We start from the raw sequence: 69,700 nt of genomic DNA on the forward strand, positions 1-69,700 counted from the left end.
TACTTGGCATATGTATAAGAATGGCTTGGTGTAGCTGACGAGTAAAATTACTTGCTAAACAATTCTATCCAACATGTACAGTTCCCATAATGCATGTAGCTACACGGGTAACCAGTGTTAACGTTCCACTATCTTAGCAGAATTCGGAGCAGACTGGAATAAAAAAACTAACGAATAAACAAGAAGTAGAGTTACTTATCACCTTGATCTCATCCTCGATCTTGGAGATCCGCGACAGGATGCTGGCGATGATGTCCTTGAGTGGCGACTTTGTTGGGTACTTTCCCTCATCCCACACAAACCTGCGCGAAAATCCAAGGCCAAGCTTCAGTTAAGCTAAGCAGACGCGGCCGTGAAAACCAACAGCTGAATGCATGCGCAGACCTGGAGAGGTAGGAGTCGACTGGGACGCCGTCGACGGTGATCAGGGCGCCGCCCTCGCCGGCGCCTCCGTTGCGCTCCAGGTCCTCGATCTGCCTCCTGATCCTGTGCGAGGCCCCCTCGATGAAGAGGTTCGACTGCACGCCCGGAAGCACAGAGACAGACAACGATCAGAATACCCTAACACTAGCGAACGAGATTATATATAGCTTGTAGGGGAGGAGGAGGCGCACCCTGATGAGGTCGTCGCTGAGGGCGAGGAGGGAGTCGAGCGTGCCGCCTTTGAGGGCGGGGACGGTGAACTGCAGGAGGGAGTGATCAAGCTCGGGGAGATTGAATTGAAGTAGCTAGAAGAGAGGATCGCGGAGGAGAGGCTTGCTATTAGTATATGCTTACACGGTAGAGGGGGGTGTCGATGGAGTGCTGGGAGATGGAGTCCTCGAGGCTGCGCCAGAGGGAGTTCTCGGCGGCGGCGACGTCGCCGCCGGCGGATTGTACGGGGAGGGCGGCGATCAAGTATTTCGTCGGCATGGTCACCCGAGGTCCGAGGTTGTTTCAACTTTCAACTTCACGTTGTTTCGGTTTGAATCTCCTAGTACATATGGATATGTGGATATGGATGGACCGAGACGGGAACATGTTTCGGTTGTGTTTCCCTTGTGGTAATCCGTCCGGTCCTCTAACTGCAGGCCTGGTTGCAAGCAGGAGCAAGTGTCTTGCAGAACAATTTAGTCCAAATTAAGCAGGCGTCCGAACATGGCACGTCGGGCATGCACACACGTGGCAAATGACGTGTCTCTATTCAGTATATTTGGGTCCATTTGGATCACGCCCCAACCAGCCCCACCAAAAATTTGACGAAATATTTTGTCGCCGCAATCTCACTAACGCGTGGGTGTGAAAGCTGAACGGACCAAAAAATTATCTGTCGATTCGAAATGTTGGTGCCGGTCCAAACGGGCGCCCATAGTAGTGGTCAACGAGCAATTTTTTGGTAGAGGCGCCCGTGGCTGCATTCCAAACATGCCCTTTAGACAGGATTTTGGTGCTGAAAACATCCGTAAAACAATGGGCATGCTCAAGCTATGGCAAACGGAGATGAAAAGATGTTGCCCATGACTTTCTCTTAACTTGGCCGCTCTTTTGTGCCGCATCTATCCGCTTCCTTCGACAAAACTGGCCTGAGGTCATATATGGTGATCGGTCAGCACATGACTAGGCGGCGTGGACGTGAACTGGGTAGCATCCTTTTGAACTATAGTTAGGGCGTGTTCGGGAGCCCTCTGGCCTCTCAACTCCTCGACTCCAGCCTTGGAGTCCCGCCGAACGGTTCCACTCCTGGTTATTTGACCGAGAAGCTGGCTCGACGCTACGTGCAAAATTGACGGAGTCGTGGAGCTGGAAATACCTGGCTCTGTGGAAACTGGGAAGCTGGATTCAGCAACAATTACGGGCGTATGCCACCGCCAAGTGATCGATGGACTGCACCAACCGTTCCCTCGGGGCCACTCCACCACACCCGCGGCTCCTTTTCCCCTTCCCCCAACCCTAGCCGCCGCTCTACACCGACAGCGACGGCGCCCGCGCTCTCCGCCACCGCTCCGCACCTTCAGCGCCGGCGGCCGCGCTCTCCACCGTCGCCGTCGCGGACCGTCTCCTTCGTCCCCGACCACCCATCCCCGCCCTGCTCACCCTCATCCACTGCTCTGCACCGACAGCGCCGGCGGCCGCGCTCTCCACCGTCAGTCTGCACCTTCAGCGCCGGCAGCCGCGCTCTCCACCGCCGGTCGTTCGCCGCCGTCGCGGACTGTCTCCTCCGTCCCCGACCACCCATTCCCGAGCAGGCACTTTCTGGCCTTTTTACCTAGTCAATCGCTCGCAACGAGAAGCTGCAGCACCGAACGGATTGCTCACTCCTGGAGTTTAGGTGGGAAGCTGGCTGCTGGATCTGGGCGACGGAGTTCAGGATTTTGCAGCTATGGTGAACTACCGAACACGCCCTTAGTCATTTAAATTCTTTAGGTAGGACAGGGTTTTTAGATGATCATGACTGGTAATAATGTGTGCGATGAACTTATGCATGTAAAATCTGACGTTGAAACATATTGCATGGTAAATGTGGCACTAAATTTCGAATATTTAAAACTTTACTTGGACCATAGGAACTTACACAATGGCCATAAGTGGGATGATATGTACATGAAACAACAGAGTTGTCTAAGAGACTGTGTATTTGGTGAACAAGAGCTCTCTTCTTTTCGCGGGGGGGGGGGGGGGGGTGGGGGGTGGGGGGGGGGGGTTCTAGCATTATGAGTCTTGAAATGTATCCATAGTCAGTTTTTCTTTTTCTTCGGTGCAAGTTATATTGCATTATTGCCATGTGTGGTGCGAACGATGATGGAGTCATTATTATCGCGCCACCAATGGGCCATGGCCACTTACTAGTCCTCTTAGCATATCCCGACGTCAACACCGATCATTGCCCGTATCCCACGAAGAGTTCATAAACTCAGCAAGGTGGCCAATGAGGCAATAACCCAGTCATAAAGCTCGTTTGATGAAATGCTTCGGAGAGTAGTCTCTGGGTTAACTAGAATTTGTTTTGTAAATGCTCTTTAGTTCCAAAATATAGTGCACATTTAAATGTTTATGGTCTTCGATATATGACATTGACAACCAATATGTACAAAACACATGGATTCAACATATACAGATTGTATAGTTATATTTTTCTTGCAAAATACTTTTAGTCCCGAAAGTAACCTTCTACTCCCGAGCTCAAATGCACCAGCCATAAATAGTACTTCCTCCATTCCTAAATGAAAGTCTTTTTAGATATTCCACTATGGACTACATACAGATGTATATAGACATATTTTAGAGTGTAGATTCACTCATTTTGTTTCATATGTAGTCCATAGTGGAATATCTAAAAAGACTTATATTTAGAAACGGAAGGAGTAAAAATATAAAAAGTAGACAAAATCAAAATATTCAGAGTTTTTTGGCAAAAAAAACATTATCTGATTTGCAAATGTTCGTGAAGGAAAAACATTCCTAATTCTCTAAAAAGAAAAAAACAAATCAGTGCTTCAAATTGCTTTAAAAAATAGTATTTTCTGGAGCATTGACTTTTTTGCCTAGAGCATTAGGAATGTTTTTTCTTCATGAAAAATCACACGCATGTGCATTCAACGATGTTTGTGCAAATAAAATTCATTTTTTAACTAATGTTTTTTTGATTTTATGATTCATGAGGATATATTTGAGCTCGGATTAGAAGCTCCTGTGTTTCAAAAAGTTCAGTCCGGATATATTGCCTTGCTTTTTGGGTAGGACTAGTAAATGTGCACGTGCAACACACGTCTATTTGAACTAATAAGTGTGCACACGTAATACGCATCTATTTGGATTAACATATTATACTAAACTTAATACAAGATAATTTATTCATAAATTTGAAATTTCCCTATAAAGTACACGATCTCTTATTTCCAACTCGTACAAATAATTTGAAATATCGTTTCTTCTTAATCAACATGTCTCCTGTATTAAAAGACCACCCACTTTTATCAATGTATAAAATACAAAATTATTTAGAAGATTCATCATGATTCTTCATATGCACACATTTATGCAAGTATAGTCACACATGAAAATGTCACTTAGGACAAGCTAAGGAACCGTTTCAGTGCCAACAAATTCCAGTCAAGAATTACACAAGATCGTCATGAACATATACAGAGAGAAGTGACCTCTCTTTCTCCGAGATTGATCGAACAACAAGTTTTTGTATATATCTATCCGACACTACTACATATATACAATATAACATCTCTTATAATCCCTAACATCTAAAATCGATTTCAACTTCCACATGGCATTCTCCGTCTTTATGTATGACATGGTCAAGAAAGAATCCCGCCAATTCCTCTTGAATTGCTCGTATGCGATCATGTGGTATGAGTTCATTCCGCATCTGTCACATCTAATTTAAAGAAAAGGGTCAATACATATATATGAAAGAAACTCAACACAATTGATGGTAATAAAATAAAATTGTGAATATTGTTTATGTACTAAATGATATGAAATTTACCATGACCACAAAATATCCTACATTCATCATCATCATAATCAACATGCAGTTTTTGCTTCTCTTGTATGTAGTCCAAGTTTTCTATCAGGAAAACATGTTAACTTAACTGTAGATAAGGATGGTATGAAAATGCTCATGTAAAATTACAATTGCCATGTATCTGCTGGACAAACAAATACACTTATGCAAACTTCAGGTTTTTTTAATAAAACTTATGCGAACTTTAGTTTTTTTCATTAAAACTTATGCAAACTTCTGGGTTTTTTCAGTGAAACGTAATTTCATGACTGCAAGTAAGGTCTTGGTTCAGCGAATTTGTCTGTGAGTTCACTATGTAGTCGTGAGTTGGCCATGTAATAACCGGTAGTCAGTACTTAAAAAAACAAGGATGTCTGTTGCAGGTACGTGAAAATCAGTGAAAAAATAAAGAAAGAAAGAAGGCGAACGTCTCTGTGTGTGCTTCAACGCTCCTCTGTTTCTCATTGCATCATCTCTAGTTCCTGTACTTCTAGATGTGTCACCACCGGCGAGGTAGCGATGACAGTAAAAAAACAACACTCGATACTTACTTGATTAATGCGTGTGTGGTGCGTTCGCATGAAGGCGAGCGTCTCCGTCGTTTAGGCCTGCGAGCGGCCGCGGCGACCGTGTCCTCTCACCAGCTGGGCGGCATTGTCGACGCAGGTGAGTCAGTCGTCCAACTTTGAGGCGGCGGCCTCCATGCACCGGGATTAGTTTTGGACGACGTCGTCCACACGCGAGTACCGGACAAGCGTGTCCAACGGAGCAGCACGCATCAGAGCTGAGGGAATCGGCGGTGGCTTCGGGCGAGTGAGACGGGGCCGTGATTAGCTTCACCTGCTGCACAGTGACCGAGACCTGCACCGCCCTGGGGACGATGATGGTTGGCGACCAGGCGAATCTACATGCATGGTTGTGGGGGCAGATTTTTTTGGCCCGCTTATACTGGTCCAAGATACTCAGCGTTGCCCCCACTTGAAGGACCTCGGCGGTGGGTGGTTGTCAGCGTGGGTGTTGTGGATGGAGCCGAAGTCGACGCGGATGCCGATGGTTCCCGGAGAGCATGCCCAGGATGTGGATAAAGTCGTTGCAGTCAGTAGAAGTGTGTTCGGAGGAAGCCGCAGTTCCTCCTCGCGTGTCTCCCATTGTGGCTCGCGTGGGTGGTGGGCTGGTGACGGCTGGCGACTCGCGATCACGATTCCCTGATAGGAGACGATAGGATGCGCTCGTGATTAGTTTTCTAATAATTAAATGCGTTCGTGATTAGTTATCTAATAGGATGCAGTCATGATTAGTTTCCCAATAATTAGATGCGTCCGTGATTAATTTTCTAATAGGATGGCTCGTAATTATTTTCCTAATAATAGGATGCACGCGTGATTTTTTTTCCTAATGATAGGATGGGTTTGTGATTAGTTTCCTAATAATTAGATGTGACCGTGATTAGTTTCTTAATAGGACGTGTTCGTGATTATAGTTTCCTAATTGACCAGGCATGAACTTTCATATTTTCCTCCACGGTGGAGTACGATCAGTCAATGTAAATTGCTAAGTGCACATAGAGAACAGATTCGGTTAAGGCTAGCCGTTAGATTAAGTTTAGTGGGACTAATCATGCGGTGGAAATGTATCCGTATACGTTTTGTGAGGTGCACTTAGAGAAGATAATGTTTGCTTTTTTATAAGTAGTATAGATATAGATGAAACATTTTTTGCTTTGACGCAGAATTTGCGGTTGTCGTCCAGCGGTAGAACGACAAACGAGCATCGTGGGTCGCCGGCCCACGACGATGGTGGGCGCATGGGTCGGGTCTTCGGGCTTTCGAGGCTATCCAAGTCAGCTGGACGACTGGAAACCCAGCCAGCCTTTTGCAGTTTTGCTATGCCTGTCTCCTCCTATGTCGCTGCTGCGCCGAAACAGATCCAGAGAGAGGTGAGGGGGATGAGCTCGAGCTCGAGCTCTGTGGAGGGAGGAGATGGCCGGGAAGAGGAACCGCTCCAGCGGAGGAGAAGAGGTCGACGACGAGAGGAACCGCCCGGGGGAGGAGAAGAGCTCGAAGAAGAGGGGAACGCTTCCTCGCATGGTATGTATGGTTTTATTTCTGGTCAGTACTTTGTGTAGATCTAAATAGCAATACGCACTAGGCTGTGTTGATATTTGTCTAAAAATTATGCTTATTATTGGAGATTGTTTTGTTTATGTGTTGGAGTGTGCAGTGTCTGAAAAATGTACTGTTACGTGTTTAATTTTTTGCTTAGTTATTTATTCGATTGTAGTAATAACTAATACTGAAGTATTATTATAACTTAATGCACGGCACCTTAGCTAATACTGTAAAAAATTAATGGGATCGATCTCGCTGGATTAAGCCATGTTTGCCTCTAACCAATCCGTAGATGCAGACATCAGATAAGTGAATGATTGGCTGACATTTAGCTTCTCTCAAACTCTATAGACCCTTCATGTGTTCGTTTAATTCTAAAGTTGTAAAAGGGTGCTGAATTCATCCATGTTCCATTGCATCTATCTGGTTCGGAGAGGCCAAACATCTCGCCAAATCCTTCATGTTGCCCTAGCTTGTTTGTTCAATCCTAAAATTTTAATGGGGTTGATATCACTGATTTCAGCCATGTTGCCTTGCCTCTAACCTATTGGGAGAGGCCGAACATCTGGTAAGCGAATGATTGGCCGACATGATCCTTCGCAATATGTTGTCAATATCAAGCAGTAATCGATATCAAATGGAAGTTGTTGCCGTCAGAAGCACTAGAGACCAGGTATCTTGGCCTGACCATGCAATGCTCGGTAAAATCTTCAGGTCGCATTAGTGCAACCCACTGAGAAGAAATTCGTGTTAGGAGACGGGCATAGCAAAGAAGCGGTGTTGGCACGAGCACTCAGAGGGATTTCCGTCTTGTGTACCAGAGGCAAACAATACTACTCCCTCCGTTCCTAAATATTTGTCTTTTTAGAGATTTCAAATGGACTACCACATACGGATGTATATAGACGTATTTTAGAGTGTAGATTCAGTCATTTTGCTCCGTATGTAGTCACTTGTTGAAATCTCTAGAAAGACAAATATTTAGAAACAGAGGGAGTAGATGACTAAGGCAAAGCTAGTATTCGATGTCACCGTGGAGGAGACGGCCGTTCACCGAGTGATGCGGCAGTTTGGCAGACACCAAGTGCTTCCTCCCCCACCAAGACATCCCATTCAACCTCACATTCACAAGTATTCCCTCCATTCCAAATTACTCGTCGCAGAAATGGATGTATCTAGAATTAAAATACATCTAGATACATCCATACCCGCGACAAGTAATTCGGAACGGAGGAAGTATGTGCATATCTAATTTGGCAACTAAATTTACTACAGTATCATATATTTACCCCGCCAGCAGATCCTATTCAACCTCACATCCAGAACTGCATGCATATATTTTTGTTGGAAGCTAAGCTTATTGTCATATGTTTTTCTCACTTATATTAAAAAAAACATCATTTGTAGGTACGGCGGCAAGGGTGGAAATAAGACGGCACATAATTGGGAAACAAAATTGAGACCATTCGTTGAGCAGTGGAGAACAGCAAGCTTGGTTCACTGGCACGAGGAGGCGCTCTTCGACCGAGCTGCGCATGAGGCTCACCTACGGTGGTACCGGCCACAGATGAGATTGCGCTGCATACCAAGAGCTGACCCTGAGGACATGGAGACGGCTCACACTTCGGCTTCGGAGACGTACTAGAGTTCTTCAGTGACCAGCGTCATAGATCACTCGGTAAGCAATATGGTTACATCATTTATTCAGTTCATATTTCGGAACCATAAGAAGTGACCGATTTCTAACTGTTAGGGAATTTGCAGGCCCAGTTGATGCTGGAGGCTCAAGAGGAGACTGCCGTGATAATTAACCGAGTGACCATGGGGATCGAAATGACTCCGTCCGAGAATCTAGCAGCGTGGCAGCGTACTTAGAGCAAGCTGCGGAGGATCTTCGAGACTTTGAGGCATAGGGTGCATCTGACACCCTGTCTAGTCGCGAAGCACACACTCCCCCATGCCCCTCACACCGTGCTAGGCCGATGTTCCAGCCAACGGTCCGCCTGCTGCCTCCACCTTCCCCTATGCAGTCCGGTGGCTCCTCCTGGTACCACCAACCTCACCCCCCTCCTGCTCAACTCTCAGTGATGGTGACAACAGGTATATATCAGTGCTAATATACTAATTACTGTTTTAGTGATCGTGATGTTGTAACTATGGTTTTCCTATGAAACCTGCATGACTCATATGCATGCTCTTTGCGGGTTCACCAGATACTCCACCACCGCCGGCCTCACAGGTCACCCTGGCCATGCCACCTCCGGCGCAATCCCATACCCGCAAGAGACATCGCCATCCTACTCGTAGTCGTAGAAGTGCTGCGCAGGGTTGTGGACAGCGAGGACAGGAGGACGAAACAGGTGCTTAGGACGAACAGACAGTTAGTGGTGTCCCACTATGTGATTTGACTTTCTTGACTTCATTATATCCATATATGTAGCACTATTCAACTTTGTGGTAAAAAGCACATATTCCTTTTAATAAAACTATAAAGACACATATTCAACTCTGCAGACATTATAGTAGCATGATGCATCCTTAGGCAGACTCCTTTGAGAAACAATACAATACTTCAAATAAACAGCAGAGCGATTCCTTTCGGATTTTTCTCTGATAAATGGCAAATATTATTACATTACCAGAAGTTCAAGAGAGAAATGAAAAATATCTTCAAAACAATTAACTTTGTTTAAACACACAAGGCATACTGCGGATATGCAGTGCCTTCAGCTCATTCAGTTTGTTCACTCTAGAAAACTTCATCTGCTTTAAATTTCGCCATCCCAAAGGTCCTCCAAGGTTTTGTAAACGCTTAGAGGGTGAACCGCAAATTCCCCTTTCATCAACCTTGCCTGCATTTTTCAAGTCAAACCAGATATCAGATGTGAATAATGAGAGTGTAAGGACTGGAGCTATCCAATGATATATTGCCGAGAAAAGAATGGTCTTGATCTTTGAAGTATTGTCGATTTTCAAGTTATGTTAGATAACAGAAGGAACAAGCGTTAAGACTTCAGACATGCCTGTTTGATTTCGGAGAACTTTGCCATTAAATCTTCAGGAATGGACCACTCAAATATGTCAAAGTTCTCCTTAATCCTTGCTTCATTGGTGCTTTTTGGAAGTACACTCTGACCCATTTGAAGACACCAGCGTAAGGCAACCTGAGCAGGCGTTTTCTGCAACTTCTCAGCAACAGAGATGACAATAGGATTGCTAAGGACGATAGCCCCACTGACCCCAGGTAGAGATGATCCAGGCGAACCTAATGGCGAAAATGCCTGCAAGTGACAGTTTATTTCAACACATGGAAGCGGCGCAGTACCGATTATCAACAAACCAAGATAGCAGCTTACAAAACTGAAAGAAATGCTACAGCATTAGACATATCAAGCTTACAGAAAGATGAACACCCCTCGAATGGCATAGTTTTTGGAGCTTGTCTTGCTGCCAAATCAGATGACATTCAACCTGGTTGACTGCTGGAGGAACACGTGCAATGGCAAGCAAATCCTCAATCTTCTTGCAAGAGAAGCTACTCACACCAATTGCTCGAGCTTTGCCAGAGTCGTATAGCTTCTCCATCGCTTCCCATGTAGCAGGAATATCAGGTGGGAGAATGTTTTCATGGCTCGGCGTAGTCCCTTTCTTTATACGGATTGGAGCATGAATCTGCAAAATAAGGTCATTTCAACAACCAAACGAGGTAATAAGTGGTGTGCAGTTAAAGCAGTTATGTTGTGCACAGTTATTAATGTACTCAGTTTAACACATTTGTATTTACAATTTTCTTTCATATATTCTCAAAAACAGATCAGTCTTGACTATATAATTTAGTGTCAGTTATTATCGTGAAAATCGAACTGTCTTCTCACATTTTTATTTTATTTTGCAATTAGAACTGTCTATGTAAGAGCTATGACTGCACAAATTAGAACCCCAATATGATAATCCTAGTGTGTTTTCCATTTTTGCTGTGCAACTAACACCTAACGACCATCCCTAAAAAAATACCGAAGGACTGTACACAAACATAATTAGCCCTGGACAAGAATATTGCCAAGCCATGCAGAGGTAATAAGAATTTGGATCAAGAAGAGGTTTTTGCTCCTTACCTTCTGGTATTCAATTAGCTATTGGTATATCTTAGTACATAAGTGTGAAAAGGAATAACTGAATGTACTATCAAGCATAGGAATTTACGAGGAACAGATCTAAGAAGTCAAGCTGCAAATCTTTAAGAGTAGTGTCAATTGCCTCTGGAACATCTTCAGGTGCATGATCACCAGACCTGCAAAATTAAGAATATTCCTGACAGGATGGAAATTATTTCACATGTTCCCTTAATTGAGGTTGGGGAATGAATCCTAACCATAGCTTAGAGGTGATAAACAAATCTTCACGCTTAACCACACCATCCTCAAATAGTTTCTTCAAAGCGAAACCAACCTACACAAATAATATTTCATATTAGTAGAAATGTTTCCAAACCAAAATAATAATATTGAAACACTAGAAGGCTTCTTGGAATGTGTACTTGCTACTTCCAGTTTCATTGATCTACTTGCACACACCCCTAAAAAAATACTACCTTGCACACCCTTTTTGTCATCGCATTGTTGTGTATGATTCTAAATTTCAGAGCTGAAGTATTTCCTTCTCACTTATCAATTATCATCAATACATTTCCGCAATATTGTTTTGAGAAAAAAAATATGCATTGAATTTTGGCATAATAACTGTATGCACATAATATATCAAAATTAAAAAACATACACCAACATTGTTTTGCGGAGCACTCCAATTTAAGTATTTAACCTGTTATTACACAAAAAAGAAAAGAAAAAAGGTTGCAGCATGCGCATTGAGCTATTGAAGGGACAAACATGTGATGTAACGGTCACGCTATGGTGCATGTAATTACTAATACCTGTTTCTCGTTGCGGTACACTGGAGCACAATCAATATGCCGATATCCAGCCTGCCGGAAAAGCATGGAACTTTTAGAAGGGAAAAAATAAGGGATAGAGATTGATATATATCTCAGGGCTCCGGAGCAGAAGCATGTGGAAAATTCAAAAGTCAACTTGAGGTAACTGAATGAACAGAGATTTCTACACAGGTCGCCAATTTTATCCACCATTAAAAAATCACCCTAATGGAGCTAACTTGATCCACAATTAAAACCTCATCCTAATGGATTCTACAGGCCCCAGGTAACACAAAGCTGAACCTAGCTTGATGGGGTGAGCACTTAATATCCAAGACCATCAAGAAGGGATTAAAGCGACAGGAAAAGACCTTGACAGCAGCGTAGATGGCGTCGCCGACAACATCAGGCTCTATCTGCCATGTGCCGAGGCCGACCGATGGCATCCTTGCGCCGGTGTTGAGGACGAAGGACCTGGCCATCTTTGCTCTTTGGGGCAAGATAGACGAGAGAGAGACTGTCAAAGAAGATGGGTACGGTGGGTTTGGGGTTGCTGCTGGGGTTATCTATTCGCTTTGCAATAAACTAGACATATCAATGTAACAGAGTGATCGACACACACATAATGTATGTCATCAGTGACAGGACTGTAAAGAGCTGATTGGACTGAGTACACTTTTCTAGAAGATGGGTCCTCTTCGCTGTTGTGGACAAGAATTTGACCAAAAGTGGATCGGTGCGGAACAAACGGTCATTAGCCAAATTAGGGACTGCAGCATATAGGCACAACTACGTACATCACAGGAATTTGATGGATGTAGCACGGCACAACACGGGGAGCAGCATCAACTCCTTGTGAAGGAACGGAAACTTTGTGCAGAATCTCTGCAGAATGATTTAACGGCGTTATCTGAAATGGACACGCCTCTTTTGGTTGTGCTTAGGACGGACAGACGGTTAGCACTATTCAACTTTGTGATAAAAAAGCACACCATACTTGTCTAGAAAGAATAACTAAAGGCACACACACACTATAGTAGCATGACAAAACCGAAATCAGATTTCTTTGAGAAACAGCACAAGACTTCAAATGAACAGCAGATCGGTTCCTTTCGGAAACTTCTCAGATCAGTGGCACAGATTATTAGTTTATCAGATGTTTTCAAGAAAGAAATGAAAAATATCTGTAAAGTAGTAACTAATTAACTTCATTCAACACACATGGCATACTGCATATATGCAGTGCCTTTCACTTGCTCATTCATTCACTCTCGAGAAGTTCATGTGCTTTGAATTTCTCCATCCCAAAGATCCTCCAAGGTTTTGTAAACGCTTAGAGGGTGGACTGCAAATTCTGCTTTCAGCAACCTTTCCTGCATTTTTCAGATCAAACCAGATGTCAGATGTGAAGAATGAAAGGGTAAGCACTCTGATGCTATCGGATGCTATATTGCCGGAAAAATAATGGTCTTGATCTCTGAAGGATTGCCTATTTCCATGTCCATATCGAGTTAGATAGCAGAAGTAACAAAAATGGACGAGAAGTCAATGCCATGAGACATGGGAAGAAACATGTGTTGAGGCTTCAAACATGCCTGTTTGATTTCGGAGAACTTGGCCATCAAATCTTCGGGAATGGACCAATCAAATATGTCATAGTTCTCCTTAATCATTGCTTCATCGATGCTTTTTGGAAGTACACTCTGGCCCATTTGAAGACCCCAGCGTAAGGCGACCTGTGCAGGCGTTTTCTGCAACTTCTCGGCAACAGAGATGACAATAGGATTGCTAAGGACACTAGTCCCACTGACCACAGATAGAGGTGATCCAGGTGAACCTAATGGTGAATATGCCTGCAACAACACAAGTGGCAGGTTATGACAGCATATGGGAGTAGCAGTACAGATTGTCAAAAAACCGAGTGTAGGGGCAGCTTTACAAGACTGAAAGAAATGCTACAGCATTAGAGATGACATATCAAAGCTTACAGAAAGATGAACACCCCTCGACTGGCATAGTTTGCGGAGCTTGTCTTGCTGCCAAATCGGATGACACTCAACCTGGTTGACCGCTGGAGGCACGCGTGCGACGGCAAGCAAGTCCTCCATCTTCTTGCAAGCAAAGTTACTCACACCAATTGCTCGAGCTTTGCCAGAGTCATATAGCTTCTCCATCGCTCCCCATGTAGCAGTGATATCCGGTGGAAGCAAATTTTCAGGGCTCAGTGTAGTTCCTTTTTTGATGCGGACTGGACCATGAATCTGTAAAGTAAGGTAATTTCAACAACCAAATCAGATAATAGGTAGCGTACACTTAAGGGACAGTTTTGTTGTGCTCACTGTTAAAAAAAAGTCAGCTATTAGTATAGAATGGGGACTGCTGCCAATTTATGCAAGAACTATGGCATAGATATCCAATCTGGTAATTCTAGTATGATTTCTTCTTTTGGATTGCAACTAATATGTAGTGACTATAGGCTAGCACTGTATAAGAATAGGGCCAAGCCATACGGAAAAAATTGGGAACTCATGATATTGTTTGCTCCTTCCATTTCAATGTTCAGTTAATTATAGGCACATCTACATATATACCAGTTAATTAAACGGATAATTGAGTTTAATACCAAGGATAGGAATTTACGAGGAACAAATCTAAGAAGCCAAGGTGCAAATCTTTAAGAGTAGTGTCAATTGCCTCCGGCACATCTTCAGGTGCATGATCACCAAACCTGGATAATTCAGAGGCAAGACGGGAATTATTTCACATGTTCCTTTAACCGAGGCTGGGAAATGAAGCCTAACCATAGCTTAGAGGTGACAAACAAGTCTTCACGCTCAATCACACCATCCTCAAACAATTTCTTTAAAGCCAAGCCAACCTACACAAGTAATTAATACTTCGATTTAGTTAGAAATATTTCCAAATCAAAATAATAACATCTGAACTCTAGAAGGCTTCTTGAAATGTGTGCTTGTTATTTCCACTTTCATTGATACTCCCTCCGGTCCTTTTTAGTCCGCATATAATTTTGTCCAAAGTCAAAGTATGTCTATTTTGACCAAATTTATAAAAATACGTATCAACATTCACAATGCCAAATCAACATTACTAGATTCATTACGAAATGTAGTTTCATAGTATATATATTTGGTATTGTAGATGTTGATATTTTTTAATATAAATTTGGTCAAACTTTGTAAAGTTTGACTTGACGCAAATCTAATACGCAGAGTAAAAAGGACCGGAGGGAGCATATACTACTTTGCACACCCTTTTTGCCATCTCATTGTTTGTCCCTGCTTCTAAATTTCAGAGCTGAAGTATTTCCTTCTCACTTGTCCCTTTTAAAAGCATGCTCTTCATGTCATAGAATTCAAATATTTAGACCAACATGATATTCATGTGGGATTAAACAATCATGGACTAGTGAAACATACACGAACCATTGTTCTGCTGACTAATCAGTCCAAATGAAGTATTTAACCCGTTACACAAAAAAAAGAGAAGAAACGGGTTGCAGCATGCACATTGAGCTATTGAAGGGACATACATGCGACCGAATACTGTGGTGCAAGTATAATTACTAATACCTGTTTTTGTTGTTGTTGAGAGAACTAATTAATATACCTGTTTCTGATTGTGGTATGCTGGAGCACAATCGATATGCCGATATCCAGCCTGCCAGAAAAGCATGAAGCTTTCAGAAAGGAAAACAAGGGAAATATATCTGATATTATCTCAGAACTTCATAACACAAGCACGTGTTTGTTGAAGTGAGCAGGTAATACCCAAAGATTCACAAAACCATCAAGGATGATTAAAGCGACAGGAAATGACCTTGACAGCAGCGTAGATGGCGTCGCCGACAACATCAGGCTCTATCTGCCATGTGCCGAGGCCGATCGGTGGGATCCTTGCACCGGTGTTCAGGATGAAGGACCCGGCCATCTTTGGAGCAAGGCAGGAGAGGAAGACTATGGAAGATGATGGGTACGGTGGGCCTGGGTTTGGTTGTGGGGGTATACCTATTCGTTCTACAGCAACTACACATATATTGTATGCGACCCAGTGACCTGCTCACACTCCATTATCAGTGATAGTATATATAAGATTATAAAGGGTGACTGACCGACCGACCGACGGATGATTTTATTTCCCTCTATTTGTTTTTTCCATTCACTGAAGCGTAGGGAGGGAGGGAGAACGTGAGTTGACTTGCCACGTTTGACCTGTCAATGTAAATAAAATGCAGAGCTATACGGGGAGCCAGTGGCCATATAATCACCAAATATCGTATTTATTGACAGCATTCTTTAGTACAATTACAAAAGTAAAACCTGCTGAGACAAGTACAGTGATCACCAGTACATTTTACTTCATATTCAAGATCAATTTTGAAAAGTTATATGATAGAGCTAAGTCGCCTTTTTGTTTAACAAGCGCTCATAATGAAGGGTTTCTCTCCTAATGGTAAGGGGTAGTGTAGCCATCAAGGTCAATGATGACATTGATTACTACTTCTAGACAAAGAAGGGCCTCCGACAGGGGGACATTTTGCGTAATACTGTGGCGGATATTCTTGCAATCCTTGTTGAGCGTGCCAAGGCAAGGAATTAACTTTATTTAACACACAACCCTATCAAAAAAAAAACTTTATTTAACACACAAGGCATACTGCGGACATGCAGTGCCTTCACTACCTTCTTCAGTTTGTTCACTACAGAAGAAGTTCATGTCCTTTAAATTTCGCCATCCCAAAGGTCCTCCAAGGTTTTGTAAACGCTTAGAGGGTGAACTGCGAATTCTGCTTTCAGCAACCTTTCCTGCATTTTTTGCAGATCAAACCAGATATCAGATGCGAAGAATGAAAGGGCAAGCACTTTGAGCTATCGAATGATATATTGCCGATTCCATGTGCATATGGTTAGATAGTGGAAGTAACAAACATGGACGACAAGTCAATGACATGCGACATCGGAAGAAACATGTGTTGAGACTTGAGACATGCCTGCTTGATACCGGAGAGCTCCGCCATCAAATCTTTGGGAATGGACCAATCAAATATGTCAAAGTTCTCCTTAATCCTTGCTTCATTGGTGCTTTTTGGAAGTATACTCTGACCCATTTGAAGACCCCAGCGAAAGGCAACCTGCGCAGGCGTTTTCTGCAACTTCTCGGCGACAGAGATGACAATAGGGTTGCTAAGGACACTAATGATCCCAGGTAGAGGTGATCCAGGTGAACCTAATGGCGAAAATGCCTGCAACAACACCAGTGGCAGTTTTTCACAACATATGGGAGTGGTGCAGTACCGATTATCAGCAAACGGAGGTAGCAGAAGCTTACGAAACTGAAAGAAAATGCTACAGCACTGGAGATGACTTATCGAACTTACAGAAAGATGAACGCCCCTCGAATGGCATAGTTTACGGAGCTTGTCTTGCTGCCAAATCAGATGACACTCAACCTGGTTGACTGCTGGAGGCACGCGTGCGACGGCAAGCAAATCCTCCATCTTCTTGCTAGAAAAGTTACTCACACCAATTGCTCGAGCTTTGCCAGAGTCGTATAGCTTCTCCATCGCTCCCCATGTAGCAGGAATATCAGGTGGGAGAAAGGTTTCAAGGCTCGGCGTTGTTCCTTTCTTGATGCGGATTGGACCGTGAATCTGTAAATAAGGTCATTTCTGTTAGAAATTTAGGGTTTGCGGTCTACCCCTAATTCCTCTGCGCTTATCCGTGGTGCCGCTCACAATTCGCATATCTGAGACTAGGGGGTAGGGACCTTCTTATACTGCCTTTCCAAAGAGTCCATCTCTTATACAGATAAGATTCCTAGTCTTTCCAACTAGTTTTCCGGATAGAGTCCAGATCAAATTACCAACCACGATCAAATTTGTCTGTTAACGGATTCTACCCGTTGTGTCCCTGGAGCACGCGCTTGTGAGCAACGCGCCATAACAGTGTAAATTCCTCTAATTACGTAGATCAACATTAGGGCTGTAATCTAACTGTACGATCTAGCTCCTTCCACAGTGTATCCGGGTAGTCTTTCCAATATAAATAGTATATTGTATTCCACTGATAATCGACCAGTTTCCTTAAGCATATATTGCTTAAGTACATTCCAACAAGTAACAACTCCATGCTAAACATGTAAAGCAATTCCATGTATAAATACATGTATAATTCCGTACGAGGTATTCCGAATATTAACAATTCTAAGTAATTTGAATATAGTTGCAGGACACATAATTCCAACAATTTCAACAACCAGACGAGGTAATAGGTTGCGTGCAATTAAAGCAGTTCTATTGTGCACAGTTGTTCATCTACTCAGTTCAGCAGAGCTGTATTTGCAGGTTTCTTTCATATATTCTCAAATACAGAACAACCTTGAAAATATGTTTAGTGTCAGTTATTATAATGAAATTATAATTATCACCAATTTATACAGGACAAAGAAATTCTCTATGATAATCCTAGTGTGTTTTCCATTTTTGTTCTGCAACTAATACCAAATGACCATCCCTAAAAAATACCTAATGAACATCCCTATGAAAATACCTAAGGACCATACACAAACATAATTATCTCTGGACAAGAATATTGCCAGCCCATGTAGAAATAGTATCAAGAAGAGGTTTTTGCTCCTTACCTTTTGGTATTCAGTTAGTTATAGGTATATCTCAGTACATAACTGTAAACAAACGAATAACTGAATATACTACCAAGCATAGAAATTTACGAGGAATAAGTCTAAGAAGTCAAGCTGCAAATCCTTAAGAGTAGTGCCAATTGCCTCTGGCACATCTTCAGGTGCATGATCACCAGACCTGCAAAATTAAGAATATTCTGACAAGATGGAAATTATTTCACATGTTCTCCTAACTGAAGCTGGGAAATGAATCCTAACCATAGCTTAGATGTGATAAACAAATCTTCACGCCTAACCACGCCGTCCTCAAATAATTTCTTCAAAGCCAAGCCAACCTACACAGGCAATACTTCATATTAGTAGAAATATTCCCAAATCAAAATAATACTATTGCAACTCCAGGAGGCTTCTTGATATGTGTACATGTTTTTCAGTTTCATTGATCTACTACCTTGCACACCCCTTTTGCCATCTCATGTTTGTGTCTGATTCTAAATTTCAGAACTGCACTGAAGTGTTTCCTTCTCACTTATCAGTTATCATCAACATATTTTCCCAGTATTGTTTTGAGAAAAAAAATATGCGTTGAATTTCGGCACAGAAACTATATGCACATAATATATCAAAATTAAATGCTTTTTATATCATAAAATTCACATTTAGACCAATGTAATATTCATGTGGGATCAACCAATCATGGACTAGTTAAACACACACTAGTATTGTTTTGCTGAGAGTACTAATCAGTCCAATTCAAGTATTTAACGCGTTACTCGAAAAAGAAAAGAAAAATATTGCAAGTAATCACTAATACCTGTTTCTCATTGCGGTACACCGGAGCACAATCAATATGCCGATATCCAGCCTGCCGGAAAAGCATGGAACTTTTAGAAGGGAAAATAAGGGAAAGAGTTATATCTCAGGGCTTCAGAACACATGCGTGCGCAAAATTCAGAAGTTAAGTTGAGTTCACTGAATGAACACAGATTTCCACTTAGGATACAATTCGATCCACAGTTAAAACTCATCCTAAGGATTCTATAGGCCCTACCCTACCTTGATGAAATGAGCAGGTAATTCGAGCTCACCTCCACATACAGATATATCTTGGATTCACAAAACCATCAAGAAGGAATTAAAGGGACAGGAAAAGACCTTGACAGCGGCGTAGATGGCGTCGCCGACAACATCAGGCTCTATCTGCCATGTGCCGAGGCCAATCAATGGGATCCTTGCGCCAGTGTTCAGGACGAAGGACCCGGCCATGTTTGGAGCAAGAGGCTAGAAGAGAAAGACTATGGAAGAAGGGTACGGTGGGCTTGGGGTTGGTGGTGGGTGTATATCTATTCATTCTGCAGCAACTACACCTAATGTAGGCCATCTTTGGAGCAAGGTAGAGGAGAAAGACTATCAAAGAAGATGGGTACGGTGGGCTTGGGGCTGCTAGTGGAGGTATCTATTTGTTCTGCGGCAACTACACATAATGTATGAGACAGAGTGACCGACACACTCCACTATCACTTTATCAGTGATATAAGATTGTTAAAGAGCTAGACTTTTCTAGAAGATGGGCCCTCTTTGCTGTTGTGGACAAGAATGTGACCAAAAGTTTATCTGTGCAGAACAGATGAGGCGCAGGGGGGTAGCAAGGAAAACAAAGGAGGTGGAGAGACTGAGGCACGGAATTCCTCGGCGAGAAAAACGATCGTTGATTACGTTGCCGTTGTTTTTCAATGAACAAAACTAGGGCGCGTAAGTTTTAGAAATGAGAAACTAAAGGCGCACATCATATATAGTAGTACTTGGTACATACACTCCAGGTGAACTTCAGAGCGGTTCTTTTCGGGGGGGTTTATCTGAACCCTACATTATCAGGTGTTCAAGAAATAAAGGAAAATTATCTCCATGACAATCGACTTTATTTAGTAAGCATGGAGTGTCTTTGGCTGGCTCATTCGGTTTGTTCGCTCCGGAGAAGTTCACATGCTTCAGATTTCGCCATCCCAAAAGTCCTCCAATGTTTTGTAACCGCTCAGAGGGTGAACTGCAAACTCCGCCTTCACCAACCTTACCTGCATTTTTTTCCAAATCAAACAAAATGTCGAATGAGTTTCTCCAGTGATATGGGAGTATATCTCTGAGAAAAGAATGGTCTGGTCTTTGGAGGATTCTCCATTGCCATGTGCATATCGTTACACTACAAGATTCAGGACTTTGGGAGAACCATGTGCTGAGACTTGAGACATGCCTGTTTGATGTCGGAGAATTTTGCCATCAGATCTTCAGGAATGGACCAATCAAATATGTCAAAGTTCTCCTTGATCCTTCCTTCGTTGCCGCTTCTTGGTAGTACACTCTGACCCATCTGAAGACCCCAGCGTAACGCGACCTGCGCAGGCGTTTTCTGCAGCTTCTCGGCAACAGCCACGACAATAGTGTTGCTAAGGACACTAGCCTCACCTAATGGTGAATGTGCCTGCAACAAAACAAGTGGCAGTTTATGACAAGAAATATTTGCATTGCTGCTTATTAGCAAGCTAAGGTAGTAGCTTACTGAAACTGAAAGAATGCTAGTATAATATATGTAATGAGCTTACAGAAAGATGAACACCCCTTGACTGGCATAGTTCACGGAGCTTGTCTTGCTGCCAGATCAGGTGGCACTCAACCTGGTTGACTGCTGGAGGCACGCGTGCAAAGGCGAGCAAGTCCTCCATCTTCTTGCAAGTAAAGTTACTCACACCGATTGCTCGAGCTTTGCCAGAATCGTATAGCTTCTCCATCGCTCCCCATGTAGCAGGGATGTCAGTTGGGATCAAATTTTCAGGGCTGTGCGTGGTTCCTTTCTTGATACGGATTGGACCATGGATCTGTAATATAAGGTCATTTCAACAACCAAATAGACACATGTCAGTATAAAGCGGTTAAATGTACATACAAATAACTGACTGTACTATGAAGCATGGGAATTTACGAGGAACAAATCTAGGTAGTCAAGCTGCAAATCTTTCAGAGTAGTGTCAATTGCCTCTGGCACATCTTCCGGTGCATGATTACCGGACCTGCAAAATTAAGAACATTCCTGACAAGACAGAAATTGTTTCACCTGTTGCTTTAACTGAGGCTGGGAAATGAAAACTAACCATAGCTTAGAGGTGATAAACAATTCTTCACGCTTAACCACACCATCCTCAAATAATTTCTTCAAAGCCAAGCCGACCTACGAAAGGTCATTCGGTTTAGTGACCTACAAAATGATAATATCGCAAAACTAGAAAACTTCCTCAAGTGTTTTCTTGTTTTCCAGTTTCATTGATGTACTGTGTGTCAGCACACACAGGACACGGACACACCCTTTTTGCCATCTTATTGCTGGTGCCTGATTCTATGTTTCAGAACTCAAGTATTTCCTTCTCATATGAAGGTATATTTCCTTCAAAATTACTATTAGAAAAATGTGCACTAAATTTCAGCACAAAAACTACAGACCTATCAGATATGCGTATAACGTACCGAAATTAAAAGGATATGCTTTCCGTATGATAAAATCCAAACATCTAGAATGATACAATATTGTGGGATCACACATTCATCGACATGACACTTAGGGTGTGTCTGGTTGGTATACTAAGTCTCCACACTTTACCACTCTCCAAGTTAGGCAAGTTTGACTGAGTTAGGCCCCGGTTTGGTTTGCAGCCACACTTAGGGCAAGATTCCTTTCATGCAAACTAGACCCCACATGTCAGAAAAGTGTTTTTTTTTTCGAAAAGGAGGATTACTCCCGGCCTCTGCAACATGTCAGAAAAGTGTGGCAAACTGTGGTGCCAATTTTGTGGCAAAAAGTGTGGTAAATGGTGGCAAACTTAGTATATGAACCATCCCTAAGAAAAACTTAGTATATGAACCAAACATGCGCTTAAGCATACGCCGACCATTTTGTCATAAGAGTATTGATCAGAGAGGCAGAAGCAAGCCACATTTTCGGGACAAACATGGGAGGAAAAGCTATATATGGTGCAAGTAATTACAAGTACCTCTTTCTCATTGCTGTATGCTGGAGCACAATCAATATGCCGATATCCAGCCTGCCAGAAAAAAACATGAAACTCATAAAAGGGATGTAGTTTGATAGCATATCTGAACTGAGCGCGGTAAAGCAACAACCCATACAGGTATACATGTCCAAGATTCAGAAAACCATGAGGAAGGAATCAAGGCAGAGCTAGAGCAAGGAGAAAAGACCTTGACAGCGGCGTAGATGGTGTCGCCGACAACCTCAGGTTTTATCTGCCATGTCCCAAGGCCAACCGATGGGATCCCTGCGCCTGTGTTCAGGACGAATGATCCAGCCATTTTTGGTCAAGAAAACTCAGCTAGGACTGGAGTAATATAAACTAGCAGGGAGTGAGACTACCAATTCAAACACGTAAGGATGGTGGGTGGAAGGTTCAGCGGGGTTGGGGGTAGGGTTTGGGCAATAATTTATACATAATGAACGACACGTACTTACTGTTAGTGAATGGGATCATGGCAGCTGCGATTTCTAGAAGATGTGTCATCTGTTCCTGCTGTGAAGTGAACAGACAAAGCTGTGGCAGGATTATTTTGCACAACGTAGGCATCACTTGCACAGTGTCTCGACCTATTCAGGCTGCAAGAAATGGTTCATCTTCGAGCACGTCGTGCCTTCTTTTTGCTAGATGAATAGAAGGCTCTCCTGAAAAAAGAAAAGAGCTGGCTTAGAGCTCCCCTCTTGACTTGCTTGGCCAGTTGGCCTCTTTGATGTAAGTAGAGTTGCTGGATCCATGTGGCCGGACCCCGGAGAGCCCGCTTCTCCGGGACGTCGGCGCTGCCGTGCTCACCGTAGGCGCCGGCATGATGGTGCTCGGCTTCTGGGAGGAGGTCCGCAACGGCAGACCGAGTAATCTCTGCTCACCATCTAAATAATACGCACGCTTTTCTTGTTTTTTGTTTTTTTTTCTCTTTCGGATTGATGATTGTTTTGATTTGCGCGGAAAAAATCCGGAGGAAATTCTATAGATCAACAAGAAAATTTATTTATTTGAACTTTATCATGCAAATTATTAATGAGAAGTTGGTTGGTATCTCGCAATCTGCCTGTCTTTTGCTCTGCATTTTCAGAAACTCTGCAGGAAGCTGGTGCACATAAGTGACGGGCAGGTATATTTCCTTATGTGGCCTTTGTTCAGGACGATGGCGTGGTTAATTCTGTTAAGCGTAGCGTTGGTTAGCTGTAACTATTGTTTAGGGATTGTGCATATCCTAACTATGACAAGGATCGGTTGTGATCCTTAGCCTTGCCGTGTACTCCAAACATGTATGTGTTGTTGTCTATATAATGAGAAAGCCCCACGGTGGGCAAAGTACGGCAAACAAAATTGATCTATTAGTTTTAATTTGGTAACAGAGCGATTGTTCCGATCCAATCTCCCGAGGCCGCGCGCGATGACAACGTCCACGCTGCAGCTCTCTGGCACCACCGTCGGCGCGCTCACCTCCTCCTCTTCCGCTTCCTTAGCCGCCGGCGTTGCCACCTCCATCCCCACCACCCTACCTACCTCTTTCAACAACACCATTACCATCCGTTTAGATCGCTCCAACTATCTCCTGTGGAAAACCCAGGTCGTGCCCGCCATTGCCGGCCAAGGGTGGTATGGTTTCCTGGACGGGTCTTGCGCCTGCCCTCCCGCCACCATCACCACGGGAAGCGGGGATAAAGCCACCACGGAGGCCAACCCGGAGTATGCGCGCTGGTGGTACGCCGATCAGCGTGTCCTCTCGATTCTTGTCGGATCGATGAGCGAGGACATCCTCGCGCAGATGGTCGGGCGCACCACGTCGGCTTCGGTGTGGAGCTGCGTCGCCGACCTGTTTTCCGCCCAAAATCGGGCCGGGATCCGTCAGATTCGTCGCCAGCTGACGACGTTAAAGAAGAACGACATGTCCGCCGCCGACTACTACAGCAAGATGAAGGGGTTTGCCGACGCCATGGCAATGGCGGGCTCCCCCGTCCCCGACGATGAACTGATCGACTACATCGTCGTTGGCCTCGGATCCCAGTTCGAGGCACTTCAGCAAGCTCTCGCCGTCCTTGGTGCCGCCAACGCCTCCCTGTCTCTTTCTGAATTTTACCCCATGCTGCTGTCTTGTGAGGCGATCCAGGTGCAGAACGCTCAGGCCGGCGGATACTCCTCCTCGGCGAACGCCGCGGCTCGGCAGGGTGATAGCAGCCACGGTGGCGGCCGCCCCTTCGACATCACCGGGCGCTCTGGTGGTGGCCCATCGCATGGCAGCGGTGGCCAACACGGTGGTGGCCACTATGGCGGTGGAGGCTCCTACAACGGTGGCCAGCAGGGCAACCGTAACACAAACCGCAACGGCGGCGGCGGTACCGGCGGACAAGGCCAAGGCGGTGGCGGTCAAGGCGGTGGCAACTGTCCTTGGCGCCCACGCTGTCAGGTCTGCAAGGCATGGGGTCATGAGGCCCTCTCCTGCAAGAATCGCTACAACGACGCCTTTCAGGCCGACGGACAGCGCTCCGGCAACGCTGCCGCCTCCACCCACGGCCACAACGAGCGGGTGCCCCAGTCACAGCCGTGGTTCTTCGACACAGGGGCAACCGATCATCTCACTAATGACATGGAGCGACTAGGCATCCATGAACGCTACCACGGGAAGGACCAGGTTCAAGCCGCAAACGGCTCAGGTATGTCTATTACGCACGTTGGTCAATCTCGTTTAGCTGGTTCTTCCCTAGTTTTGAACAATATCCTCCATGTCCCTTCGTTGGCCAAAAATTTACTCTCCGTTTATCGCCTTGTTTTTGACAATGACATCTTCCTCGAATTTCACAAATATTTCTTTCTTGTTAAGGACAAGGTAACGAAGAAAATCCTCCTTCGCGGTAGGAGTCGTGGAGGCCTTTATCCTCTTCCGATCGGTCGAGCCTCCCATCATGAGAAGCATGCGTCTTCTGGTGTCAAGCTTTCATCGCACCACTGGCACCAGCGTCTTGGTCATCCGTCAAATAAAGTAGTTCAAACAACTATCAAGTCCAATAATCTCCCGTGTACTCCAAACATTGAGTCTTCTATCTGTGATGCTTGTCAACGTGCTAAGAGTCATCAATTACCTTATGGTTATTCCACCCGTGTGTCTACTACACCTCTTGAGCTTGTTCATACAGATGTTTGGGGTCCGGCGTTGCCTTCTTCTGGGGGTTTTAAATACTACATTAGTTTCATTGATGACTATAGTCGCTATTGTTGGATATACTTGCTTAAGCATAAATCCGATGTTGAGAATGTTTTTTATGTGTTTCAGAAGCACGTTGAGTGCCTCTTAAACACCACTATTCGCGCCGTGCAGTCTGATTGGGGCGGTGAGTATCACCGTCTCCATGCCTATTTCCAGCGCATCGGTATTTCCCACCATGTGTCATGTCCTCATACATCTCAACAAAACGGTATTGCTGAACGGAAGCACCGACATCTTGTCGAGACTGGGCTAGCTCTCCTTGCGCATTCCTCTCTTTCACTCCGGTTCTGGGATGAAGCGTTTCTCACCGCATGTTATCTTATCAATAGAATGCCTACTTCAGTCATAAATCATGCCACTCCTCTCTTTCGCCTCCTCAACATAGCCCCCGAGTACTCCTTCCTTCGTACGTTTGGATGCGCTTGCTGGCCTAGCCTCCGAAAATATAACTCCCGTAAGTTAGAGTTTCGCTCCAAAATGTGCGTGTTTCTTGGATATAGTCCTATGCACAAAGGCTACAAATGCCTCGATCGCAGTACCGGTCGCATCTACATATCTCGCGATGTTGCTTTCGACGAGAATGTTTTTCCGTTTGCCACTCCAGGTGCGGTGGTTGACGTGTCTCAGCTCCTCCCTGTGTCGTTTCCTCCGAAAGAACCAGTTGTTCAGAATGACCATGCGCGTAATTATGACATGTCCTTGTTACCCGTTGATGCTACTGGTGTTTCTTCTGTTATTTCTGTTCAGGTACCAGCCCGGGCGATCGACGTACCAGGCGCAGGATCACTTGACGTGCATGTGCATGCCCCGCCTTCCGAGGCGCCCAGCGCTTCGCACCGGCCCGCCAGCCCACGCCTGGCCACTGCCTCGTCCTCGCCTTGCTCCGCGTCCGGCCCACCTGACGGGCCGCAGTCGCCCAACGCCGATACTGGGCCCGGCGCTGATGCTGGATCGTCCTCTCCAGTGGCCAGCTCCCCTGTGCGCGACCAGGGGGAGGTTCTTTCGCCGCCGCCCTCTGCTGATGTCTCCTCATCTGCGACATCCTCAGTGCCGCCTGCTTCTCCGACAGCGCCTCAACCTATGACGACACGGCAGCGCAACAATGTGTTCCGTCCGAAGATATGGACGGACAGTACGGTCCGTTATGATCCGTATCGCCGCGGAGCATTTCTCGCTGTTCCGGCGACGCATCGGGTTGCTCTTTCAGAACCAGCATGGAGGACCGCGATGGAGGAAGAGTTCGACGCCCTTCAGCGGACTCAAACATGGGTACTTGTCCCTCGGCCCCCCGGTACTAACATTGTTGGCAGTAAATGGATATTCAAGACGAAGTTTCGCCCCGATGGCTCTGTTGATAAATACAAAGCCCGTCTCGTTGCCCGTGGTTTCACTCAGCAGCATGGCATCGATTATCATGACACCTTCAGTCCAGTGGTCAAACCTGTCACTGTTCGTCTTGTGCTCTCCCTCGCCGTGTCGCGTGGATGGTGTCTTCGCCAGATTGATGTCAGTAATGCGTTTCTCCACGGTTTCTTGTCTGACGATGTGTATATGCAGCAGCCTCCTGGTTTTGAGGATCCTCGTTATCCACGACATGTTTGCAAACTTCAGCGTGCTTTGTATGGTCTGAAGCAGTCTCCTCGCGCCTGGTATGCCCGTCTGAGTGATAAACTTCATCAGCTTGGTTTTGTTTCCAGCAAGGCAGATACCTCTCTGTTCATCTTCGATCATCAAGGTGTTCAGGTATTCATGTTGGTGTATGTTGACGACATTGTTATAGCTGGTTCTTCGGCTGCTGCTGTTGATCGCCTCGTTCAGACTCTCGCTGGCACCTTTCCTATCAAGGATCTTGGGCGTTTGGAGTATTTTCTCGGTATTGAGGCTACATATCGTTCCTCTGGCCTGCTTCTTACTCAGCATAAGTATGCTCTCGATCTTCTGCATCGTGCTAACATGGAGAGTTGTCGTTCAGTTCCCACCCCCATGTCATCCACGGATAAACTCTCTCGTACTGCTGGTATTGTGCTTTCTGCTGAAGATGCCTTTAAATACCGCAGTTTGGTTCGGGGTTTGCAGTATCTCACATTGACGCGGCCAGATCTTTCTTTTGCTGTCTCCAAAGTTTGCCAGTTTCTGTCTCAGCCGACCACTGTTCATTATGAAGCTGTCAAGCGTACTGTCTCCACGGGACTGCAGTTTGCACGTTCTCCTTCGTGTGCTCTCAACATCTACACTGATGCTGATTGGGCTGGCTGTTCAGATGATCGGCGCTCCACTGGCGGTTTCGCCATCTTCTTTGGTCCCAACCTTGTCTCGTGGAGCTCTCGTAAGCAACCCACTGTCTCTCGTTCGAGTACCGAAGCTGAATACAAAGCCTTGGCTAATGGCACTGCCGAGGCTACTTGGATACAGTATGTGCTGCGGGAGCTTGGAGTGCATCTATCGACACCCCCAGTTTTATGGTGTGACAACCTCGGCGCTACGTATTTATCGGTGAATCCTGTCTTCCATGCACGTACCAAGCATATTGAGATTGACTTCCACTTTGTTCGCGAGAAGGTGGCCATGGGCGCTCTTGATGTTCGGTTCATCGCGTCTGGTGATCAACTAGCTGACATGTTCACTAAACCCGCTACTCATCTCACCCTCCGTAGATTTCAGTCCAATCTAAACCTCGTTCACGTCGGTTCCGATTGAGGGGGAGTGTTAAGCGTAGCGTTGGTTAGCTGTAGCTATTGTTTAGGGATTGTGCATATCCTAACTATGGCAAGGATCGGTTGTGATCCTTAGCCTTGCCGTGTACTCTAAACATGTATGTGTTGTTGTCTATATAATGAGAAAGCCCCACGGTGGGCAAAGTACGGCAAACAAAATCGATCTATTAGTTTTAATTAATTCAATGACAAGACATGGAGACTATAGGTAAGCCTCTCTTTTTCCCCATCTTTGGTAACTTCTTAATTAATAATTAGTCTAACAATGAGCTGACTACATCTTCATCTTTTCACCATCATCTCTAGAGAGCTTCTCAAAGGTCCACAGTATTACGCCGGGCTTTAGATTTCGCTGCTGTAATCTTTCGGAGGACTTCTCCCGTTTCCATCGCCGTGATTTGCAATTTGTGCGCGGGTGATGGTACCAAGTTCTTTCTCATGCAGTTAAATTTTTGTCCGGTGCTACATTCTCCTTAATTTGATTGTTCAAGGGAAGGTTTCAGAAAACAGCATAACTATGTATGCTACTTCTTTTAGGTGTGGCTGACATAGCCGGGAGGCGATTCGGCTGCGCGAAGCTCCCTTACAATACCGACAAATCCTACACCGGAACCACCGCAATGTTCTTCGCCGGCTTCGTGTCATCGGTCCTGTAAGCAAAAGAGCAATGAAGTCCCAGGTCATCTTTTGTTTTGTTGTCTGTAACTGTATGACTGAAACTAGAACTGGATGTGGTGTACCTGCAGCTTCATGGGCTACTTCGACCTTTTCGGGTTCGTCGAGCAGAGCTGGGCCATGGCCGTTGGCTTCGGCATCACGTCGCTTGCCGCGGCGACCGTCGAGTCACTCCCCGTCAGCACGCGCTTGGACGATAACCTGACGGTTCAGCTCGCCTCTACGCTCGTCGGCGGCCTGGTTTTCTACTATGTTTGTGGTGGTGGTGGTGCCGGAAGCGACGACTGGAGCACCATCTCGGCAAGTGCTGCGGTGGCCTTTGCAGGCAGTATCTAGCACAGTGAGGGGACATTGCAGTAAATTAGAAGGCCTTGTTGGTGGTGACACTGCAATGAACTGTTCTATCTGCTTTTTTTCACAATGACTTTGGATTGACTAATGCATCAAAACAAAAATGACAGAGCAGGACAAAGCTATTTGTATTTTACAACTTCCAGGGAGGATTCTGAACTCAAATCACTCATGCAAATTGCTCTACATACCAGCAGCAGCGAAGCTCGAGCTCCTTCGACTGCTGATTATTACTACCGCATTATTCTGTTGCCATGGCAGCACTTGGCAGCCTCCGCTCAAGGAACAGTGACTGTTCTGTTCAGACTATATTTCACCATCCCAGATCTCTTCTTCGGATTTGAACAGGCCTTCCGGGTGAGTCCAGAATTTCCCGCGGATCAGCCTTGTTTGTTCGATTTCAGAGAAGCCGGCGAACAGGTCGCTCGGAATGGACCAGTCGAAGACGTCGAAGTTGGCCTTGATCCTCTCCTCGTGGGTGCTCTTGGGCAGCACGCTGTGCCCCGACTGGATCCCCCACCGCAGCGCCACCTGCGCCGGCGTCTTCCCCAGCTTCTCCGCCGTCGACACCACCATCGGGTGCTCCAGCACGGTGAATGCTTTGAACGTCCCCGGCGAGCCCAGCGGCGAGTAGGCCTGCATACGCATGAACTGTTGAACACACCGGGAAAGCTACAGTAACAATGGCGTGTTTCTATACGAGAGACATTAACGTACGGAGAAGTGTATCCCTTTGGACGCGCAGAGGTCCCGGAGCTTGGCCTGCTGCCAGACGGGGTGGCACTCCACCTGGTTGGCCGCCGGCGGCACGCGCGCGACGGCGAGCAGATCCTCCAGCTTCTTGCACGAGAAGTTGCTGACCCCGATGGCGCGGGCCTTGCCGGAGTCGTAGACGCCCTCCATCGCCGCCCACGTCGCCGGTATGTCGGCCGGGATCACGTTCTCCGGGCTGAAGCCGGCGCCCTTCTTCATCCGGATCGGCCAGTGTACCTGACGAGAACGAAGAATGCATCTCAGGAATCAAAATCAAGATACCGGGTGGAAGAAACTGCAGCAATGCAGTCAGTCAGATGGTGCGCGGGCTCACGAGGTAAAGGTCCACGTAGTCGGTCTGCAGGTCCTGGAGCGTGCCGTCCAGCGCCACCGGCACGTCCTCCGGCGCGTGGTTAGTGCACCTCGAAACATTCAGATCAAGATTTTCGCTCGTTAACTTCTCAGTTTTTCGCAATTGGAGTGTCTGAATGGGCAATGTTCAGATGATGGGAGGATGGGAAGACAAACACTGCAAAGGCTCACCATAGCTTGGAGGTGATGAAGAGATCTTGCCGGCTGGTTATGCCCTCGTCGAACACCTTCTTGAGGGCGAATCCGATCTGCAGTGGCGTAGAGGTTGTCTAGTGTCCTGCCTTTTGATGCAAATTAACATCGTTAATTTGAGAGAGGGACGATCTGGTTACCTCTTTCTCGTTGCCGTAGACCTGAGCACAGTCGATGTGCCGGTAACCAGCCTGCATTATTACGCAGAGTAAGATTCAGACAGCGCGAAGGAGCATCGGTTTGCAGCGACGACGTACGCACGCACCTTGACGGCGGCGTAGACGGCGTCGCCGACAACGCCGGGCTCGGACTGCCAGGTGCCGAGCCCGACCGACGGGATCTTGGCGCCGGTGCTGAGGACGAAGTGGCTGGCCATGCCTTCAGCGCTCGTACGTAGCTAGCGTGCGCAGAGTGTGTTCGCACTTGCAAGTGGGAACCGAGTGGAAGATGCGCGCGGAGACGAGAGACGGCGACCGACTGCTCGATCGCACTCGCACGGGCCAACTTGTAGAGGCACTGCGGGCCGGCAATGAAGTTTGCGTCGCTGTTACCGGTGAGGCAGTGATGTCGATGCGGCAGCGACCGTGCAATTGCACGTGCCAGTGGGGCTGGAGGACACAGACACGCCAAACGTGGTGCTGTCGTGTCTTTACCTTCTGACGGCCAAGAGCACAAGACTACGCCGACACCCTAACGATTTGCTCGTGGCGGAAAACAATGCCCCTAAGAGCATCTACCGCCGGAGTTGGCAAATACGGCCCTATACATCTATACGTGTCTGCAAACAGTGTTAGATGACCCCTCGTTTACCATGTCGCTCAATCACACATCTCAAATATGTACCCTCAAATTCATGCAAGTCATGCACATCGATCGATACGATCCTCAAATTCATGCAAGTCATGCACATCGATTATACGACACAAATTCATCATAATTCAACGTTTTGAAACAAAAACAACAAAGCAAAACAAATCATATCTCAACAATCTGGACACGCCAACATAAACAAAGTTCGAGCGTAACAGATCACTCACTGGCCGGATCAGTCACCAGACGCCAGCTATGCCGCCTGCTCCGTGACCATTCTTGCCTCTTGCTCCGCCTGCATCCTTGCCTCCTCTTCCGCTGCTGCCATAGCCACCCTCGCTGCCTCACTCCTTATGTCGTTGAGCTTCTTCTTCATCCCCACAAGCCAATTCTTTGCATGCTCGTCCAAAAGGCCTTCGTCCATCAACATTATTGGCATCCTCCGCGTCTCGTGTGATTTGCAATCTCTTCTTCTCAAGCTGAAGCTCTCCAAATGTATTGGCCTTCTCGATCTCCCATTTGATCGTCGCTTCTTTCTTCTCCCTCTCAATTTGTAGCTTCTTGTTTACCCTCTCCCGGTCCTGATCCATCATCTCCTTGTACACATCAAACATGAACTTGTACCTCTCCTCTTTCTTGTTCTCCCTAACAGGAAAAATGCCCATCCATGTGGAGGACACTTTTTGAAGGAAATACGCCCTAGAGGCAATAATAAAGTTATTATTTATTTCCTTATTTCATGATAAATGTTTATTATTCATGCTAGAATTGTATTAACCGAAAACATAATGCATGTGTGAATACATAGACAAACAGAGTGTCACTAGTATGCCTCTACTTGACTAGCTCGTTGATCAAAGATGGTTAAGTTTCCTAACCATAGACATGAGTTGTCATTTGATTAACGGGATCACATCATTAGGAGAATGATGTGATTGACTTGACCCATTCCGTTAGCTTAGCACTTGATCGTTTAGTTTGTTGCTATTGCTTTCTTCATGACTTATACATGTTCCTATGACTATGAGATTATGCAACTCCCGTTTACCGGAGGAACACTTCGTGTGCCACCAAACGTCACAACGTAACTGGGTGATTATAAAGGTGCTCTACAGGTGTCTCCAAAGGTACTTGTTGGGTTGGCGTATTTCGAGATTAGGATTTGTCACTTCGATTGTTGGAGAGGTATCTCTGGGCCCACTCGGTAATGCACATCACTATAAGCCTTGCAAGCATTGCAACTAATGAGTTAGTTGCGGGATGATGTATTACGAAACGAGTAAAGAGACTTGCCGGTAACGAGATTGAACTAGGTATTGAGATGCCGACGATCGAATCTCGGGCAAGTAACATACCAATGACAAAGGGAACAACGTATGTTGTTATGCGGTCTGACCGATAAAGATCTTCGTAGAATATGTAGGAGCCAATATGGGCATCCAGGTCCCGCTATTGGTTATTGACAAGAGAGGTGTCTCGGTCATGTCTACATAGTTCTCGAACCCGTAGGGTCCGCACGCTTAACGTTCGTTGACGATATAGTACTATGAGTTATGTATGTTGGTGACCGAATGTTGTTCGGAGTTTTGGATGAGATCACAGATATGACGAGGAACTCCGGAATGGTCCGGAAGTAAAGATTGATATGTGGATAGTAGTGTTTGATCTCCGGAAGGGTTCCGGAATTCACCGGAAGGGGTTCCGGATGTTTCCCGAAATGTTTGGGCACGAGAACACTTTATCTGGGCCAAAGGGGAAAGCCCACGAGGCTTTTGGAAAGTGCAAAAGGAAGTTTTGCGGAGACCAGAGGCTAGACGCCAGGAACCCTGGCGTCTAGGGGGTAGACTCCGGGAACCCTGGCGTCTAGCCCTGGAGTCCGAGAAAGACTCTTTCCTTTCGGGTGAAACCGACTTTGAGGAGGCTTTTACTCCAAGTTTCGACCCCAGGGCTCAACATATAAATAGAGGGGTAGGGCTAGCACCAAAGACACATCAAGAAACACCAAGCCGTGTGCCGGCTACCCCGTCTCCTCTAGTTTATCCTCCGTCATAGTTTTCTTAGTGCTTAGGTGAAGCCCTGCGGAGATTGTTCTTCACCAACACCGTCACCACACCGTCGTGATGCCGGAACTCATCTACTACTTCGCCCCTCTTGCTGAATCGAGAAGGCGAGGACGTCACCGAGCCAAACGTGTGCAGAACTCGGAGGTGCCGTGCTTTCGGTACTTGGATCAGTCGGATCGTGAAGACGTACGACTACATCAATCGCGTTGATATAACGCTTCCGCGATCGGTCTACGAGGGTACGTAGACAACACTCTCCCCTCTCGTTGCTATGCATCACCATGATCTTGCGTGTGCGTAGGAATTTTTTTGAAATTACTATGTTCCCCAACAGTGGCATCCGAGCCTAGGTTTTATGCGTTGATGTTGTGCACGAGTAGAACACAAGTGAGTTGTGGGCGATATAAGCCATACTGCTTACCGGCATGTCACACTTTGGTTCGGCGGTATTGTTGGATGAAGCGGCCCGGACCGACATTACGCGTACGCTTACGTGAGACTGGTTCTACCGACGTGCTTTGCACACAGGTGGCTGGCGGGTGTCAGTTTCTCCAACTTTAGTTGAACCGAGTGTGGCTACGCCCGGTCCTTGCGAAGGTTAAAACAGCACCAACTTGACAAACTATTGTTGTGGTTTTGATGCGTAGGTAAGAACGGTTCTTGCTCAGCCCGTAGCAGCCACGTAAAACTTGCAACAACAAAGTAGAGGACGTCTAACTTGTTTTTGCAGGGCATGTTGTGATGTGATATGGTCAAGACATGATGCTAAATTTTATTGTATGAGATGATCATGTTTTGTAACCGAGTTATCGGCAACTGGCAGGAGCCATATGGTTGTTGCTTTATTGTATGCAATGCAATTGCGCTGTAATGCTTTACTTTATCACTAAGCGGTAGCGATAGTCGTGGATGCATAAGATTGGCGAGACGACAACGATGCTACGATGGTGATCAAGGTGTCGCGCCGGTGACGATGGTGATCATGACGGTGCTTCGGAGATGGAGATCACAAGCACAAGATGATGATGGCCATATCATATCACTTATATTGATTGCATGTGATGTTTATCTTTTATGCATCTTATCTTGCTTTGTTTGACGGTAGCATTATAAGATGATCTCTCACTAAATATCAAGATAAAAGTGTTCTCCCTGAGTATGCACCGTTGCCAAAGTTCGTCGTGCCCAGACACCACGTGATGATCGGGTGTGATAAGCTCTACGTCCATCTACAACGGGTGCAAGCCAATTTTGCACACGCAGAATACTCAGGTTAAACTTGACGAGCCTAGCATATGCAGATATGGCCTCGGAACACTGAGACCGAAAGGTCGAGCGTGAATCATATAGTAGATATGATCAACATAATGATGTTCACCATTGAAAGCTATTCCATTTCACGTGATGATCGGTTATGGTTTAGTTGATTTGGATCACGTGATCACTTAGATGATTAGAGGGATGTCTATCTAAGTGGGAGTTCTTAAGTAATATGATTAATTGAACTTTAATTTATCATGAACTTAGTCCTGGTAGTATTAGCATATCTATGTTGTAGATCAATAGCTAGCGTTTAGCTCCCCTATTTTATTTTTGATATGTTCCTAGAGAAAACTAAGTTGAAAGATGTTAGTAGCAATGATGCGGATTGGATCCGTGATCTGAGGTTTATCCTCATTGTTGCACAGAAGAATTATGTCCTTAATGCACCGCTAGGTGACAGACCTATTGTAGGAGCAGATGCAGACGTCATGAACGTTTGGCTAGCTCAATATGATGACTACTTGATAGTTTACTGCACCATGCTTAACAGCTTAGAATCGGGACTTCAAAGACATTTTGAACGTCATGGATCATATGGATGTTCCAGGAGTTGAAGTTAATATTTCAAGCAAATACCCGAGTTGAGAGATATGAAGTCTCCAACAAGTTCTATAGCTAAAAGATGGAGGAGAATAGCTCAAGCAGTGAGCATGTGTTTAGATTGTCTGGTACTACGATCGCTTGAATCAAGTGGGAGTTAATCTTCCAGATAAAATAGTGATTGACAGAATTCTCTAGTCGCCATCACCAAGTTAGTAGAACTTCGTGATGAACTATAGTATGCAAGGGATGATGAAAATGATTCCCGAGATTTTCATGATGATGAAATCGATGAAGGTAGAAATCAAGAAAGAACATCAAGTGTTGATGATTAACAAGACCACTAGTTTCAAGAAAAGGGCAAAGGGAAAGAAAGGGAACTTCAAGAAGAACGACAAGCAAGTTGATGCTCAAGTGAAGAAGCCCAAGTCTGGTCCTAAGCCTGAGACTAAGTGCTTCTACTGCAAAGGGACTGGTCACTGGAAGCAGAACTGCCCCAAGTATTTGGTGGATAAGAAGGATGGCAAAGTGAAAAAAAGTATATTTGATATACAGATTATTGATGTGTATTTTACTAGTGTTCATAGCAACCCCTCGGTATTTGATACTAGTTCAATTGCTAAGAGTAGTAACTCGACACGGGAGTTGTAGAATGAACAGAGACTAGTTAAGGGTGAAGTGACGATGTGTGTTGGAAGTGGTTCCAAGATTGATATGATAATCATCGCACACTCCCTATACTTTCGGGATTATTGTTGAACCTAAATAAGTGTTATTTGGTGTTTGCGTTGAACATGAATATGATTTGATCATGTTTATTGCAATACGGTTATTCATTTAAGTTAGAGAACAATTGTTGTTCTGTTTACATGAATAAAACCTTCTATGGTCATACACACCAACGAAAATGGTTTGTTGGATCTCGATCGTAATGACACACATATTCATAAAATTGAAGCCAAAAGATGCAAAGTTAATAATGATAGTGCAACTTGTTTGTGGCACTGCCGTTTAGGTCATATTGGTGTAAAGCGCATGAAGAAACTCCATGCTGATGGACTTTTGGAATCACTTGATTATGAATCAATTGATGCTTGCGAACCATGCCTCATGGGCAAGATGACTAAGACTCCGTTATCCGGAACAATGGAGCGAGCAAAAGATTTGTTGGAAATCATACATACTGATGTATGTGGTCCGATGAATATTGAGGCTCACGGCAGGTATCATTATTTTCTGATCTTCATAGATGATTTGAGTAGATATGAGTATATGTACTTGGTGAAACACAAGTCTGACACATTTGAAAAGTTCAAAGAATGTCAGAGTGAAGTGGAGAATCATCGTAACAAAAATAAAAGTTTCTTCGATATGATTGCAGAAGTAAAATATTTGAGTTACGAGTTTGGCCTTCAGTTAAAACAATGTGAAATAGTTTCACTACTCACGCCACCTGGAACACCACAGTGTAACGGTGTGTCCGAACGTCATAACCATACTTTATTAGATATGGTGCGATCTATGATGTCTCTTATCGATCTACCACTATCGTTTTGGGGTTATGCATTAGAGACAGCTGCATTCACGTTAAATAGGGCACCATCTAAATCCATTGAGACGACACCGTATGGACTATGGTTTGGCAAGAAACCTAAGCTGTCGTTTCTTAAAGTTTGGGGCTGCGATGCTTATATGAAAAGGTTTCATCCTGATAAGCTCAAACCCAAATCGGAGAAATGTGTCTTCATAGGATACCCAAAGGAGACTATTGGGTACACATTCTATCACAGATCCGAAGGCAAGACTTTTTTTGCTAAATTCAAAGTCTTTCTAGAGAAGGAGTTTCTCTCGAAAGAAGTGAGTGGGAGTGTCGGTGTCAAAACCGGCGGATCTCGGGTAGGGGGTCCCGAACTGTGCGTCTAGGCCGGATGGTAACAGGAGCCAAGGGACACAATGTTTTACCCAGGTCCGGGCCCTCTTGATGGAGGTAAAACCCTACGTCCTGCTTGATTAATATTGATGATATGGGTTGTACAAGAGTAGATCTACCACGAGATCAAGGAGGCTAAACCCTAATAGCTAGCCTATGGTATGATTGTTGTATGGTGAAGTTGTCCTACGAACTAAAACCCTCCGGTTTATATAGACACCGGAGAGGGTTAGGATTACACAAAGTCGGTTACAATGGTAGGAGATCTTGAATATCCGCATCGCCAAGCTTGCCTTCCACGCCAAGGAAAGTCCCATCCGGACACGGGACGAAGTCTTCAATCTTGTATCTTGATAGTTCTGGAGTCCGGCTGAAGGTATAGTCCGGCTACCCGAACACCCCCTAATCCAGGACTCCCTCAGTAGCCCCTGAACCAGGCTTCAATGATGATGAGTCCGGCGCGCAAATTGTCTTCGGCATTGCAAGGCGGGTTCCTCCTCCAAATTCTTCATAAAAGTTTGTAAACACCAAGAGTAGTGTCCGGCTCTGCAAAATAAGCTTCCACGTATTGCCATAGAGAGAATAATATTAACACCAATCTAATCTGCTGACGTATTCCGCAGCGTGACATCACACTATGGCCAAGCCTTTATTCAAATCGTTTTCACTTCTCCACCTCAGCGTGTTTTGCGAGGCGGTTTCCTTGGCACGTCTTGTCAAAGCAGAGATCATGTCCCCTTTGTTTACGAGATCCTCGTTAATACGGATGTGGGTAACCCAATCGTGCCCATTAGCATGTTTTCTCGATTAAAGGCGAGTCCCAAATGGTTACGGGGAGGGCTCCTGGTATTCAACCTCTTATAAAGAGACCAAGGCCTTACTCCTTTTCTCCAATCTCAAAACAAGTTCGCCTGTCGCCTCGAGTTCCAACACCCTAGGCTCCAGATTCCAGGCGCTTCGGACCTTCGACAATGTCCGGTTCCGACCTTCGAGGCCGATGGATGCCCTCCTCCGTCACGGAGGAGGACGTGCTAAGGTTGAGAGAGGCTAAGTTTTTGACCGCCGAAATTTCGCATAGGTTGCCTGCTCAAAGGCAGGCTATTCCCAGTCCCCAGCCTAGTGAGAGCGTAGTGTTCATGTCTCACTTCCTTCGGGGTTTAGGCTTCCCGATGGATCCCTTCGTGAGGGGGCTGATGTTCTATTATGGGCTGGAATTTCATGACCTAGCTCCGGTGTCCATCCTCCACATTTCCTCATTCATCGTTGTGTGCGAAGCGTTCCTCCGTGTTACTCCTCACTTCGGATTATGGCTCAAGACTTTTGGAGTGGAGCCGAAGATGATCGAGGGACGGCACGCAGAGTGCGGAGGTGCTGTCATAAGTAAGAATGCCGATGCTCCATGGCCCGAGGGCTCCTTTCAAGAGGAGCTCGGCTTGTGGCAACGAGAGTGGTTCTATATCACCGCTCCCAGGAGCGCCAAGTGGGTGGCGCCTCCTGCCTTTCGCTCGGGTCCCCCACCACGGCTAGCGTCATGGGTCAACAAAGGATTAGATTGGTGGTTATCCAAAGACGTGCCCTTGTTGCAGGGCCGCATTAGGGATCTCTTAGAAAGAGACCTCAACCTGGTCAAGGTGACGCAGGTCATGCTGATTCGCCGAACATTGCCCGGCAAACGTCGCTCCCTTCATCTGTGGGAGTTTAATCCGGAGGGACCACGAGCTCTCCAACATTTTATGGGTGCAACGCCCGTGGAGATGTATAAAATGTTCTTCGGATCACGAGCGATGTGTCCGGATTTGACCGAGGATGCAGGTTTAAGCTGCAATCGCCCGGATACTCAAGTAAGTAACCTTGTGCCCGGACTCGCTATCCGTAAAATTGTCATAAACTCGCCCCTAAAAGAGCTGTCCTTTTAAACAGGAGTGGGTAGCGAAGGCGAAGCTGATCAGGTGTCTGGCTCCCCTTCCTGAGACCAGGCCGGATCCCGTGCTAGTCAGGATGTTGAAGATCGTGCCTTTGGAGGGAAGTGAGGGGGAGGACAAGGAAACTATGGCCTCCTCGAAGGAGGCTGCTCCGAAGGGAGGAACCGACAATTCCTCTCCTAGGGGGAAGAAGAGGGCCGCCTCTGACGACCTGGAGACCATGGCCTCAAAGCGGGGGAAGAAGTCCTTGTCAGAGGGTCCGGCGCCGGGGAGATCCTCGGCCGAACTACGCCCCCAAAGGGATCAGCCCTCTAGCGAGCCGTAAGTAGAGAAAGATTTTCCTTTAGAGGGATGAGAGAAATCCTTACTTTTTATCTGAGAAGATTAACCGAAATTTTACCTTGCAGCTCGGACCTCAGCCCTTCTCAGCAGAGCTCGTCTTCGGGGGATCTTCTTCCGGAGATGATGGAGAGCGGAACGCCTCCCCCTGCTGTACCGCCTAGCGAGGCGGGCGACCCTGAGGTGTCGTCGCGGAGGGTTTTTCCGAATCCGGCAGGGGTGGAAGGTAGCCATATGGTGAAGGAAATATGCCCTAGAGGCAATAATAAAGTTATTATTTATTTCCTTATAATCATGATAAATGTTTATTATTCATGCTAGAATTGTATTAACTAGAAACATAATACATGTGTGAATACATAGACAAACAAAGTGTCACTAGTATGCCTCTACTTGACTAGCTCGTTAATCAAAGATGGTTATGTTTCCTAACCATGAACAATGAGTTGTTATTTGATTAACGGGATCACATCATTAAGAGAATGATCTGATTGACATGACCCATTCCATTAGCTTAGCACCCGATCGTTTAGTATGTTGCTATTGCTTTCTTCATGACTTATACATGTTCCTATAACTATGAGATTATGCAACTCCCGTTTACCGGAGGAACACTTTGGGTACTACCAAACGTCGCAACGTAACTGGGTGATTATAAAGGAGTACTACAGGTGTCTCCAAAGGTACATGTTGGGTTGGCGTATTTCGAGATTAGGTTTTGTCACTCCGATTGTCGGAGAGGTATCTCTGGGCCCTCTCGGTAATACACATCACTTAAGCCTTGCAAGCATTGCAACTAAATGAGTTAGTTGCGGGATGATGTATTACAGAACGAGTAAAGAGACTTGCCGGTAACGAGATTGAACTAGGTATTGGAATACCGACGATCGAATCTCGGGCAAGTAACATACCGATGACAAAGGGAACAACGTATGTTGTTATGCGGTCTGACCGATAAAGATCTTCGTAGAATATGTAGGAGCCAATATGGGCATCCAGGTCCCGCTATTGGTTATTGACCGGAGACGTGTCTCGGTCATGTCTACATTGTTCTCGAACCCGTAGGGTCTGCACGCTTAAGGTTACGATGACAGTTATATTATGAGTTTATGCATTTTGATATACCGAAGGTTGTTCGGAGTCTCGGATGTGATCACGGACATGACGAGGAGTCTCGAAATGGTCAAGACATAAAGATTGATATATTGGAAGTCTATATTTGGACATCGGAAGTGTTCCGGGTGAAATCGGGATTTTACCGGAGTACCGGGAGGTTACCGGAACCCCCCGGGAGCCATATGGGCCTTAATGGGCTTTAGTGGAAAGGAGAAAGGGGCAGCCCAAGGTGGCCGCGCGCCTCCCCCCTCCCCTAGTCCTATTAGGACTAGGAGAGGTGGCCGCCCCCCCACTCCCTCTTTCCCCCTCGGGGAATCCTAGTCCAACTAGGATTGGGGGGGAGTCCTACTCCCGGGAGGAGTAGGACTCCTCCTGCGCCCACCTCCTGGCCGGCGGTCCCTCCCCCTTGGCTCCTTTATATACTGAGGCAAAGGCACCCCAGAAACACACAAGTTGATCTATGTGATCTATTCCTTAGCCATGTGCGGTGCCCCTAGCCACCACAGTCCTCGATAATACTGCAGCGGAGTTTAGGCGAAGCCCTGCTGCTATAGTGCATCAAGATCGTCACCACGCCGTCGTGCTGACGGAACTCTTCCCCGACACTTTGCTGGATCGGAGTCCGGGGATCGTCATCGAGCTGAACGTGTGCTCGAACTCGGAGGTGCCGTAGTTTCGGTGCTTGATCGGTTGGATCGTGAAGACGTACGACTACTTCCTCTACGTCGTGTCAACGCTTCCGCAGTCGGTCTGCATGGGTACGTAGACAACACTCTCCCCTCTCATTGCTATGCATCACATGATCTTGCGTGTGCGTAGGAAATTTTTTGAAATTACTACGAAACCCAACAGTGGCATCCGAGCCAGGTTATTTATGTTGATGTTATATGCACGAGTAGAACACAAGTGAGTTGTGGGCGATATAAGTCATACTGCCTACCAGCATGTCATACTTTGGTTCGGCGGCATTGTTGGACGAGACGACCCGGACCAACATTACGCGTACGCTTACGCGAGACCGGTTCCCCCGACGTGCTTTGCACATAGGTGGCTTGCGGGCGACTGTCTCTCCAACTTTAGTTGAACCAAGTATGGCTACGCCCGGTCCTTGCGGAGGTTAAAACGGAGTCTATTTGACAAACTATCGTTGTGGTTTTGATGCGTAGGTGAGATTGGTTCTTTCTTAAGCCCGTAGCAGCCACGTAAAACTTGCAACAACAAAGTAGAAGACGTCTAACTTGTTTTTGCAGGGCATGTTGTGATGTGATATGGTCAAGACATGATGCTGAATTTTATTGTATGAGATGATCATGTTTTGTAACCGAGTTATCGGCAACTGGCAGGAGCCTTATGGTTGTCGTTTTATTGTATGCAATGAAATCGCGATGTAATGCTTTACTTTATTACTAAGCGGTAGTGATAGTCGTGGAAGCACAAGCTTGGCGAGACGACAACGATGCTACGATGGAGATCAAGGTGTCACGCCGGTGACGATGGTGATCACGACGGTGCTTCGGAGATGGAGATCACAAGCACGAGATGATGATGGCCATATCATATCACTTATATTGATTGCATGTGATGTTTATCCTTTTATGCATCTTATCTTGCTTTGATTGACGGTAGCATTATAAGATGATCTCTCACTAAATTATCAAGAAGTGTTCTCCCTGAGTATGCACCATTGCGAAAGTTCTTCGTGCTGAGACACCACGTGATGATCGGGTGTGATAGGTTCTACGTTCAAATACAACGGGTGCAAAACAGTTGCACACGCGGAATACTCAGGTTATACTTGACGAGCCAAGCATATACAGATATGGCCTCGGAACACGGAGACCGAAAGGTCGAGCGTGAATCATATAGTAGATATGATCAACATAGTGATGTTCACCAATGAAACTACTCCATCTCACGTGATGATCGGACATGGTTTAGTTGATTTGGATCACGTAATCACTTAGAGGATTAGAGGGATGTCTATCTAAGTGGGAGTTCTTAAGTAATATGATTAATGGAACTTTAATTTATCATGAACTTAGTCCTGGTAGTATTAGCATATCTATGTTGTGGATCAATAGCTCGCGTTGTTGCTTTCATATGTTTATTTTGATATGTTCCTAGAGAAAATTGTGTTGAAAAATGTTAGTAGCAAAGATGCGGATTGGATCCGTGATCTGAGGTTTATCCTCATTGCTGCACAGAAGAATTATGTCCTTGATGCACCGCTAGGTGACGGGCCTATTGCAGGAGCAGATGCAGATGTTATGAACGTTTGGCTAGCTCAATATGATGACTACTTGATAGTTTAGTGCACCATGCTTAACAGCTTAGAATCGGGACTTCAAAGACGTTTTGAACGTCATGGAGCATATGAGATGTTCCAGGAGTTGAAGTTAATATTTCAAGCAAATACCCGAGTTGAGAGATATGAAAGTCTCCAACAAGTTCTATAGCTAAAAGATGGAGGAGAATCGCTCAACTAGTGAGCATGTGCCCAGATTGTCTGAGTACAACAATCGCTTGAATCAAGTGGGAGTTAATCTTCCAGATAAGATAGTGATTGACAGAATTCTCTAGTCACCATCACCAAGTTAGTAGAACTTTGTGATGAACTATGATATGCAAGGGATAACGGAAACGATTCCCAAGCTCTTCATAATGCTGAAATTGACGAAGGTAGAAATCGAGAGAAACATCAAGTGTTGATGGTAGACAAGACCACTAGTTTCAAGAAAAGGGCAGAGGGAAGAAGGGGAACTTCAAGAAGAACAGCAAGCAAGTTGCTGCTCAAGTGAAGAAGCCCAAGTCTGGTCCTAAGCCTGAGACTAAGTGTTTCTACTGCAAAGGGACTGGTCACTGGAAGCGGAACTACCCCAAGTGATTGGCAGATAAGAAGGATGGCAAAGTGAACATAAGTATATTTGATATACATGTTATTGATGTGTACTTTACTAGTGTTTATAGCAAGCCCTCAGTATTTGATACTAGTTCAGTTGCTAAGATTAGTAACTCGAAATGGGAGTTGCAGAATAAACAGAGACTAGTTAAGGGTAAAGTGACGATGTGTGTTGGAAGTGGTTCCAAGATTGATATGATCATCATCGCACACTCCCTATACTTTCGGGATTAGTGTTGAACCTGAATAAGTGTTATTTGGTGTTTGCGTTAAGCATGAATATGATTTGATCATGTTTATTGTGATACGGTTATTCATTTAAGTAAGAGAATAAATTGTTGTTCTGTTTACATGAATAAAACCTTATATGGTTACACACCCAAGGAAAATAGTTCGTTGGATCTCGATCGTAGTGATACACATAATCATAATATTGAAACCAAAAGATGCAAAGTTAATAATGATAGTGCAACTTATTTGTAGCACTGCCGTTTAGGTCATATTGGTGTAAAGCGCATGAAGAAACTCCATGCTGATGGGATTTTGGAATCACTTGATTATGAATCACTTGATGCTTGCGAACCATGCCTCATGGGCAAGATGACTAAGACTCCGTTCTCCGGAGCGAGCAACTGACTTATTGGAAATAATACATACTGATGTATGCGGTCCGATGAGTGTTAAGGCTCACGGCAAGTATCGTTATTTTCTGAACTTCACAGATGATTTGAGCAGATATGGGTATATCTACTTGATGAAACATAAGTCTGAAACATTTGAAAAGTTCAAAGAATTTCAGAGTGAAGTGGGAAATCATCGTGACAAGAAAATAAAAGTTTCTACGATCTGATCGCGGAGACAAATATTTGAGTTACGAGTTTGGTCTTCAATTAAAACAATGTGGAATAGTTTCACAAACTCATGCCACATGGAACACCACAGCATAATGGTGTGTCCGAACGTCATAACCGTACTTTATTGGATATAGTGCAATCTATGATGTCTCTTAGCGATCTACCACTATCGTTTTGGGGTTATGCATTAGAGACAGTTGCATTCACGTTAAACAGGGCACCATCTAAATCCGTTGAGACGACACCGTATGAACTATGGTTTGGCAAGAAACCTAAGCTGTCGTTTCTTAAAGTTTGGGACTGCGATGCTTATGTGAAAAAGTTTTAACATGATAAGCTTGAACCCAAATCGGAGAAGTAAATCTTCATAGGATATCCAAAGGAAACTATTGGATACACCTTCTATCACAGATCCGAAGGCAAGACTTTTGTTGCTAAATTCGGAAACTTTCTAGAGAAGGAGTTTCTCTCGAAAGAAGTGAGTGGGAGGAAAGTAGAAAACTTGATAAGGTAATTGTACCTTCTCCCTTATTGGAAAGTAGTTCATCACAGAAATCTGTTCTTGTGACTACTACACCAATTAGTGAGGAAGCTAATGATGATGATCATGTAACTTCAGATCAAGTTACTACCGAATCTTGTAGGTAAACCAGAGTGAGATCCACACCAGAGTGGTACAGTAATCCTGTTCTGGAAGTCGTGTTACTAGACCATGACGAACTTGCGAACTATGAGGAAGCGATGATGAGCCCAGATTCCGCGAAATGGTTTGAGGCCATGAAATCTGAGATATGATCCATGTATGAGAACAAAGTATGGACTTTGATGGATTTTGCCCAATGATCGGCAAGCCATAGAAAATAAATGGATCTTCAAGAGGAAGACGGACGCTGATAGTAGTGTTACTATCTACAAAGCTAGACTTGTCGAAAAATGTTTTTGACAAAGTTCAAGGTGTTGACTACGATGAAATTTTCTCACTCGTAGCGATGCTTAAAGTCTGTCCAAATCATGTTAGCAATTGCCGCAATTTTATGAAATCTAGCAAATGGATAAACAAAACTACATTCCTTAATGGATTTAAAGAAGAGTTGTATATGATACAACCAGAAGGTTTTGTCAATCCTAAAGGTGCTAAAAAAATATGCAATCTATGGACTGGTGCAAGCATCTCGGAGTTGGAATATACGTTTTGATAAGTTGATCAAAGCATATAGTTTTATACAGACTTGCGGTGAAGCCTGTATCTACAAGAAAGTGAGTGGGAGCACTGCAGCATTTCTGATAAGTATATGTGTATGACATATTGTTGATCGGAAATAATGTAGAATTAATCTGTAAAGCATAAAGGCATGTTTGAAAGGAGTTTTTCAAAGAAAGACTTCGGTGAAGCTGCTTACATATTGAGCATCAAGATCTATAGAGATAGATCAAGACGCTTGATAAGTTTTTTCAATAAGTACATACCTTGACAAGATTTTGAAGTAGTTCAAAATGGAGCAGTCAAAGAAAGAGTTCTTGCCTGTATTACAAGGTCTGAAGTTGAGTAAGACTCAAAGCCCGACCACGGAAGAAGATAGAAAGAGAATGAAAGTCATTCCCTATGCCTCAGCCATAGGTTCTATAAAGTATGCCATGCTGTGTACCAGATCTATTGTATACCCTACACTGTGTTAAGCAAGGGAGTACAATAGTTATCTAAGAGTAGATCACTGGACAGCGGTCAAAATTATCCTTAGTGGAATAAGGAAATATTTCTCAATTATGGAGGTGACAAAAAGGTTCATCGTAAAAAGTTACGTCGATGCAAATTTTGACACAGATCTGGATGACTCTAAGTCTCGATCTAGATACATATTGAAAGTGGGAGCAATTAGCTAGAGTAGCTCCCTACAGAGCATTGTTGACATAAATATTTGCAAAATACTTACGAATCTGAATGTGGCAGACCCGTTGACTAAGATTCTCTCACAAGCAAAACATGATCACACCTTAGTACTCCTTGGGTGTTAATCACATAGCGATGTGAACTAGATTACTGAATCTAGTAAACCCTTTGGGTGTTGGTCACATGGCGATGTGAACTATGGGTGTTAATCACATGATGATGTGAACTATCGATGTTAATCACATGGTGATGTGATCTAGATTATTGACTCTAGTGCAAGTGGGAGACTGAAGGAAATATGCCCTAGAGGCAATAATAAATTTACTATTTATTTCCTTATAATCATGATAAATGTTTATTATTCATGCTAGAATTGTATTAACCAGAAACATAATACATGTGTGAATACATAGACAAACAAAGTGTCACTAGTATGCCTCTACTTGACTAGCTCGTTAATCAAAGATGGTTATGTTTCCTAACCATGAACAATGAGTTGTTATTTGATTAACGGGATCACATCATTAAGAGAATGATCTGATTGACATGACCCATTCCATTAGCTTAGCACCCGATCGTTTATTATGTTGCTATTGCTTTCTTCATGACTTATACATGTTCCTATAACTATGAGATTATGCAACTCCCGTTTACCGGAGGAACACTTTGGGTACTACCAAACGTCACAACGTAACTGGGTGATTATAAAGGAGTACTACAGGTGTCTCCAAAGGTACATGTTGGGTTGGCGTATTTCGAGATTAGGTTTTGTCACTCCGATTGTCGGAGAGGTATCTCTGGGCCCTCTCGGTAATACACATCACTTAAGCCTTGCAAGCATTGCAACTAAATGAGTTAGTTGCGAGATGATGTATTACAGAACGAGTAAAGACACTTGCCGATAACGAGATTGAACTAGGTATTGGAATACCGACGATCGAATCTCGGGCAAGTAACATACCGATGACAAAGGGAACAACGTATGTTGTTATGCGGTCTGACCGATAAAGATCTTCGTAGAATATGTAGGAGACAATATGGGCATCCAAGTCCCGCTATTGGTTATTGACCGGAGACGTGTCTCGGTCATGTCTACACTGTTCTCGAACCCGTAGGGTCCGCACGCTTAAGGTTACGATGATAGTTATATTATGAGTTTATGCATTTTGATATACCGAAGGTTGTTCGGAGTCCCGGATGTGATCACGGACATGACGAGGAGTCTCGAAATGGTCGAGACATAAAGATTGATATATTGGAAGTCTATATTTGGACATCGGAAGTGTTCCGGGTGAAATCGGGATTTTACTGAAGTACCGGGAGGTTACCGGAACCCCCCGGGAGCCATATGGGCCTTAATGGGCTTTAGTGGTAAGGAGAAAGGGGCAGCCCAAGGTGGCCGCGCGCCTCCCCCCTCCCCTAGTCCTATTAGGACTAGGAGAGGTGGCCGGCCCCCCCTCTCCCTCTTTCCCCCTCGGGGAATCCTAGTCCAACTAGGATTGGGGGGGGGGGGAGTCCTACTCCCGGGAGGAGTAGGACTCCTCCTGCGCCCACCTCCTGGCCGGCGGTCCCTCCCCCTTGGCTCCTTTATATACTGAGGCAAAGGCACCCCAGAAACACACAAGTTGATCCACGTGATCTATTCCTTAGCCATGTGCGGTGCCCCTAGCCACCATAGTCCTCGATAATACTGTAGCGGAGTTTAGGCGAAGCCCTGCTGCTGTAGTGCATCAAGATCGTCACCACGCCGTCGTGCTGATGGAACTCTTCCCCGACACTTTGCTGGATCGGAGTCCGGAGATCGTCATCGAGCTGAACGTGTGCTCGAACTCGGAGGTGCCGTAGTTTCGGTGCTTGATCGGTTGGATCGTGAAGACGTACGACTACTTCCTCTACGTCGTGTCAACGCTTCCGCAGTCGGTCTGCGTGGGTACGTAGACAATACTCTCCCCTCTCGTTGCTATGCATCACATGATCTTGCGTGTGCGTAGGAAATTTTTTGAAATTACTATGAAACCCAACATATGGCCCCCCAAGGTTCTCCGCGTCCTGCCTTCGATGGAGGTCATAGGACGAGTCCGGCACCATCTGGTGCGCGGTCGGAGGAGATGATGAGTCTGCTGGGGCGAGCTTCTATCTCAGAGGAGCACCGTGCATTGATGGGTACGGTGATTGGAAGGATTTCGTCTGTGGAAAGCAGATTGCACGAGGCCGTCAGAAGTTTGCTGACGGGTTTTGAGGTACGTTTGATAATGTACTTCTTTGTCAGTTGCGCATAAACAAGATGCGCCCTGTGTAGATAGTAGCCCCTGAGACTCTGTGCGTTGTCAAAATTGACGGCGCGCAGAGGATCATAATCCCAGGTCTAATTTTCGCCTTTGTATATAGGTGGCGAAGTGTCCGGAATCGAGCCGAACTTATGATTTTGCCGAGATAAAGCGGCAACTTGACGTGGCAGATGCCGACATCGTGCTCGTCAACGAGCGATTTGATGATGCTCAAGGTATGCAATTCCTCGGGCGGCATCTGGTAAGAGGAGCTTTTATGCCAGTATCTTACAATGTGTGTGCTTGACGCAGATGGTGCAGCCGCCGTGGAGAGTCTCCGGGCGGAACTTGCCCGAGATAAGGAACAAGCACGGACAAGTGATGCGGCTGCCGAGAAGGCACTTAAAGAGCTGAGATCCGAACAGGCTACTCACTGCCGAAGCAAGAAGGAGATGGCCGAGATGGCCGTGAAGTTAAAAAGCGCTGCTGACCGTTGCAAGTCTCTTGAGAAAGAAGACCGAGCGAGACAAACGGACTTAGAGAAGGCCGTTGTTGATGCCAAGGATGCTCGCTCTGCGATGAGAGCTGCGAAGGAGGAGCTGCGCCAGGCCGGACAGATTGCGGCTGGAAAGCCCTTTATGCTGCGGAGGAAGTTTGGCGATCCGAAGTTTGCTCCGTTGGACCGGATGTGGAGTGCGAAGGACGCCTATCTGGATTTGGCAGCGAGTGCTGCTGATGCGACCGAACAGTTTCGAGATCAAGAAGATCACGAAGTGGAAAGGCTTTCCTGGTCGCAGTTCTACAATCCAGAGCGTCCACTGGCAGTGGACGATCGTCTGGCTCAATGGGCCGAACTGAATAGATTGTCCGGACTCGCCATGAAGTACATCATGGGTCATCTGTGGCCGGGGAGATCGGAGCTGAAGAGTTATTTCGTCTTGGTGCAGCAATTCGTTGGCGCGGTGCCACGTATCGATGCGATGAAGAGGTCAGCATGCATAGAGGGCGCATGGATGGCTCTTGCCCGTGTCAAGACATACTGGGCAGGGATGGAGACCACCGTTGTTGCATCCTGAGATTCGGACCAAAGCCGAGTACCCTCCGAGCACTATTTTCAGGAAGTCCTTGAAGGCGCTCGTGTAATAGAGACGCAGTGCTCGAAGGATGCTATGTTCTGATAGCATATGTAATTATGAAGCAATATTTTGATGAATTGTAGTAGCCTTTTATACTTGTGCCTGCAAGTATGTGGAACACCTCCTGTGCGGCCATTTTAAGATATACATACAAAATCTGAAAGATGGCAGTCGTTAGCTTCAGCCCCCACGCACATAGTGCGGGGGTGCTCGCAGAAGGCGCATTTTCACACTTAATCCAACGTCTTGGTCCTACAAAGGAGGTGATAGCGCAGCGAGCTAGGCAACCGGACTATAATGCTTTAACACTTTCACTTAGCCATAGGAGCTTGACAATGGGACTATTTAGGTAGCCCCTGGTGGCGACTGCGCTCGCCCAAATTCGGGGCGCGTATGTGCCTGGCCGGGAAAGGGCCCTTCGTTAATGCGGGGTATAGATTCCGGAGAGTCATCGAGTGGTTGACCAGTCTCACGCCATATCATGACAGTCGGTTTTCGGCTTTCTCTACTGAGGTGCTCGCCTGGCCGAACCAGGGCACAATCGCAGTAGTTCTCCTGGTGCCGCCTTAGCCGATAGAGCGGAACGTAAGGCGGCCAAACACAGGAGCCGGGCAACCCAACATTTGACCAAAATCATGACTCGGAGCTGATGCATATAAGGCCAAACTCGCGATGCCGAACACTCCCTAAGGTATTCGGTCTTTATGAGAGCGGGCTAAGTGATGCTCTAAGGTATAAGCCCCTAGTGTCCAGGTACGCGCAAGAATTCTGACGTGGCCACATGCCAAGACGCTAGCCTCCTCCTTGGTCATAGAACCAGGGGATGTGTATCAACAAGAGACAGTAAAAAAGGTTTACGCAGGGTCTTAATCTGAAAAGAATCCTTGGAACGGGTCCCTATTGCATGTCTGCGCCTGTGTCTCCGTTGTGCCGTATCCTGGACGGGCGTAGCACGATGTTCATCTGTAAAAAAGAGAGCAACTAAGTTGAAAAAGGGGCGTGCCGAAAAGTTATATGAAATAAACAAAGTGTAAAGTAAAATATGGAAAATTGAGCTTTATTGTCTCTTATTTGATACGTGTGAAGCCCCTAGTGCAGGGGTATATGGCCACTAAGCCTTTATCAACAATACTTTTTTGCCGGACTCGTCTATCCGTGTCCGTGGTCTTAATGACCTGTTCCGATGTTCTGGCTGGTGAAGCCATTGTATTGTGGGGCTGTTAAAGCGGCCGCACAATCCTCCGTTTGGGGGAGGTGCCCTTACTGCTTCCCCGTTAAGGAGATGATGCCGCGTGGACCGGGCATCTTAAGCGTAAGAGATGCATAATGCGGTATTGCGTTAAAGCGGGCGAAAGCTTCGCGTCCCAGCAGTGCTTGATAGCGACTTGAGAATGGGACGATGTGGAAAGTCAGCTTTTCGCGACGGAAGTTATCGGCAGAGCCGAAAGTAACCTCGAGCTGGAGAAAACCCATGCAATGGGTGTCCGGACCTGGTGTTACTCCTTGAAAGGAGGTTTTGCTGTGGCGAATTCTTTTTGGGTCGATCCCCATGTGGCGGATTGAGTCCTGATATATCAGGTTGAGTCCGCTGCCACCGTCCATAAGGACATTTGAAAACTGGAGTCCGCCAATTATTGGATCGAGTACCAGGGCAGTCCAGCCTGGGTTCCTGATACTTCTAGAATAATCCAGATGATCGAAGATGATTGGTTTTGACAACCAGTGGCGGGATTCCTTTGGGATAGACCGTGGGGCGCGTACCTTTATGGGCGCCGCACGTTTTGTTATGTGGAGTAAGTTTACTGTTTTTACTTCTTGTGGGAAATTCTTTTGTTTCCCGATACTCTGCTTTTGGGGTTCGTCCTCGTCTTTGCTTGGTGTATCGAGCCCCTTGTGTTCGGCGTTGAGTCTGCCAGATTGTTTGAAAACCCAACAATCTCTGTGGGTATGGTTAGCAGGCTTTCCGGGAGTACTGTGTATTTGACATATCCTATCCAGGATTTTGTTTAGGTTGGATAGGTCGTCCCTGTTATCTTGGAGGGGCGGCTTTTTCTGATTCTGTCGTGAGCTTTTGAATCCTGCGTTAACTGCCGTGCTCTTCGGACTTTTTTCCTTAGTCCGGCGACGGTCCTTATTGCGTCGCGGTTTCCCATTTCCATCCCTAGTTTCGGATGTACTTGGGTCGCTGGTGCTGCATCTTGCCAACCAGCTATCCTCTCCTGCGCAAAAGCGGGTCATGATGCTTGTTAGTGCGGCCATTGTTCTTGGCTTTTCTTGGCCGAGGTGTCTGGCGAGCCATTCGTCTCGGACATTATGCCTGAAAGCTGCTAAGGCTTCAGCGTCCGGAGAGTCGACTATCTGATTCTTTTTAGTAAGAAATCTATTCCAGAATTGCCGAGCTGACTCTCCGGGCTGTTGAGTTATGTGACTAAGATCGTCTGCATCCGGAGGGCGGACATAGGTCCCTTGAAAATTTGCTCGGAAAGCGTCCTCGAGCTCTCCCCAACTTCCAATTGTGTTTTCAGGAAGGCTTTTAAGCCAATGCCGGGCTGGCCCTTTAAGCTTGAGGGGTAAGTATTTTATGGCGTGGAGGTCATCTCCTCGAGCCATATGTATGTGGAGGATATAATCCTCGATCCAGACTCCAGGGTCTGTTGTTCCATCATATGCCTCTATGTTTACGGGTTTGAATCCCGCTGGAAATTCATAATCCAGGACCTCATCGGTGAAACATAGGGGGTGTGCGGCACCCATGTATTTGGGTGTGCCGTATTCTGATAATGGCTTTATTGCATTGCTTACGAGAGCTTGCTTTCTTGGCCCGTAAATGGACCTGGCTGGGCCATGATGCGAATCCTTAAGTGGGTCGCATACCGGCTTAAGTGCGGCGCTGCTTGCCGCTTTAAGCTGGCCCTGGGGTCGTCTATCCGACCGTGTGGCTTTCTTACTTTTTGAATGCGAGGGCTCTAAGGCCTCCTCGTCGAATTCGGGCAGTAGTTTTTTCCTCGGATAGCTTTTAGTGCGGCGACTGCCGCCGTATTTGTCTGCGGTATTGATTACTTTACTCCATCTGATCCTGAGTGCATCTTCCGCAGTCTTTAGCTTCCGCTTCTGCTTTTTCATGTTGCGTGCGGTTGCAACGAGCCGTTTGTGGAGGTTCTTCTGCTTTGTGGGCTTGTCCGGCGTAGGGTCGTCCGAAATGCCATTTTCGCCGGGGGAGGAATGTTCGGTTTCCCTATCCGGGTTGTCTTGTTGGGACGGTTGCTCTAAGGCATGCTCGTCGTCTACCGGCTCATCCTGCTCTATGGCTGGGTCTTTATCGAGGTGGGGCTTAGGTCGGCGTTTACGCCGACGCTTTGATTGTTTTTCGAGAGATTGATCCCCCTCCCCGTTTTCCTCGTTGTTGCTTCCTTTAGGGGTATCCACCATGTACACATCGTGAGATGAGGTGGCTGTCCAATGCCCTATAGGCGTTGGTTCTAGGTTGTCTCCTGCATCATCGTCCATACTGTCGATGTCTTCAGAGTCGAAGTCGAGCATGTCGGTTAAGTCATCAACAGTGGCTACGAAGTGGGTGGTGGGTGGGTTTTGAATTTCTTCATCGTCCGTATCCCAACCTTGCTGACCATAGTCCGGCCAGGGCTCTCCTGATAAAGAGAGAGACTTTAGAGAATTCAGGATGTCGTCGAAGGGCGAGTGCTGAAAGATGTCCACGGCGGTGAACTCCATTATCGGCGCCCAATCGGATTCGATCGGCGGGGGCGCGGGGGGCTCGGAGTTCGGAGAGGAATCCGGCTCCTCGGAGTCACAGGCCATGCGGAGTGCATGGCTGGAGTTCGGCTCGATCGCCTCTGAGATCACAGCCCCTGAGGCAGCGTCCAACCGCTGATCCTTGATTGGCGCAGTGGGATCTGAATCAATGGTCGGAACCGATGCTTGTGCGGCCTCCAAGGCGCTGTTCGGCGGCAGAGCTATGTCATGCCCATCGAGACAGTGCGGCACGCTTGGCTGTGGCTCGAATCCGTCGAAGATCAAGTCCCCGTGTATGTCAGCCGTGTAGTTTAGGCTTCCAAACCTGACCTGATGGCCAGGGGCGTAATTTTTGATCTGCTCAAGGTGACCAAGCGAGTTGGCCCGCAGTGCGAAGCCGCCGAAGACGAAGATCTGTCCGGGGAGAAAAGTCTCACCCTGGACTGCATCGTGGTTGATGATCGAAGAAGCCATCGGGCCTAAAAGCGACGACACAGAGGAACTCTCAATGAAATCACCAATGTCGGTGTCAAAACCGGCGGATCTCGGGTAGGGGGTCCCGAACTGTGCGTCTAGGCCGGATGGTAACAGGAGACAAGGGACACAATGTTTTACCCAGGTTCGGGCCCTCTTGATGGAGGTAAAACCATACGTCCTGCTTGATTAATATTGATGATATGGGTTGTACAAGAGTAGATCTACCACGAGATCAAGGAGGCTAAACCCTAATAGCTAGCCTATGGTATGATTGTTGTATGATGAAGTTGTCCTACGGACTAAAACCCTCTGGTTTATATAGACACCAGAGAGGGTTAGGGTTACACAAAGTCGGTTACTATGGTAGGAGATCTTGAATATCCGCATCGCCAAGCTTGCCTTCCACGCCAAGGAAACTCCCATCCGGACATGGGACGAAGTCTTCAATCTTCTATCTTCATAGTTCTGCAGTCCGGCTGAAGGTATAGTCCGGCTACCTGAACACCCCCTAATCCAGGACTCCCTCAGGGAGGAAAGTAGAACTTGATGAGGTAATTGTACATGCTCCCTTATTGGAAAGTAGTTCATCACAAAAATCTGTTCCTGTGACTACTACACCAATTAGTGAGGAAGCTAATGATGAAGATCATGTAACTTCAGATCAAGTTACTACCGAAACCTCGTAGGTAAACTAGAGTGAGATCCGCACCATAGTGGTACGGTAATCCTGTTCTGGAAGTCATGTTACTTGACCATGACGAACCTACGAACTATGAGGAAGCGATGATGAGCCCAGATTCGACGAAATGGCTTGAGGCCATGAAATTTGAGATGAGATCCATGTATGAGAACAAAGTATGGACTTTGATTGACTTGCCCATTGATCGGTGAGCCATTGAGATTAAATGGATCTTCAAGAGGAAGACGGACGCTGATAGTGGTGTTACTATCTACAAAGCTAGAATTGTCGCAAAAGGTTTTCGACAAGTTCAAGGTGTTGACTACGATGAGAGTTTCTCTCTCGTATCTATGCTTAAGTCTATCTGAATCATGTTAGCAATTGCCACATTTTATGAAATCTGGCAAATGGATAAACAAAACTACATTCCTTAATGGATTTATTAAAGAAGAGTTGTATATGATGCAACAAGAAAGTTTTGTCAATCCTAAAGGTGCTAACAAAATATGCAAGCTCCAGCGATCCATCTATGGACTGGTGCAAGCATCTCGGAGTTGGAATATACGCTTTGATAAGTTGATCAAAGCATATAGTTTTATACAGACTTGCGGTGAAGCCTGTATTTAAAAGAAAGTGAGTGGGAGCACTACAGCATTTCTGATAACTAAATGTGAATGACATATTGTTGATCGTAGATAATGTAGAATTATTCTGCAAAGCATAAAGGAATGTTTGAAAGGAGTTTTTCAAAGAAAGACCTCGGTGAAGCTGCTTACATATTGAGCATCAAGATCTATAGAGATAGATCAAGACGCTTGATAAGTTTTTCAATGAGTACATACCTTGACAAGATTTTGAAATAGTTCAAAATGGAACAGTCAAAGAAAGAGTTCTTGCCTGTGTTACAAGGTGTGAAATTGAGTAAGACTCAAAGCCCGACCACGGCAGAAGATAGAAAGAGAATGAAAGTCATTCCCTATGTCTCAGCCATAGGTTCTATAAAGTATGCCATGCTGTGTACCAGACCTATTGTATACCCTGCCCTGAGTTTGGCAAGGGAGTGCAATAGTGATCTAGGAGTAGATCACTGGACAGCGGTCAAAATTATCCTTAGTGGAATAAGGATATGTTTCTCAATTATGGAGGTGACAAAAGGTTCGTCGTAAAGGGTTATGACGATGCAAGTTTTGACACTGATCCAGATGACTCTAAGTCTCAATTTGGATACATATTGAAAGTGGGAGCAATTAGCTAGAGTAGCTCTGTGCAGAGCATTGTTGACATAGAAATTTGCAAAATACATACGGATCTGAATGTTGCAGACCCGTTGACTAAACTTCTCTCACAAGCAAAACATGATCACACCTTAGTACTCTTTGGATGTTAATCACATAGCGATGTGAACTAGATTATTGACTCTAGTAAACCCTTTGGGTGTTGGTCACATGACGATGTGAACTATGGGTGTTAATCACATGGTGATGTGAACTGGTGATGTTAAATCACATGGCGATGTGATCTAGATTATTGACTCTAGTGCAAGTGGGAGACTGAAGGAAATATGACCTAGAGGCAATAATAAAGTTATTATTTATTTCCTTATTTCATGATAAATGTTTATTATTCATGCTAGAATTGTATTAACCGGAAACATAATACATGTGTGAATACATAGACAAACAGAGTGTCACTAGTATGCCTCTACTTGACTAGCTCGTTGATCAAAGATGGTTAAGTTTCCTAACCATAGACATGAGTTGTCATTTGATTAACGGGATCACATCATTAGGAGAATGATGTGATTGACTTGACACATTCCGTTAGCTTAGCACTTGATCGTTTAGTTTGTTGCTATTTCTTTCTTCATGACTTATACATGTTCCTATGACTATGAGATTATGCAACTCCTGTTTACCGGAGGAACACTTTGTGTGCCACCAAACGTCACAACGTAACTGGGTGATTATAAAGGTGCTCTACAGGTGTCTCCAAAGGTACTTGTTGGGTTGGCGTATTTCGAGATTATGATTTGTCACTCCGATTGTCGGAGAGGTATCTCTGGGCCCACTCGGTAATGCACATCACTATAAGCCTTGCAAGCATTGCAACTAATGAGTTAGTTGCGGGATGATGTATTACAGAATGAGTAAAGAGACTTGCTGGTAACGAGATTGAACTAGGTATTGAGATGCCGACGATCGAATCTCGGGCAAGTAACATACCGATGACAAAGGGAACAACGTATGTTGTTATGTGGTCTGACCGATAAAGATCTTCGTAGAATATGTAGGAGCCAATATGGGCATCCAGGTCCCACTATTGGTTATTGACAAGAGAGGTGTCTCGGTCATGTCTACATAGTTCTCGAACCCGTAGGGTCCGCACGCTTAACGTTCGTTGACGATATAGTACTATGAGTTATGTATGTTGGTGACCGAATGTTGTTCGGAGTTTTGGATGAGATCACAGATATGACGAGGAACTCCGGAATGGTCCGGAAGTAAAGATTGATATGTGGATAGTAGTGTTTGATCTCCGGAAGGGTTCCGGAATTCACCGGAAGGGGTTCCGGATGTTTCCCGAAATGTTTGGGCACGAGAACACTTTATCTGGGCTAAAGGGGAAAGCCCACGAGGCTTTTGGAAAGTGCAAAAGGAAGTTTTGTGGAGACCAGAGGCTAGACGCCAGGAACCCTGGCGTCTAGGGGGTAGACGTCGGGAACCCTGGCGTCTAGCCCTGGAGTCCGAGAAGGACTCTTGCCTTTCGGGTGAAACCGACTTTGAGGAGGCTTTTACTCCAAGTTTCGACCCCAGGGCTCAACATATAAATAGAGGGGTAGGGCTAGCACCAAAGACACATCAAGAAACACCAAGCCGTGTGCCGGCAACCCCGTCCCCTCTAGTTTATCCTCCGTCATAGTTTTCGTAGTGCTTAGGCGAAGCCCTGCGGAGATTGTTCTTCACCAACACCGTCACCACGCCGTCGTGCTGCCGGAACTCATCTACTACTTCGCCCCTCTTGCTGGATCGAGAAGGCGAGGACGTCACCGAGCCGAACGTGTGCAGAACTCGGAGGTGCCGTGCTTTCGGTACTTGGATTGGTCGGATCATGAAGACGTACGACTACATCAACCGCGTTGATATAACGCTTCCGCAATCGGCCTACGAGGGTACGTAGACAACACTCTCCCCTCTCGTTGCCATGCATCACCATGATCTTGCGTGTGCGTAGGAATTTTTTTGAAAGTACTACGTTCCCCAACACTTTTGTAGTCGCGGCATCGCGGGAGGCCCTCTCCTTCTCCCACTTGTTTCCCATCACTTGCCGGTTATCATTTGGCACGGTTGCTCTTCCATTCCCCCCTACAATATCTTCCTCTTATTCTTCTAACCCAATTGACTAGTAGGAGCTTGAGCCATCATTCTTCTTCTTGCCTGCCTTAGATCGGCCACAAGTTGTGCCCACTTTGGTTTGCCATTCAATATCACCCAACAAGGCTAAAACCAAATGACTTCTCCATTTCTTGATACATAGTGGTCGCACTAGCAAACAAAAATTGTATGACAATGAGAATGCAACAAAAAACAAGCATATTCAAAATGATGACAAGATTAAGTAATTAAGCTTACTTGAGTTGCTACTCCCATCCCACTTTGAGGGCAGCCAAGCACTTGTGAATAGTGGTCGAAAACAGAACAGTCTGTAGTAATCTGTAGGTTTCGAATACTTTTGGAACCCCAAAAATTCTAAAATAAATTGCTGTACGTGAGGAATTTATCTTTTAATCATCTTCAAAAATAATTAACTAAATATCACTCTCCATAAAAAATGGCAGCAAATCTCGTGAGCGCTAAAGTTTCTGTTTTTTACAGCAAGATCGCAAAGACTTTCCCCAAGTCTTCCCAAAGGTTCTACTTGGCACAAACACTAATTAAAAGCATAAAGCCACATCTAAACAGAGGCTAGATGAATTATTTATTACTAATCAGGAGCAAAAAGCAAATAACAAAAATAAATTGGGTTGCCTCCCAACAAGCGCTATCGTTTAACGCCCCTAGCTAGGCATGATGGTTTCAATGATGCTCACATAAAAGATAAGAATTGTAACATAAAGAGAGCATCATGAAGAATATTACTAGCACATTTAAGTCTAACCCACTTCCTATGCATAGGGATTTTGTGAGCAAACAACTTGTGGGAACAAGAATCAACTTGCATAGGAAGGTAAAACAAGGATAACTTAAAGATTTTAAGCACATAGAGAGGAAACTTGATATTATTGCAATTCCTACAAGCATATATTCCTCCCTCATAATAATTTTCAGTAGCATCATGAATGAATTCAACAATATAACCATCACATAAAGCATTATTTTCATGATCTACAAGCATAGAAAATTTACTACTCACCACATAAGCAAAATTCTTCTCATTCATAATAGTGGGAGCAAACTCAACAAAATAACTATCATGTGAGGCATAATCCAATTGAAAACTAAAATCATGATGACAAGTTTCATGGTTATCATTATTCTTTATAGCATACATGTTATCACCATAATCATCATAGATAGCAACTTTGTTCTCATAATCAATTGGAACCTCTTCCGAAATAGTGGATTCATCACTAAATAAAGTCATGAGCTCTCCAAATCCACTTTTATAATTATCACAATAAGATTCAACATCCTCCAAAATAGTGGGATCATTACTTCCTAAAGTTGACACTCTTCCAAACCCACTTTCATCAATATAATCATCATAAATAGGGGGCATGCTATCATCATAATAAATTTGGACATCAATACTTGGGAGACAAAAAATATCATCTTCATCAAACATAGCATCCCCAAGCTTGTGGCTTTGCATATCATTAGCATCATAGATATCCAAGGAATTCATACTAACAACATTGCAATCATGCTCATCATACAAAGATTTAGTGCCAAACATTGTAATACATTCTTCCTCCAACACTTTGGCACAATTATCGGAATCCTTATTTTCATGAAAGACATTAAAAGGATGAAGCATATCAGGTATCCTGAATTCCATTTTCCTTTTATAATTTTCTTTTATAAACTAAACTAGTGATAAAACAAGAAACTAAAAGATTCAATTGCAAGATCCAAAGATATACCTTCAAGCGCTAACCTCCCCGGCAACGGCGCCAGAAAGGAGTTTGATGTCTACTACACAACCTTCTTCTTGTAGACGTTGTTGGGCCTCCAAGTGCAGAGGTTTGTAGGACAGTAGCAAATTTCCCTCAAGTGGATGACCTAAGGTTTATCAATCCGTGGGAGGCGTAGCATGAAGATGGTCTCTCTCAAGCAACCCTTCAAAAAAATAACAAAGAGTCTCTTGTGTCCCCAACACACCCAATACAATGGTAAATTGTATAGGTGCACTAGTTCAGCGAAGAGATGGTGATACAAGTGCAATATGGATGGTAGATATAGGTTTTTGTAATCTGAAAATATAAAAACAGCAAGGTAACTAATAATAAAAGGGAGAACAAACGGTATTGCAATGCGTTGAAACAAGGCCTAGGGTTCATACTTTCACTAGTGCAAGTTCTCTCAACGATAATAACATAAGTGGATCATATAACTATCCCTCTACATGCAACAAAGAGTCACTCCAAAGTCACTAACAACGGAGGACAAAAGAAGAGATTATTTTAGGGTACGAAACCACCTCAAAGTTATTCTTTCCGATCAATCCGTTGGGCTATTCCTGTAAGTGTCACAAACAGCCCTAGAGTTCGTAGTAAAATAACACCTTAAGACGCAAATCAACCAAAACCCTAATGTCACCTGGATACTCCAATGTCACCTCAAGTATCCGTGGGTATGATTATATGATACGCATCACACAATCTCAGATTCATCTATTCAACCAACACAAAGAACTTCAAAGAGTGCCCCAAATTTTCTACCGGAGAGTCAAGATGAAAACGTGTGCCAACCCCTATGCACAAGTTCACGAGGTCATGGAACTCGCAAGTTGATCACCAAAACATACATCAAGTGGATCACATGATATCCCATTGTCATCACAGATAAGCACGTGCAAGACATACATCAAGTGTTCTCAAATCCTTAAAGACTCAATCCGATAAGATAACTTCAAAGGGAAAACTCAATTCATCACAAGAGAGTAGAGGGGGAGAAACATCATAAGATCCAACTATAATAGCAAAGCTCGCAATACATCAAGATCGTACCACCTCAAGAACACGAGAGAGAGAGAGAGATTAAACACATAGCTACTGGTACATACCCTCAACCCCGAGGGTGAACTACTCCCTCCTCGTCATGGAGAGCACCGAGATGATGATGATGGCCACTGGAGAGGGATTCCCCCCTCCGGCAGGGTGCCGGAACGGGTCTAGATTGGATTTCGGTGGCTACGGAGGCTTCTGGCGGTGGAACTCCCGATCTATTCTGCTCCTCGATGTTTTAGGGTATATGGACATATATAGGCGAAAGAAGTCGGTCCAGGGAGCCACGAGGGGCCCACGAGGGTGGGGGGCGCGCCCAGGGGGGTAGGGCGCGCCTCCCTGCCTCGTGGCTTCCTCGAAGCTTCCCTGACGTCTACTCCAAGTCTCCTGGATTGCTTCCGTTCCAAAAATAACTCTCCCGAAGGTTTCATTCCGTTTGGACTCTGTTTGATATTCCTTTTCTTCGAAACACTGAAATAGGCAAGAAAACATCAATTTGGGCTGGGCCTCCGGTTAATAGGTTAGTCCCAAAAATAATATAAAAGTGTTTAGTAAAGCCCATAAACATCTAAAACAGATAATATAATAGCATGAATACTTCATAAATTATAGATACGTTGGAGACGTTGGAGACGTATCAGCGCCACCCCTAGGGGAGGGAGAGAAGATGGCTTTATAGAAGCCGTTGACATGAGCGCGGATCTCAGTAGAGGATGGTGTCCCCATCCCAAAGGCAGTGGATGGAGTTGTGTCGGTGCCTACCGTTGGCGATCGCCTGGGAGTAAGCGGTGTTGGCGTCCCCACGGAGCACCCAGCGGTGGGTGCCCCATTGGTGCCAATAGGCCTCCTCGTCAGTGTATATGACTGACAGCTGGTCTTCGAGATCATATCGCAACATCCATTCACCAGAGGAGAGCCCGGAGGAGTCAGCCCGGGCGTCAAGAGCTTGGATGGACGGAAGTAGTGCCGATTTCCATTGTCTAAGATCCCTTCCAAGATTGGCACCCCAGCCTTTCATGAGCTGTCGGGTCAATTTAGCACAAAACTGCCAGGTGTCAATCGCAGATATGGCCCGGTGCGGGCGTTCCCGGGCCTCCACCCATCTAGCGACCACCGGTCCACAAAGCCCGGTTGGTTGAGCCAGAATAGCTCAAACCGAAACCTGGCGGCGTGGCCTGACGCTTGTCAGATGTGGAGAGCAACAAGGGAATGTGATCTGACCCAATGTTGGTAATCGCCCTAAGTGAGGCGACGGGGCATCAGAGCTCCCAATTCGGGGATACTAGGACGCGGTCCAGAACAGATCGCGTCGGGTCAGTTTGCCTATTGGTTCAGGTGAACCTAGCCCAGTCCGCTCCAACTCACGGAGCCCCAGATCCACGATACAGTCATTGAACATCTGCATGCGAGGGAGGTTCAACCGGTCGTTCTTCTTATCATCGGGGGAGCTCAAGAGATTGAAGTCGCCGCCGACCACCACAGGTAGCTGGGCAGCTGTGACCTTCCATCGAAGCTCGTCAAGGAAAGATGCCAAGCGACGGTGATCGGCAGCCGGCAGGTCCATAGACAATCACAATCTCCCACTTGAAGTTGAGCGAGCGCTCAAACACTGCCATACTAACGAAGAACTCCCCCTGTCCATGCTGCCCACCTCAAAGGTGTCATCCTTTACCCCTAACAGGATGCCACCCAAATGGCCAGCGCTCCCATTAGAAGGGAGCCAGTGCCAGGCGAACAGGTGGGAACTCAGTCGCTCAAGCTCTTGAAGGGTGAAGTCCATTTGCATGGTTTCTTGTATGGCTACAATGTCAATATGTTCGTCTCGCATGTACTGGACTAACTGGCAACGCTGGCCATTATCGCCGAAGCCGCGGATATTCCAAAATAGGGTTCACATCAAGGTGCCATTTGGGGGTTGCTTGACCCCAGGACGGTGGAGGCGCTGCAGGCCTTGAGGGCAGCAGTGCGGGAACGAGTGCAGCCACGGATTTCTCCGGCAGGCACCACTGCGGGAGGCCAGGGAGCTGGCGTACGTAGGAGTCGGGCCTGGGTCTCCGCAAGCTTCCCGCCCAGAATTTTGCAGGCCTGAATCACCGCAATCTGCTCTAAGGGGGGACCAACTTCCCCCTGAAAATAATAGATGAGTCTGCGGCCACCTTGGCAAGGTGGCCGAGCAGAACAGCCTCAAGTGCAGAAAATGAACAACTAGAGGAACTGGAGGGAATGTCGGTCTCACCTGGCTCGAGTTTCCGGGCCACAACGCGAAGCTTGGCACGCTCGGTGATGGACGACGCCGGGAAGCCGGACGGATGGTCAGCATCGAGACGGGCACTACGGCGGGATGGGGTGGAGGCGGGCGGTGGCGAGCAGCCCCAAGCGGCCCCGGCAGAGGGAGGCCAAGGGGGGATCGGCAGTCTGTGGAGACGCCAACACCGGGGACTGCTCGACCGGGACCGACAGCGAAGTGACGGGCGCTGGAGTGGAGCAGGGGGAGCGCGGCGAAGATGCCAGGAGATCGAGGAGACCGACGTTGGAGATGTCGCTCAACTCCGCCGAGGAGGTGGGAGAGGCAGGCGGCAGCGCGTCGGGCGCCATCTTGTCAGAGGGAACAAGCGCGCGCGACCGTCCGGCGCCCGCACCATTGCGGCTCGGAGGTGGGTCGGAGGGGTCCCGCGAGGGGGAATGGTTGTGCCCCAAGCGCTCGTCATCGTCGTGCGGATCCTCGTGGTGGGAGGGATGCAGACGGCGGTAGTGGGAGTCGTCTCGCTTGTCCGGCCACCCCCACCAAAGTGTCTGTCATTAGAGAATCGGGGGTGGCCGACGTGGTTGGGGGGCTCGGGGTAGATCTTGAGGTCGAATCCCTGGTCGTTGAAGAAGGCCCGGACGGTGGCACGGAGCTTGGAGGAGTCAAGGCATTTGACCTTGACCCGGACCTCCTCCTCTTTGCAGAGGGAGAGCTCATCTACCACCACCACCTTGCCAAGTATCTTGGACATACTGCAAATCACCCTCTCAGAGCGGGCAATGTCGGGGATGCCCGCAATGAGGATCCAAGCCATGTCTAGTACGGCAACCGCCTTGGGGTCCACCCGAGGCTCAGAGATGTTGATGACGAGCTTGTTGAGGGCTAGAGTGATGTCGTCGCTGTGGGTGCAGAGGCCCAAGCTGATGGCATCTGGGAAGATCACGGAGAAGGAGTTGTCTGCGGTCGGAGTCACTTGCCAGTCCTAGACACGCCAGCACAGGTGGTTGAGCTCGGCCTCGATCATCTCCGAGGATGCGACACCCGCCCCTACAATGGTGACGATTGCAAGGAGCGGCGTGGAGGGGGGAGGTACGTCCTCCACCTCGATGTGGAAGAAGCTGAGGCCCTCGATGTCATGGCCGTACATCATGAGCTCCTCCGACACCGGTCGATCCAGGCATAGGGCTGTGGGATGACCCGAATCCTTGCAAAGGTAGCACATCGAGGGGTTGGAGCACTCGACTTGGTAGTGGCCTGCGATCCCACAGTTGAAGCACGGAGGTGGATTGCGGGGAGCACCGGAGGCGGGTGCTTCCAAAGCCGCAAGGGTCGGTGCCGAGGCGTTGGGGGCGAGCGGGACCTCTCTTCTTCTTCTTCTTCTTCTTCTTCTTCTTCTTCTTCTTCTTCTTCTTCTTCTTCTTCTTGGCACCTTGGCGCCCCCGCGCCCAGGTGCCGCCATTGCCCGGTGACAAGCTAGGTTGGTTCTGTGGCAGTTGATCCCGGCGAGGGGGCGGCGTCGGATGTTTGCCGTTGGGGGCGGCGAGGTGACGGAGAGCGGCTGCGGCGGCGGGCAAGGGAGGGGGACTGGCGTCAGTCCGAGCGCCAGGAATCCTCTATGGGAGACCGGGGCCGCTCCCTGCCGTCCTCCCAAGCGGGGGAGCGATGGGCGTCGTCCTGGGTCGGCGAGTGACGGTTGGAGCGGGCTGGCGAGCGTCGTGAGTTGCGGGCCGGCGAGCGGCGGGACTTGCGGGGGCCTTGCGGGTGGGGGAGGGGGGGCGGGATGAACAAGGGCGTCCGGAAGAGACAAGCTGGGGGGAGGTGTTGGCCTCTCGGTGCTGGCCCTCTGGCGAGGCGCGGGCAGGCGCCCGACGTTCGTCCAGCAATCTCTTGGTGCGGCCGGCGCCATCGCCCCAGTCGCCCGTCATGGGGAGGGGCAGCGGGGGGGGGGAGGAGGGGGAGCCGAGGAGAGCGGTGTCGGGAGGAGGGGAGCAAGGTCATAGCGACCAGAGGGAGGGGCGAGAAGAGATGGCGGCTGGAGGGAAAACCCTCGTGGGAGCCATATCCGTTCCTGAGCGGGGGTGCGCTGGGCCGCCGCCTATCGTGGGCTGACCCGGCCCAACAGCCACAAGAGGCCCAGCTGGGCTGGCACCAGATGGAGGCGTGAGAAGCAGGCCCAACCGCCGGTCCAGGCCTGGAATGGGAGGGCCCAGCCCGGGGGCACCCAGCTAGGCTTTCCCAGCCGCCGCCGGAGTGGGCGGCGCGGTCGTCGGCCGGCAAGGGGGACACCATGGACTGTAGCGGCTAGGGATGGGAGAGAAGCACAGCCTGGAGGATCCAAAGAATGCAATGAACGGCTGGAAGGGAGAACGCCAGGAAATCACCGGGGAGCCAGCGATCCCCGACGGCGGCGGAGCGGACGGGCTTGTCGAAGCGTGGGTGCCGGGGAGCCTCCACGACGAGCGGGCGGGGCCAAGCTCTGCCCGCCCAGCGACCCCCAACCAGCAGGGCACCCACGGTGACGGCCACCCCCAGCCCGCAAGGCGCTGCCTTGCTCCGCGGCCACCTGAGGTGAGCTCGGCAGCTGGCGGAGGAGCTGAGCCCACGCGTGGGCCGCCGAACTCCCACCCCTAGGAGTAAGGCCGCCGGCAACGCAGGGCAGCGGCTGGCGCGCCGGTGTAGTTTCTCAAACCAATGCTTTTCCTGGAATGGATAGAATTCCTCAACTCTAGGAAAACCTGGTATGAGAAATTCCATATAATATGCAAAATTCCGCGGGCGGGGGGACGCGGTCGCAGCAGACCACCGGCCGGCCCGCAGCGAGGTTGTCGGCCTCCGGCACGTTGGCCCAGACGACCTGACCAGGGGGCACTGGGGACAGGGGGAGGGAGCAAGGGCCGGGGGGAGGCACCGGCGAGGTCGTCGGCGGCCTGGGGTAGGTGGGAGGAGGGGCAGCGCAGGAGGAGACACGTCGGGCGCGTCGCCCCGCGGGTCGCCGCACTCGCCAGAGCTCGCCATCACCACTCGCGTCCTGATCCTGTCATGGATGCCTCCATCTACATTTTACACCCTCGGTCATATCTTCGTAGTGCTTAGGCGAAGCCCTGCGAGGATCACTTCACCATCACCGTCACCATGCCGTCGTGCTGACAAAACTCATCTACTACCTCGATGTCTTGCTGGATCAAGAAGGCGAGGGACGTCACCGAGCTGAACATGTGCAAAACTTAGAGGTGTCGTGTGTTCGGTACTTGATCGGTCGGAGCTAGAAGAAGTTCGACTACATCAACTGCATCGTCAAACGCTTCTGTTTTCGGTCTACAAGGGTACGTAGACACACTCTCCCCTCTCGTTGCTATGCATCTCCTAGATAGATCTTGTGTGAGCGTAGGAATTTTTTTGAAATTGCATGCTACGTTCCCCAACAGTGGCATCCGAGCCAGGTCTATGCGTAGATGATATGCACGAGTAGAACACAAAGAGTTGTGGGCGGTGATCGTCATATTGCTTACCACCAATGTCTTATTTTGATTCGGCGGTATTGTTGGATGAAGCGGCCCGGACCAACCTTACATGACCACGTTCATGAGACCGGTTCAACCAACAGACATGCAACTAGTTTTACATAAAGGTGGCTGGCGGGTGTCTGTTTCTCCAACTTTAGTTGAGTCGAATTTGACTGCGGCCGGCCCTTGTTGAAGGTTAAAACAGCAAACTTGATAAATCACCGTTGTGGTTTTGATGCATAGGTAAGAACGGTTCTTGCTAGAGGCCCGTTACAGCCATGTAAAACTTGCAACAACAAAGTAGAGGATGTCTAACTTGTTTTTGCAGGGCATGTTGTGATGTGATATGGTCAAGACATGATGTGATATACGTTATTGTATGAGATGATCATGTTTTGTAAAAGTTATCGGCAACTGGAAGGAGCCTTATGGTTGTCACTTTATTGTATGAAATGCAAACGCCATGTAATTGCTTTACTTTATCACTATGCGTTAGCGATAGTTGTAGAAGCAATAATTGGCGAGACAACCACGACGCTACAATGGAGATCAAGGTGTCAAGCCGGTGATGATGGAGATCATGACAGTGCTTTGGAGACGGAGATCAAAGGCATAAGATGATGATGGCCATATCATGTCACATATTTTGATTGCATGTGATGTTTATCTTTTATGCATCTTATTTTGCTTAGTACGGCGGTAGAATTATAAGATGATCCCTTACTAAAATTTCAAGGTATCAGTGTTCTCTCTGAGTATACACCGTTGCGACAGTTCATCGTGCTGAGACACCACGTGATGATCAGGTGTGATAAGGTCTACGTTCACATATGACGGGTGCAAGACAGTTTTGCACATGCGGAATACTCGGGTTAAACTTGATGAGCCTAGTATGTACAGACATGGCCTCAGAACACTGTAGACCGAAAGGTCGAACGCGAATCATATAGTAGATATGATCAACATAGAGATGTTCACCATTGAAGACTACTCCATCTCACGTGATGATCGGACATGGTTTAGTTGATTTGGATCACGTAATCATTTAGATGCCTCGAGGGTTGTCTATCTAAGTGGGAGTTCTTAAGTAATATGATTAATCAAACTTAATTTATCATGAACTTAGTCCTGATAGTATTTGCATATCTATGTTCACTGGTGCACGTCGGTCCTAAACAAATGCTTTTTAACCCCTTTCCGCGACGGCCTTCGGAACCATCGCCAAGTGAGTGTGTGCGATAGGGGGTCCTTCCCACATGACCCAGAAACGGTCGGGGATATGGAACAGTGATCCAGAGGCCTTCCAAAATGTAATCGCGTGTGATGCAGCACACACTAAAATCTTTCGCACGTGTGGTATCGGTGATTGAGCGTTTCTAATGACGCAGTGAAACCATACGGTCTATCATAACGAACCTCTTGGGAAACAGTATGTAAGGCACACGGGCCAACATATGAACTATGTGCGATTTGTGCCCTATCGCACACGAATTTTCTGCGTAACTCATCTGCCATGCTAGACTCCATCGCACACGTTTTCCAACAATTACCGTCTGCGATAATGTTCTATTAGAAACGGTTCAGGATCCCCTTCGCACACATACAAGTGTTGCAGACTGTTTGTGATTTGTTAGGTATCACCGACGGTTGCCGCAAGAGTGACGTGTGCTTTTCATTTGGGATCCTACACGTTTCCTGAAAAAAATACGACTGGGATTGTATTTTGCATTGGGCACGGTTTACTCCCAGTTCTCGTGTGCGATAACGCGATATCACAAATGGTTCCGGAGAACCTATGCACACGTAGTAGCGCTGCAAATCGTTTGCGATCTTCTTTGTATCATCGACGGTTCTGCTATGATTGATGTATGCTTTCCGATGTGGATCGCAAACACTCATTTAGTTGAACTGTGTGCGGAGCAATTGCCAGGTTAAAACAAAATTTTCCCATTTTGAATCGGCAAGCAAAAAGAAAATTCGCCATAATATTCAATTGAACAAATAAACAAAAATATCCCATTTTGAATCAGCACGCAAAAAGCAAATTCGCCACAATATTCAATTGAACAAATAGTGTCCACGGGAAGAACATTCATCAGATTCCGCAACAATTGCAATTGAACATATGGTAGCTAAATTTTAATGATTTGTCTACACATATATGCATTACATAATTAATCATAGTGTACTAAATATGAAGACCTCATCAGATGGAAAACAATGGATCTACGCGTTATATGTTTAGCGGCTAACTCTTACTCAATGTTTCAGGAGAAGGCACGTTGGAATCTTCATTATCACCAGTGGGATTGATGTAGTGATCCAGGAAGAAGTCGCTGATAAATCTCTGAACCATCAACAATTCACCAGCCGGGAGCGGTTCAGGGGTCCTCAGTTTTAAGATGAGCTGCAGTATTTTTAAGATCAGAATGTGCCATATGAGTGGAGTAGAAGATATTAATTAAGATAGACTTACTGGTACTAATTCGCGAGGATCATCACAACTATCAACAGATTTGTAGATGGAGATCATGTGTCTGCAAACATAGTATCCACAAAGGTTGGTCCCTCCTTCTTGCTAAGGACACTAAAACTTTTTGTAGAAAATTAGCCATGTATTTGTCCTGTTAGGAACAACCTAACCCGTGTTAGATGTATTATTTTTTCTTTGGACAAAATAGAAAGAGATTTATTTAGAAGCTTGAGCATTTGACTAGCGTAAGGAAAGGTATTTATAGACTGTTGGATAAATTTTCCAAAAATAACGGATTTCAGTGTGTTACCGGAGAAACGATCTTGTGCTGCACGGGTTGTTCCGTCTTGAACAGGTTCCCTGGTTTAGTTTTCCACAATGCGAGCACACTGCAAATGATCATGAATTTTGACAACATCAATTATTGAACCAGATATGAATGCAAATTAATTTCAACATCATAGAATTCAATACCTATCCAAGAATTGTTGAACATGCGTCAGATCCTGAGCGTTTGTTGACTCTCTAAGAGAATCGATGTAGTAAACTGTGTTCTTGTTTGGAACAATGAATACGAATATCCAGTGATTGCTACATATTAAGAAAGACATGAACTTACCAATGATGTCGAAATCTGAAAGACAATCAGTGTATGCTTGGTTGTTTACTTGACTTACCGTTCATGATATGGCCAGAGAAATGATTGTGCATGGGACGTGTTTTCGAAGATAC

General features: G+C 46.4%; 6 protein-coding genes and 2 long non-coding RNA genes across 10 annotated transcripts in view; 2 read left to right on the forward strand and 6 right to left on the reverse strand.

The window, feature by feature from the left end:
- LOC125535845 (V-type proton ATPase subunit C-like) overlaps positions 1-912 on the reverse strand; it is a 3,380-nt gene extending 2,468 nt beyond the window's left edge. Inside the window, exons 1-4 of the mRNA XM_048698916.1 lie at positions 778-912; positions 615-683; positions 385-518; positions 203-302 (exon numbers count right to left, since the gene is read on the reverse strand). Of these exons, the coding sequence (XP_048554873.1) occupies positions 203-302; positions 385-518; positions 615-683; positions 778-912 (438 nt within the window). The remainder of the gene's footprint in view (positions 1-202; positions 303-384; positions 519-614; positions 684-777) is intronic.
- Positions 913-6,354: 5,442 nt separating this feature from the next.
- LOC125520516 lies at positions 6,355-16,197 on the forward strand. 3 transcript variants are annotated; one of them, XR_007288698.1, is made up of 5 exons: positions 6,355-6,585; positions 8,014-8,284; positions 8,371-8,706; positions 8,820-8,986; positions 15,311-16,197. It is a non-coding gene; the product is annotated as an uncharacterized LOC125520516 (long non-coding RNA). The 3 variants fall into 3 exon arrangements; XR_007288699.1 differs by having other exon boundaries at positions 15,318-16,197; XR_007288696.1 differs by lacking the exon at positions 15,311-16,197 and having other exon boundaries at positions 8,820-9,135.
- Positions 9,178-12,046, reverse strand: LOC125520482 (NADPH-dependent aldo-keto reductase, chloroplastic-like). The gene is made up of 7 exons (XM_048685430.1): positions 11,908-12,046; positions 11,537-11,587; positions 10,979-11,055; positions 10,810-10,897; positions 10,006-10,278; positions 9,630-9,887; positions 9,178-9,458 (listed from the first exon to the last, which is right to left on the reverse strand). The coding sequence occupies exons 1-7, from the start codon at positions 12,016-12,018 to the stop codon at positions 9,375-9,377; spliced, it is 942 nt and encodes a 313-aa protein (XP_048541387.1). The 5' UTR covers positions 12,019-12,046; the 3' UTR covers positions 9,178-9,374.
- Positions 10,212-12,250, forward strand: LOC125520529. The gene is made up of 2 exons (XR_007288703.1): positions 10,212-11,698; positions 11,816-12,250. It is a non-coding gene; the product is annotated as an uncharacterized LOC125520529 (long non-coding RNA).
- LOC125520474 (NADPH-dependent aldo-keto reductase, chloroplastic-like) lies at positions 12,579-15,583 on the reverse strand. Its single transcript, XM_048685417.1, has 7 exons — positions 15,374-15,583; positions 15,164-15,214; positions 14,338-14,414; positions 14,177-14,264; positions 13,525-13,797; positions 13,132-13,389; positions 12,579-12,909 (listed from the first exon to the last, which is right to left on the reverse strand). The coding sequence occupies exons 1-7, from the start codon at positions 15,482-15,484 to the stop codon at positions 12,817-12,819; spliced, it is 951 nt and encodes a 316-aa protein (XP_048541374.1). The 5' UTR covers positions 15,485-15,583; the 3' UTR covers positions 12,579-12,816.
- On the reverse strand, positions 16,089-19,609 carry LOC125520491 (NADPH-dependent aldo-keto reductase, chloroplastic-like). Its single transcript, XM_048685440.1, has 7 exons — positions 19,349-19,609; positions 19,008-19,058; positions 18,452-18,528; positions 18,284-18,371; positions 16,932-17,204; positions 16,545-16,796; positions 16,089-16,359 (listed from the first exon to the last, which is right to left on the reverse strand). The coding sequence occupies exons 1-7, from the start codon at positions 19,457-19,459 to the stop codon at positions 16,276-16,278; spliced, it is 936 nt and encodes a 311-aa protein (XP_048541397.1). The 5' UTR covers positions 19,460-19,609; the 3' UTR covers positions 16,089-16,275.
- Positions 19,610-19,959: 350 nt separating this feature from the next.
- Positions 19,960-22,649, reverse strand: LOC125520507 (NADPH-dependent aldo-keto reductase, chloroplastic-like). The gene is made up of 7 exons (XM_048685463.1): positions 22,439-22,649; positions 22,231-22,281; positions 21,337-21,413; positions 21,168-21,255; positions 20,791-21,063; positions 20,442-20,669; positions 19,960-20,265 (listed from the first exon to the last, which is right to left on the reverse strand). Exons 1-7 carry the CDS (start codon positions 22,547-22,549, stop codon positions 20,182-20,184), a joined length of 912 nt encoding a protein of 303 aa, XP_048541420.1. The 5' UTR covers positions 22,550-22,649; the 3' UTR covers positions 19,960-20,181.
- A 6,595-nt stretch (positions 22,650-29,244) lies between these two features.
- Positions 29,245-31,030, reverse strand: LOC125520499 (aldo-keto reductase family 4 member C10-like). Its single transcript, XM_048685452.1, has 6 exons — positions 30,797-31,030; positions 30,672-30,722; positions 30,511-30,587; positions 30,302-30,389; positions 29,932-30,204; positions 29,245-29,850 (listed from the first exon to the last, which is right to left on the reverse strand). Exons 1-6 carry the CDS (start codon positions 30,905-30,907, stop codon positions 29,521-29,523), a joined length of 930 nt encoding a protein of 309 aa, XP_048541409.1. The 5' UTR covers positions 30,908-31,030; the 3' UTR covers positions 29,245-29,520.
- Positions 31,031-69,700: the final 38,670 nt, after the last annotated feature.

The sequence above is a fragment of the Triticum urartu genome, chromosome 1, assembly GCF_003073215.2.
Source record: "Triticum urartu cultivar G1812 chromosome 1, Tu2.1, whole genome shotgun sequence".
Classification (NCBI taxonomy): Eukaryota; Viridiplantae; Streptophyta; class Magnoliopsida; order Poales; family Poaceae; genus Triticum; species Triticum urartu.

Excerpts from the sequence above, each read along its gene's own strand:
- LOC125520482 (XM_048685430.1), bottom strand. The coding sequence starts at position 12,018 with ATGGCCAGGTCCTTCGTCCTCAACACCGGCGCAAGGATGCCATCGGTC. Across the intron at positions 10,898-10,978 it reads TTTATCACCTCTAAGCTATG|GTCTGGTGATCATGCACCTG; the intron begins GTTAGGATTCAT and ends TTAATTTTGCAG. Across the intron at positions 10,279-10,809 it reads ACTTCTTAGATCTGTTCCTC|ATTCATGCTCCAATCCGTAT; the intron begins GTAAATTCCTAT and ends CTTATTTTGCAG.
- LOC125520474 (XM_048685417.1), bottom strand. The coding sequence starts at position 15,484 with ATGGCCGGGTCCTTCATCCTGAACACCGGTGCAAGGATCCCACCGATC. Across the intron at positions 15,215-15,373 it reads CCATCTACGCTGCTGTCAAG|GCTGGATATCGGCATATCGA; the intron begins GTCATTTCCTGT and ends CTTTTCTGGCAG. Across the intron at positions 13,798-14,176 it reads GCTTCTTAGATTTGTTCCTC|ATTCATGGTCCAGTCCGCAT; the intron begins GTAAATTCCTAT and ends CTTACTTTACAG.
- LOC125520491 (XM_048685440.1), bottom strand. The coding sequence starts at position 19,459 with ATGGCCGGGTCCTTCGTCCTGAACACTGGCGCAAGGATCCCATTGATT. Across the intron at positions 18,372-18,451 it reads TTTATCACATCTAAGCTATG|GTCTGGTGATCATGCACCTG; the intron begins GTTAGGATTCAT and ends TTAATTTTGCAG. Across the intron at positions 17,205-18,283 it reads ACTTCTTAGACTTATTCCTC|ATTCACGGTCCAATCCGCAT; the intron begins GTAAATTTCTAT and ends CCTTATTTACAG.
- LOC125520507 (XM_048685463.1), bottom strand. The coding sequence starts at position 22,549 with ATGGCTGGATCATTCGTCCTGAACACAGGCGCAGGGATCCCATCGGTT. Across the intron at positions 21,414-22,230 it reads CATACAGCAATGAGAAAGAG|GTCGGCTTGGCTTTGAAGAA; the intron begins GTACTTGTAATT and ends GACCTTTCGTAG. Across the intron at positions 21,256-21,336 it reads TTTATCACCTCTAAGCTATG|GTCCGGTAATCATGCACCGG; the intron begins GTTAGTTTTCAT and ends TTAATTTTGCAG.
- LOC125520499 (XM_048685452.1), bottom strand. The coding sequence starts at position 30,907 with ATGGCCAGCCACTTCGTCCTCAGCACCGGCGCCAAGATCCCGTCGGTC. Across the intron at positions 30,723-30,796 it reads CCGTCTACGCCGCCGTCAAG|GCTGGTTACCGGCACATCGA; the intron begins GTGCGTGCGTAC and ends GTAATAATGCAG. Across the intron at positions 29,851-29,931 it reads CCAAAGGGATACACTTCTCC|GCCTACTCGCCGCTGGGCTC; the intron begins GTACGTTAATGT and ends ATGCGTATGCAG.